The 68,281-nt window shown below is 47.5% G+C and overlaps 6 protein-coding genes and 1 pseudogene across 9 annotated transcripts; 4 read left to right on the forward strand and 3 right to left on the reverse strand.

Annotated features, from left to right (window-relative positions):
* The first annotated feature begins 10,838 nt into the window (after nucleotides 1-10,838).
* On the forward strand, nucleotides 10,839-13,102 carry LOC124702862 (L-type lectin-domain containing receptor kinase SIT2-like). Of its 2 annotated transcripts, none has more exons than XM_047235034.1 (2): nucleotides 10,839-11,753; nucleotides 11,832-13,043. In XM_047235034.1, exons 1-2 carry the CDS (start codon nucleotides 10,899-10,901, stop codon nucleotides 12,900-12,902), a joined length of 1,926 nt encoding a protein of 641 aa, XP_047090990.1. In that variant the 5' UTR covers nucleotides 10,839-10,898; the 3' UTR covers nucleotides 12,903-13,043. The 2 variants fall into 2 exon arrangements, with proteins under 2 accessions (XP_047090990.1, XP_047090989.1); XM_047235033.1 differs by having other exon boundaries at nucleotides 10,840-12,973; nucleotides 13,012-13,102.
* A 3,237-nt stretch (nucleotides 13,103-16,339) lies between these two features.
* LOC124702864 (L-type lectin-domain containing receptor kinase SIT2-like) lies at nucleotides 16,340-18,564 on the forward strand. The gene has a single exon (XM_047235035.1). The coding sequence runs from the start codon at nucleotides 16,352-16,354 to the stop codon at nucleotides 18,062-18,064; it is 1,713 nt and encodes a 570-aa protein (XP_047090991.1). The 5' UTR covers nucleotides 16,340-16,351; the 3' UTR covers nucleotides 18,065-18,564.
* LOC124695948 lies at nucleotides 18,319-22,347 on the reverse strand (annotated as a pseudogene).
* A 209-nt stretch (nucleotides 22,348-22,556) lies between these two features.
* LOC124698804 (tubulin-folding cofactor C) lies at nucleotides 22,557-23,899 on the reverse strand. Its single transcript, XM_047231224.1, has one exon. It carries the CDS (start codon nucleotides 23,870-23,872, stop codon nucleotides 22,856-22,858), a length of 1,017 nt encoding a protein of 338 aa, XP_047087180.1. The 5' UTR covers nucleotides 23,873-23,899; the 3' UTR covers nucleotides 22,557-22,855.
* A 4,298-nt stretch (nucleotides 23,900-28,197) lies between these two features.
* LOC124695949 (DDT domain-containing protein DDB_G0282237-like) lies at nucleotides 28,198-46,437 on the forward strand. The gene is made up of 14 exons (XM_047228748.1): nucleotides 28,198-28,662; nucleotides 28,704-28,877; nucleotides 39,377-39,550; nucleotides 39,659-39,832; nucleotides 42,680-42,731; nucleotides 43,014-43,143; nucleotides 43,306-43,478; nucleotides 43,565-43,929; nucleotides 43,998-44,079; nucleotides 44,170-44,510; nucleotides 44,603-45,001; nucleotides 45,133-45,294; nucleotides 45,384-45,472; nucleotides 45,895-46,437. The coding sequence occupies exons 1-14, from the start codon at nucleotides 28,198-28,200 to the stop codon at nucleotides 46,043-46,045; spliced, it is 2,931 nt and encodes a 976-aa protein (XP_047084704.1). The 3' UTR covers nucleotides 46,046-46,437.
* Nucleotides 46,438-49,904: 3,467 nt separating this feature from the next.
* LOC124702866 (protein MAINTENANCE OF PSII UNDER HIGH LIGHT 1-like) lies at nucleotides 49,905-51,912 on the forward strand. Its single transcript, XM_047235039.1, has 3 exons — nucleotides 49,905-50,261; nucleotides 51,095-51,229; nucleotides 51,323-51,912. The coding sequence occupies exons 1-3, from the start codon at nucleotides 50,040-50,042 to the stop codon at nucleotides 51,683-51,685; spliced, it is 720 nt and encodes a 239-aa protein (XP_047090995.1). The 5' UTR covers nucleotides 49,905-50,039; the 3' UTR covers nucleotides 51,686-51,912.
* On the reverse strand, nucleotides 50,578-57,806 carry LOC124702865. 3 transcript variants are annotated; one of them, XR_007002738.1, is made up of 13 exons: nucleotides 57,450-57,806; nucleotides 56,798-56,919; nucleotides 56,269-56,713; nucleotides 56,074-56,180; nucleotides 55,156-55,975; nucleotides 54,354-54,890; nucleotides 53,947-54,135; nucleotides 53,645-53,872; nucleotides 53,321-53,554; nucleotides 53,065-53,137; nucleotides 52,805-52,994; nucleotides 52,004-52,693; nucleotides 50,578-50,600 (listed from the first exon to the last, which is right to left on the reverse strand). XR_007002738.1 is itself a non-coding variant. In XM_047235038.1 (12 exons), the coding sequence occupies exons 1-12, from the start codon at nucleotides 57,624-57,626 to the stop codon at nucleotides 52,222-52,224; spliced, it is 3,591 nt and encodes a 1,196-aa protein (XP_047090994.1). In that variant the 5' UTR covers nucleotides 57,627-57,806; the 3' UTR covers nucleotides 51,821-52,221. The 3 variants fall into 3 exon arrangements, 2 of the variants coding, with proteins under 2 accessions (XP_047090994.1, XP_047090992.1); XM_047235038.1 differs by lacking the exon at nucleotides 50,578-50,600 and having other exon boundaries at nucleotides 51,821-52,693; nucleotides 52,805-52,991; XM_047235036.1 differs by lacking the exon at nucleotides 50,578-50,600 and having other exon boundaries at nucleotides 51,823-52,693.
* Nucleotides 57,807-68,281: the final 10,475 nt, after the last annotated feature.

Here is a 68,281-nt window from a genome sequence, read left to right on the forward strand (position 1 = left end):
TCGCATTAATACAGAAGAGGCTTCGTCAACAATGAAGGCCGAGCCCAAGGTGGCTCGCCTACTGGAGAAGGCTGGGTTTACCCTTCGGCAAAACAACCGGATCCCTCCGCCCCCTGCAGTGTGCGAGGCGTGGTGGAGGCAATCCGAGGATCTCATCAAGAAGAGGCACAAGGCCCGACCCAAGTTCGGGCTCGGTTACATCGACCTTGGCGGCTCCGACGATGAAGAAGAGGGGCCATCCTACGTCCCACGAGCTACGTGCCATGCAACGTCTGTCTCTTCAGGAGACGACACCGAAACTTCACGTCGCGGTCTCCATCGACAAAACTACAACAACAACGACCAAACCAAGGTGGGGGAGCTTGACTCGACATCAGCCCCGCAAGAGCTAGAAGACGGTGGGCAGCCCACAATCGACGAGCTCGTGGAGGTCAACCTTGGGACAGAGGATGATCCACGCCCCACTTTCGTTAGCGCCACGCTGACGGAAGAGGAGCGTGAAGGTTATCGAAGCTTCTTGATGGAGTACCGAGATTGCTTCGCCTGGAACTACAAGGAGATGCCGGGGCTGGACCCTCGTGTTGCCACTCACAAGCTGGCGATTGATCCACATCACCGCCCGGTCAAGTAGCCTCCACGACGCTTACGACCTGAATTTGAAGACCAAGTCATCGCCGAGGTAGATAAACTTATCCTTGCAGGTTTCATCAAGGAGGCCAAATACACTCGGTGGCTCGCAAACATCGTGCCCGTAGAGAAGAAGAACGGCCAGGTGCGGGTCTGCCAGGACTTTCGCGACCTAAACCGGGCATGCCCCAAGGACGACTTTCCCTTGCCCATCACGGAGATGGTCGTCGACTCCACCACGGGTCATGGCGCACTGTCCTTCATGGATGGTTCGTCCGGCTACAACCAAATCAAGATGGACCCAGATGATGCCATCGACACCGCCTTCAGGACCCCGAAGGGCAACTTCTACTACACCGTCATGCCGTTCGGCTTGAAGAATGCTGGTGCAACGTACCAGCGGGCCATGACCTGCATCCTCGGAGACCTGATCCACCATTCGGTGGAGTGCTACGTTGACGACATGGTGGTCAAGACCAAGGACCGCCAGGATCATCACAAGGACCTTCGGGTTGTCTTTGAGCGTCTACGACAACACCAGCTCAAGATGAACCCATTAAAGTGCGCCTTCGCCGTACAATCAGGCCTCTTCCTAGGATTTGTTGTCCACCATCGAGGCATAGAGATCAAGCCCAATAAGATCAAGGCCATCCTCAACATGCCACCGCCTTGTAACCTCAAAGAGTTGAGGGCATTGCAAGGGAAGTTGGCATACATCCGCCGCTTCATATCCAACCTCTCCGGACGTATCCAGCCCTTCTCATGTCTCATGAAGAAAGGAGCTCCGTTCGTGTGGGATGAAGGGTGTCAAAGAGGCTTCGACGACATCAAGAACGCAGCCTACCTCGATTGGCGCCCTACTAGCTCAACACAATGATGAAGGGAAGGAGGTGGCTTGCTACTACTTGAGCCGCACCATGGTGGGTGCTGAGCGCAACTACTCTCCAATAGAGAAGTTATGCTTGACGCTCATATTTGCACTAAAGAAGTTGAGGCACTACATGCTAGCACTCCAAATCCAGCTCGTTGCAAGAGCGGACCCTATAAGGCATGTGCTAAGTCAGCCTGCGTTGATGGGGCGACTCGGTAAATGGGCGCTGCTCATGATGGAGTTTGACATCACGTTCCTCCCTCAGAAGGCAGTCAAGGGTCAAGCCTTGGCGGAGTTCCTCGCGGCGCACCCTGTCCCCGATGATTCCCCGCTCATCACCAACCTTCCAGACGAGGGGCGTTCGCCGTCGAGTTGGAAGCGCCATGGGAGCTCTACTTCGACAGTGCTTCCCGCACGGAGGTCGACCCCGACGGAACTCCTAGGCGAAGATCAGGGGCAGGATTGGTGTTCAAGACACCACAAGGAGGGGTGATGTACCACTCATTCTCCCTCCTCAAGGAAGAGTGCTCCAACAACGAGGCGGAGTACGAGGCGCTCATCTTCGGCCTTCTCCTAGCGCTCTCCATGGAAGTCCGTTCCTTACGGACCTATGGAGATTCTCAACTCATTGTTCGGCAAGTCAACAACATCTACGAGTGCTCCATGTTCCGCGAAGCAGGAATGCACCTGCCGACGCGTTGGCGAAACTGGCATCAGCGCTGGTTCTCCCAAGTGACAAATCCACGCAAGTGATGGTTGAAGAACGGTGGCTTCTTCCCGCTGTCTTGGAGCTCGTCCCGGAGGAAGGCGAAGTCAATACCATCACGACAAATGCCGTGGAGGAGGACGAGTGGCTGCAACCCTTCCTCGACTACTTCAAACATGGCAGCCTCCCCGACGACCCCGTCAAGAGGCGCCAACTGCAGCGACGACTCCCGTTCTATGTATATAAGGTCGGCGTCTTGTACAGACGGTCTCATGGGCAGGAGATTTTACTTCGGTGTGTCAACCGAGGTGAAGCAGAGAAGATCCTGCAGGAGATGCACCACGGAGTTTGCGGTGGCCACCAAGGCGGGGCCAAAATGTACCATGGCATACGCCTAGCTGGGTACTATTGGCCCGGCATCATGGCCGACTGTCTCCGGGTGGCCAAGTCATGCCATGGTTGCCAAATCCATGGCGACTTCAAGCATCAGCCGCCTGCGCCTCTACACCCCACCGTTCCTGCATGGCCATTCGACGCCTGGGGCATCGACGTCATCGGCCCTATTGACCCACCATCTTCCGGGGGACATCGCTTCATCCTTGCAGCGACCGACTACTTCTCCAAGTGGGCGGAGGCTGTCCCTCTGCGGGAGGTGAAGAGCGACAACGTCATCAACTTCCTAGAGCGAAATATCATATATCGCTTTGGGATTCCACACTGTATCACCTCCGACAATGCCAAGGCCTTCAAATCCAGCAAGATGCATAGGTTCACGGCGAAGTACAAGATCAAGTGGAACTACTCCACTGGCTACTACCCTCAAGCCAATGGGGCGATTGAAGCCTTCAACAAGACTCTTGGCAAGATACTCAAGAAGACGGTGACAAGGCACCGAAGAGATCGGCCCGATCGTCTCTTCGAGTCCTTATGGGCGTACCGTGTTACGGTCCGTACCCCAACTCAGGCTACACCATATTCCCTTGTCTACGGGAGTGAGGCCGTGCTTCCACTAGAAGTCCAGCTACCCTCTCTACGGGTGGCTATCCAAGACGAACTCACCAAAGACGAACAGGTACACCCGCGGTTTCAGGAGCTCGACGCCCTGGAAGAGGAGCGTCTTCATGCCCTACAAAATCCGGAGCTTTATCGCCGAACATGGTGAGAGCTTATGACAAGCTCGTCAAGCGGCGCGTCTTCCGGAAAGGCGAGCTGGTCCTTGTGCTCAGGCGCCCCATCGTCGTCACACACAAGAAGAAGGGGAAGTTCGAGCCGAAGTGGGAAGGACCATACGCCATCGAGCAAGTCTACGACGGGGGTGCATACCAGCTGGTCGATCCCCAGGGAGCCCGGCCCATGCCTCCAATCAACGGAAGGTTCCTCAAAAAATATTTTTGCTAAACATTTGCCTCTTCCATTGCCTTTTTTTTGTTTTTTTTTTATAATGGGGAATCCTCGGTCGGCTCGATCCATGGTGCATTCTTATATGCATGGCATGAATATTTATTTCCCCATTTTAAAAACGGACCATGTCCAACAAAAAAATGGCTTTCCCCCAACACACCATGCCTGTGATTGAAGATTTGGCTACCCTAGGGCTTGTCGGAGGGTGGCACAATGTGTCAAGCTGCAAGTTGAGCGGCTCTCACACCCATAAAGCACGACACGTACCAAGTGTATGCTTCCGGAGGCAGTGGAGAAGATTACTTGGGCACTTCATCGTACCGAGGCTCCGCGCCCCATGCTTCCTAGCATGCCACTCTCTCACAGAGGCTCACGCTCTGGGGAAGACCTTAGGAGAAAGATCATGAAAGGCCTGCCCAACCCAGCACATGTTGGACTAGGTGTGGATCCACGTGACAACCCTGGGGCGTGCCACCATAAGCTCCAGATAAAGTGCCAAAGGGTTTCGTAGTCCACCAAGGTGAATGGTTGCCTTCCAAGTTCTCAAGATGGGTCCCCAAGAAAGCAAAGAGGAGTCCCAAAAGTTCAAGCAGAGAAGAATTATAAAGAAGCTCAAGCAAACAAAAACTCCAAAAGAAGTACAAGCAATCTCATGAAGTCCATGGTCATTTAAATGACCCGTACAAGCAGCCCTCACAAGACGGCAAACATCCAGAAAATCCAAGAATCAGGTATAAAGGTCCCGAAGATCGAGGGAACCATTGGAACAAGGCGGAAGGTAGCTGTTCACCACCCCTCAAGAAGGCATGGAAACTCCCAATCCATTGTCCCAAAGCCATTCAGCCCCGTTCTACCATGCCCAAGCCTCTGGGTCCGTGGGGCATCATGCCGGGGGCATGCTGAGCTGTGGGGTTCCTCGGTACCGTGATGGGCTAGAGTATGACTTTCTACTGCCTCCCGGAAGCATCTCTGAATACGGCGCCTCCACACACACTTGCACGCGAGGACAAGATATAATCGTCATGGTCTTTCGACGGTTCCCAATGACAAGTCCTTCGGTGGCCTTCTCGGATATCACACATATAGCTAGTGTATAACGGGAAAGCAAACATTTAGAAAAAATCCCAAACGAAACCGTTTTTTTTTTTACTCTCTACCTTGCTTCGTGTTTCCTTGCTCTTGTTTCCTCGAACCCGAGAAAGTACAGGAACACGCTTTCACAAGTTGAGTTGTGACTCGGCGCCCATGATGATAGGCTCGCCACGACCTTCAAATGTCTACACCGACCCGCTTTGGCAATACCGGGACGGTGTTGACGCTGATGACTTTCCGGCGGCACATCTACATCGACATATGAAGATACGGGAGCAGTGCAGCGCGCCAGTGTGGCTAGCGCGAATCTGTGAAACCCTTCAATCTAGTCGGCTGACACCATGATGGCTACATGGTCCCGGCTGGATTGATAAAATTTCTCCACGACATGGCATGTTATTTCGCCATGGAATGAAGATGAAGGAAGACTAGCCGGTTGGTTGGCATCGCACACGATCCCAACCGGTTTTCTTCAAAATGTGTACGCGGACGTACCTTCCCGTACCAATGTACATCAACACCCGGCTCTCGCGACTCTGCCTCTACGTCAACACCTGGCAGCCGCGACATTTCCTCTACATCAACACTTGGCACTCGCCACACCATCTCTACATCAACACTTGATACTCGCGACACTGCCTCTACATCAACACTTGGCACTCGCCACACCGCCTCTACATCAACACTCGGTAGTCTCGACACCTCCTCCAATTGGAAGATCATCTACATGAACGACAACCTGGTGTTCCTCCCACGATGCGAAGGTTCAGGCTGCAGAAATACTAGTTGCGCCGGGATTTCGCCAAGCCAATGCCGACTTGCTTCGCGCGCAACCTCACCTTGGCGAGGGGCATTTGTTCGACGCAATTTCGTATCGAGTTGCGGGAGTACTTCAATTGGAAAATTGGCATATAACAAAAGGGAGAAGAAAATGCTTGATGTGTGTATACATCGATCTCGTAGATTAATTAGTTCTGCCCAATATGTGCATGAGCTAGTTGATTCACGTACTAGCTAGTATGTGATACACATACGAAATTAGTATTGAACAAGCAAGATGTGTAGATGCACGTATGGAGCTGGCCACTCGTTCGATACATGAAGCTGGTAATTCAGCGAATCAATCAGCTTTGCCCAGCACGGAGGAGTCAGGTTCACGTCCAGGCAGCTAGTGCATGTACAAGCGCCTAGGAGGGTCGTACGTATACATGGCTCGCGACTCGCCGGTATACGTATCGTGTCAGTACTGCGTCACGTTCCACCGGATCAGTGTGGCATAAACAAGATAAATATTTTTGCTGCGATCCGTGTGGTACATGCATCGAAACGATCAGATAGACATCAACTCTCGAGCGGCCGCGATTCTCTGGAAGAGTTAGCGCGTGCAAGCGTCGAGATAAGCATCGCCGCCACAATACTCGGGAAAGGAGACGCTCCACGCAGCCATCCATCCCGTCTCCTGCTGCCTATAAAGAGAGGCGCGCAACACATCTTGGGGGGAGAACAGGAACAGCCGGAGGCCATGGTACCTGACCAGGGTCAGCGATCTGAGAGATCGAGCTCTCGCACCTGAAGACCAGAAGCGCGGCTTGCACCTGAAGAAAAGGAGCACCCATCCATCCACGCCATACACGCGCCGCTCACACCAACACCCATCCATTGACATCAAACAAGCACTATACACACACGTTATCGGGCAGGAGCAAGGAGGCCATGGAAACGAAGCCGGTGGCCTCGAATGGTGAGAATCATGGTTGAATATCTCTCTTTCTCCCTTTCTCTCTCTTCGACGTAGGCATCCATGCATATCACACCATGGCGCACGGAGTTGGCGACGACGGTGTCCGAGCTGCCGGTGTGCAGCCGAGCACCATCTCCACTTCAGCAAGCCGCGATGAAGACGGACGCAGCGAAGCCGGCGCGCAGCCTGACGCCACCTCTACACCCGCGAGGCGCAACGACGGCGTCCTTGACGGAGCTGCTGGCGTGAAGCGTGGCGTCCTCTCCACGATACTTGCGAGCTGTGATGACGACGCCCATGTCGGGGCTGCCGGTGTGCAGCCCGGCGTCATCCTCATCTCCGCGAGCGACGTCCAAGGCGACTGCGTCGTGGTGGCGGGGCTACCGGTGTGTTTCCCGGCGACATCCTCATCTCCGCGAGCAACGTCCAAGGAGACGACGTCGTGGTGGCGGGGCTGCCGGCGTGTAGCCCGGCGACATTCTCATCTCCGCGAGCGACGTCCAAGGCGGACGGCGTCATGTGTAGGGGCTGCCGGCGTAGGCCAGCGACATCCTCAACTCCGCGAGCGACGTCCAACGTGACGGCATCGTGGTGGCGGGGCTGCCGGTGTGTAGCCCGGCGACATCCTCATCTCGCTGGTGGCATCTTCACCAAACCTGTGAGGCGCGACGGTGACGCCCATGAGGAGGCTGCCGACGTAGAGCGCGGCGCCCTCTCCACGACGCCCACGAGGCGCGACGTCATCTTCATCAACACCACACCCGCGAGGCGCGACGACGACGACCTTGACGAGGCTGCCGGCGTGCAGCGCGGCGTCAACACCATGGCGCCCGCGAGGCGCGACGACGACGACCTTGACGAGGCTGCCGGTGTGCAGCGCGGCGTCAACACCATGGCACCCGCGAGGCGCGACGATGACGTCCGCGACGAGGCTGCTGGCGTGTAGCGCGGCGCCATCGTCTCCATGGCACGGCGAGGCGCGACGACGACGTCCGCGACGAGGCTGCCGGCTGCTGTGCGGCACCATCAACTCCATGGCACCGGCGAGGCGCGACGACGACGTCCGCGACGAGGCTGCCGGCTGCAGCACGGCGCCATCAACACCACTCCCATGAGGCGCGACGACGGCGTCCTTGGCGGGGCTGCCGGCGTGCAGCGCGGCGCCATCTCCACGGCACCTGCAAGGCGCGGTGACGACGTCGTTGACGGGCCTGCCGGCGCGCAGCGCGGCGCCATCTCCACCACCTGTGAGGCGCGACGGTGACGCCCGTGAGGCGGCTGCTGGCGTGCAGCGCGGCGCCCTCTCCACGACGCCCACGAGACGAGACGACGACGCCCGCGATGGGACCGCTGGTGTGCATCACGGCGCCCTCTACACCATACCCGCGAATGGCGCCAAAGATGATGGCCTCGCGAGGCAGCCGGCGTGCAGCCCGGTGCCGCCTTCTCTTCTAGCAAGTCGCGCCGAAGAGGATGGATGTTGCAAGGATGCCGACGCGAAGCCCGGCGCCTGAAGGCGCATAGACACCTCCTGTGCTCTAATCGCGCACGCGGCGTCCCATGCATACATGTTACATGAGCTAGCCGAGTGATACTTTGATCATCCTGATGCATTGCTGGTCACTTCAAGACCCATGTACGTACGTATGAGTGCAGTGGGGAGACCAAAACTGGGCCATGCACATGTCCTCACGGATGAAGGGTCGCGCCTTCACGTTCGACCAGACACCATCAACCCGAGAGCCGTCCAAGGCGAGCGCAATTCGGTCCGCTAGCCATACGGAGCTGGCCTGAGGCGGACCTCGCAAGCCGAGGTGTGGTGCCGCCATCAACACCATGTCCCTGCATGCCCGTGAGATGGTGACCATGACCTTGTCGGCGTCTATGCCCACGGTCATGCGCTTGGCATCAGGGCGTCAAGAAGAAATGCCGGCCACACCACTTAGGATGAGGCGAGACCACGCCTTCGACATCACTACCCCCGAGCCTGCGAAACGGCGATCTTGTCTACGCCGATGGCCATAGACTTGGCGTCAGGTCGAGACGAGACGCCGACCGTACTGGCTACACCGACGTGGGCGCATGCGTCGGTTTCACACCGATGCCGATCTTCATCGACAACTTACTCCCGCGAGGCATACCCCTTGCGCACCCCGACGAGGCTGCTGGTCGTCGAGAAGTCCTAGCTGAGCGGACCCATGCTACTTCAACTCCAACTACATCAACACCGTCAAGACCGACGAGGCGTGACGGCGAAGGCGGGCGTGGCCGGAGCAAAGGCCACGCTACATGCGGCGCGTGTACCGACGAGGACACGGGCTCTACCGCCGCCCACACACACCACCACCACATCATGCATGGAGAACGCGAAGCGAAGACGACAAAGATGACCACACGGCTTAATCGGAGGTGTCTCGCGGCGTAACCCGCGGGAGTAATTAACCGGGTGCCTTCCGAGGCCCGGGAACCAGGAGATCGCAATCGCCATAGTCGGGCTGGCCGCGCAAGCAGGCCACGAAGCGCTCCGTATTCGGGAACTTGTACTTTATTTCTCCAAGAGAGATTAATGAAATGCATGCTTCCCTATCTTTTTCTTGTGTACTACGGTACACTGGCACGCCCGCACTTCTTTATTTTACCCCGGCGCATGAGAGAAACACGCTATCATCATCTCCCTCAACGTAGCGCGTCTGTCCTTCACGGACGTTTTTCTCGTGTCAAACACCGCGGCGGCAATTGCCTGAGGTGCGGCGGCGGTGATGCAGCGGTGGGGCGGGCTCGTGAGGGCCTGAGTACTGCGGGATCCCGTGGCTTGCAACGAGGGTGGTTCTGCCCACATCACCTAGGCGTCGGGGCGGCGGCCTCGGAATCGGCGGTGGCGTCCTCCTCTTCTCCGGAGGCGGACGGCCTTTTTGGGATCTGGGGTAGAGGATCTCGGGATCCCACATCGATCTCTGCCGGTGAAGATCTAGTCGATGTCGAGTTGGGGATGTTGTGGCAGCCGGTTAAAACCGTGCTTCGATCTCGGTCTTGGCGGATGATGGCGGCGTCGATTGGGGTTGTTACCTTGTCGAAGGCATCATCTTTGCTTTCCTCAGCACTACACTCGGCGAGTTGGGGATGCGCGGCTGCCGGTGAAAAACGTGCTCCGACTCCGGTCTTGGCGGGCGATGGCGACGTCACACGTCGTAACCTTCTTGAAGGCATCGTCGTCGCAGCCTGCATCACTCGTGTTGCTCCGGGGGAAACCCTAGATCTGGGAATTCCGGATCGGACGATGGCAGCGCTACCTGCGTCGTTCTACCTCTTGGGCATCGTTTTTGGAGCAGCTGCTGGATGTTGGCGGATGTTGCTGGAGTGGTATTCATCTAGAAGGCTGTAGCGGGACTTTTATTTCCTAGTTTTCTTTACTCTTTTTTGGTTGTGTGCATCCGTACTGCCATTAGGGTGGGCGTTGTTGCAAAGACTAGATGTAATTGGTATCTTTTGATATTAATATATTCCCTTTATCTAAAAAAAAAATCTACCACATCGATGGCGCTGAGTCTCGTTGGCATGGTGCTGCATCGACAACGATGCGGAATGATGTATGCGTGCAGGATGGTGGAGCCATCTGGCGTCTTGGTGGCATCGATGACATGCCTTGCAAGGTTAATGCGATGATCCCTCTTGAAGATGAGGTCGAGGAAGACAGCAGTAGCAACTTCTGTGACGTGTGCGTTGGTGTGCGCTCTCTTAACTGGATGTGCTTCTCACCCGCTATTGAGCTACTTGGGAAGGCATTTGGTTTTTTGAATGATGTGAATTGGTGTTTTGTCACCCCTTCATCTCTATGTAGGTTTAGCGAGGTGGCTTCAAGTTTAATCTTTTGTATTGCTCTTGTAAGATGTTGTGAATAATCTAATAAAAAAGCGGTATGCATCCCTTGGATGCAGAAGTTGGGATGATTTTTTCCCATTTCGAAAAAAAAGTGAGCAACCTTTTCACAAAATGATAGATGGCTTATTATGGGAAAAAAATACATATCATTAATAGTATCGGAAGGATAAATTAATTCCATGAACATCGTTCTGGGCGGTGCGAACAATTTTGCATTTTACAAATTTGAACAATTAGCTTAAAAATGAAATAAATAATATGAGGGTTAAATGCTGAAGTGTGGTTTAAAATGAGATTATGCACGTGTGCAATATATAGTCCGAGTGTGACATAAAAAAGTAGTCGTACTGTCAATCGTTGAATCTTACATGACGAAGAGGTGGACCGATCCTAATTACTTAATGGATCGCGACATCTGTTGAAAAGCTGAAATGTGGCATGTCCGTTGCCAGCCTCCAGCGCAATGCCACCAAAGAGGCAGTGCTACTGCGCAAGCATTGTTACACACGATACTATTAGAGTAGTCCGCGTCTTCTGCTGGGACACGCACTAATCCCCTTCATCTTCGTTTGCCTCCAAACATGAAGTTCACCCTTGTCCACCTTCTCTTCATTTGCCTTAATCTAGTAGTCTACACCACCGGCGACGACCAATTCGTCTACTCCGGTTTCTCTGGCGCAAACCTCACCTTCGACGGCGCAGCCACGGTCACTCCAGGCGGCCTCCTCCAGCTCACCAACGGCACAGACCAGCAGAAAGGCCATGCTTTCTACCCGACTCCGCTGAACTTCACCAGGTCTCGTGGCGGAGAGGTGCAGTCCTTCTCGGCCTCCTTCGTGTTCGCCATCTTGTCCATCTACACCGACCTGAGCGCCCACGGCATGGCCTTGGTCGTGGCGTCGAGCAAGAACTTCTCCTCCGCTCTGCCTGGCCAGCTCCTTGGCCTCACGGACATCCAAAACAACGGCAACGACAGCAACCACTTCTTCGCCGTGGAGCTGGACACGATCCAAAACAAGGAGTACAACGACCTCAACGCCAACCATGCCGGCGCTAACGTCAACGGTCTCATATCGCTGCAGTCCTACTACGCCGGTTACTTCGATGACAAGGATGGTAACTTCCGCAACCTGAGTCTGATTAGCCGCCAGGCCATGCAAGTGTGGGTGGATTATGACCACAAGGTTGCGCAGATCGCTGTGACCATGGCTCCCATCAAGGTCGGCAGACCTGTAAAGCCATTGTTCACAGCCACCTACAACCTCACATCTGTGGTCACAGACGACGCATACGTCGGTTTCTCCTCTGCGACCGGCACATTCGACGTGCGACACTATGTACTTGGTTGGAGCTTTGCCATGAACGGCCCTGCTCCGGCCATCGACATCTCCAAGCTACCAAATCTTCCGCGTGTAGGACCGAAGCCACGATCCAAGGTATTGGAAATAGTTTTGCCAATAGCAAGTGGAGTGTTCGTCCTCATCCTGGGCACCATTGTTGTCCTCGTACTACAGAGGCGTTTTAGGTACGCCGAGCTGCGGGAAGATTGGGAGGTTGAATTCGGGCCACGGCGATTCGCATACAAGGATTTGTACCGTGCAACCGGAGGTTTTAACAACACGCACCTGTTAGGAATTGGAGGATTCGGCAGGGTATACAAGGGTGTCCTTCCAGCGTCTGAGGTGGAGATTGCTGTGAAGAAGGTGTCACACGACTCAAAGCAGGGCATCAAGGAATTCATTGCAGAGGTGGTTAGCATAGGACGTCTCCAACACCGCAATCTTGCACCATTACTTGGTTACTGCCGACGAAAAAGTGAGTTGTTTCTGGTCTACGAGTACATGTCAAATGGAAGTGTTGACAAGTACCTGCACGGCAGAGAAGGCAAACCAAATCTGAATTGGGCTCGTAGGTGGCATATCATCAAAGGCATTGCATCATGCTTGGTCTACCTTCATGAAGAGTGGGAAAAAGTTGTAATCCATCGGGACATCAAAGCCAGCAATGTCCTCCTGGATAGCGACATGAACGGAAGGCTTGGTGACTTTGGCCTTGCAAGATTGTACGACCACGACACTGATCCGCAGACCACACATGTAGTTGGAACGATAGGATACCTAGCTCCAGAGCTAGGACACACTAGCAAAGCGACCCCTCTTACTGACGTATTTGCTTTTGGAGTATTCATTCTTGAAGTTACTTGTGGGCAGAGGCCTGTCAACAATGCGAGCTTACAGGAGAGCCAAGTGCTGCTGGTCGAACGGGTGCTCGAGCAATGGAGCAAGGAATCGCTCCTCGATACCGTGGATAAGCGGCTTGAGGGCAACTACGACGCTGCCGAGGCATGTGTGGCTCTCAAGCTAGGCCTGCTATGCTCTCACCCATTCGCGAATGCAAGACCATCTATGCGGGAAGTGATGCAGTACCTTGAGGGGGACATGCCGCTGCCGGAGATGACACCGACGGATTTAAGTTTTCAGATGATGGCCATAATGCAGAATGGAGGATTTGACCAATTCATCATGGCATATCCTTCATCGTCAGCGAGTATTGAAAGCACGTCTCTAATTTCAGTTGGAAGGTGACATGCACCGTGATGCTGATCCGGACCCTGCATCGACACTACCATTCAGAGCATCAACATATATGTAATTTGTAACGGTTGTCATGTAATAGAACTCTTAGCAAGAGTAATAACTTTTTACTTTGAAAATACCAAATGTAATAAGTGGTAGAATCTTTTTAGAAAGAAATTTTATTAATATAAATAAAATACCAATGCCTATGCACCCACTCGGGTTGTCCATGCAAATCAAGGCCACCAAACTACCTAAGATCGAGGTAAGTGGTAGAATCTTTTTAGAAAGAAATTTTATTAATATAAATAAAATATCAATGCCTATGCACCCACTCGGGTTGTCCATGCAAATCAAGGCCACCAAACTACCTAAGATCGAGGGCAAGGCCAAGCTTCTCCATACACCACAAGCACGACCAATTCCTAGTTTCAAAAAAAAAAAGCACGACCAATTCCTTATGCCAACACACAGAGCTCCAGATGACGAAAGACTGCGACTTGGCTGCCCGTGGCTTCATCAGTATGAAGCTCCTAATTTTCGCTATCCTCTGCGATACCCACTTCGGAAGTTCAACACCGCAAGATGGTAGGTCCCCATCGAAGAGAGAACACGGCTTGCCCCTTCCCACAATCTTCCATGGGTGCCCTGAATTTGTCTACCCCGATAGGTGCAAAGAAATGCACCACACCACAACGAGAAAAGCGCCAAAGCCAATCTGCTCCACTGAGTAGCAAACCGAGAAGATCTCCGATTTTGCCAGGTTCATCGCAGGTCACTAGCGTCTCCAAAGGTGTGCAAGATTGCGCACACTGCCTTTATGTCCTTCATTTCAGACACGACGAACCTCACCTGTCTAGAGGTGAGGTGAAGTGCCGAAAAATGCCACTATCCATGGCCGTGCGGAACAAAAATATGCACACGACATGAGATAGTAGAAGCTCTATCTTTAGACTTGGTGTCCATCATAATAATATCTTAATAAATTTAAGCTTGGTGTCCATCATAATTAAAAGTTTTCGGTATTACAAGTCGGTGCGGATCACAGTCTAATCTTCTTATGGTTGATTGTGTGTTCCTAATGAATAGCAGAAAACATAATCACCATCGGCGATGGTGAAAAACAGGGAACATATCAACGTGGAAGGTTTGTGAAAGTGTTTTATTTGTTTCTCCCGGTGCAACGCACGGGCACTTTTGCTAGTATAAATAAAATACCAATGCCTATGCACCCACTCGGGTCTGTCCATGCAAATCAGGTCACCAAACTACCTAAGATCGAGGGCAAGGCCAAGCTTCTCCATACCAAGCACCACAAGTACGATCAATTCCTGGAAACTTCAAGTTGCATATACGTGGCATACTACCTGGAAACTTCAAGTTGCATAGAAATGTCCAAACATGCACAATCTATCACTTCAACTTATGTGGACCACTAGCTAGAAACGAAGGATCGCGTGACAAATGAAGATTCCATGGATAAGGGTGGCTGAGGACCGCTACACATTTTTCCAAAAGATACAGCCATGCTGCATTTATTGACTTGTAGATCAACTGGTAGACTATTCTGGTGAGATGTAAGACACTAGTCAAAGTCACATACTCCTCATAGTCAGAGCCATCAAAGTCATAGAGGAGTAGTAGAACATGCAAAACTCAAATTGCCATCAAAGTCCAACTACCAAAACGTCATCATAGGGCGGCTCGCGTGGAAATCCTAAGCTGCCGCTGCCTCTCCCCCTCCTCCAGTCTTCCTCCTCCATGCTGCCGCAGGCGCGCGCGGGGGTAAAGCCCATGGTGCTATGGGCGGCGGCAGGCTCCCCTCTCGCATCGCGCGCGTAGAGGAGGCGTGGGATCAACGATGGTGATCGTTGGCAGGTAGTGGGGCTGTTCGAGGATCGGCGTGGTGGGGTCCTGTGCACGATCCGGGGCGGCGGCCTCGGCCGGTGGTTCTGCGGCGCAGCGCGCCTAGCTGCCCTGGCGAGGGTTGTGGTGGCCGGGTGATGCTTCAGCGATGCGGCCGGCGGCGGGGCTGTTCCCGACGGTTGCGGATCCGACATCTACGACGGCGTGGTCGTGCCTAGTGGTGGTCGGTGGGTCCTCTATGCCTCTCACTCCCAGTGGCTCACGGCGGTGGCCTACTTCGTTGTTGGGGGCAGCGACGGACGACTCGTCGATGGGTCTATGGTCGGCAGCCTCCTCTTACGCTGATGAGGTCGACCGCAGGCGGCGGCGTGGGGGCTGGCCGATATGCCTAATAAAGGTGGTTGTTCTAGGGTTGTTCTTTTGCGAAGATGGTGACCTTCCTGAGACCGATCCTTCTTCATCTGGCCGGAGTGATGAGTTTCGGAAGGCTCCGCCGATGCACCTTATGCCTGGAGTTTGCTGGATCGGGTGGTATTCGATCATGCACACCCATGTTTTCATTCCGACCGTTTGGTTTGGCTCTAGAGGGAGCGGCGCGAAGCTCGATGACATTCTAGTCCATGGTGAAATCAGAGGCGGAGGATTAGCAATGGAGGTTCAAGTCTCTATGATCTATGATGTTGAGGGGCTTGCTTGGTGTTCTGGATTTCGCGGCAGTATGCAAGTGGGGGCGGCAACGAAGATGAAGTTTAAAGTCTTATCTTTTAGGGTGAAAATCCAAGGTCTAGGGTTGTGCCTGGCAATGACCTTGTTGAAGGCATTGTTTTGAGAGTTTCAGGATGAAAACATAAGATCTCTTGATTAGGCGATGACGGCGCGTGGAGTGTTCCCTTCTTGGAGGCATCGATTTTGTAGAGTCTAGAGTTCATGTGTTGTCCTGGTGGTGGATATATTGTTGTTGCTAGAGCTGGAATACCACAGCAGGACTAGTTTTCCTTTTCTTTTTTTGCCTGTGTGCATCCGTACTACTATTAGGGTAGCGTTGTTAGGCTGAGTGTCTCTCGATATTACTATATTCCTTTTATTGAGAAAAAATTATATATAGTCCCGTTTCCCCCCGGAAAAAAACATGGAAGAGATCTGTCACCACATGAGTAGTTCTGACAGGCACTTCCATATATACATCTATATTTCTACATTCCTTCCATCTCCTCGTGTGCCTTTAAGACATATGAACTATCTTTGATTTATTCAAAGACGTGTAGTGTAAAGGTTGTAAGCTCCCTCTTTTCTGAGAGAGAATTGCAATCACGTGTTGCCTAGTGGTTGCCGTCTAAATCAGGCAATTGATTCCATCACTACAAAAAAAGATGTTGAAACTTCAACATCGATCTTGACATAATTTCCAATATCTAATAGGAAGGAAATTGGACCTAGTGTTGCACTTTCTCATTCGATTGCTCTCGTAGATGGTGACGTATATCTTACTCGCGACTTGGTAAACATAATTAGTAGTAAATCCTATTTACATATACCTCTTTATACATCAGAAAAAGTATGATGCATATATAGTAGTTGGCCAAGCTCCAGACATGTCTCCGATGGAGCGCACGTTGTTCCTCCTACATGCCATCCCCTTCCTCGTTCTTCTTCACCTTGCAGCTTCCACAACCAGCAACGACCAATTCGTCTTCAATGGATTCGCTGGTGTTAACCTCACCCTCGATGGCAACGCCATGATCACACCAGACGGGCTCCTGGAGCTCACCAACGATACCGTCAATCTTGGCCACGCCTTTTACCCAACTCCACTGAACTTGCAAAAGTTGCCTAACGGCACCGTGCAATCCTTCTCGCTCAGCTTCGTGTTCGCCATCCTCTCCGTCCACAACGGCATAAGTGCCGATGGCATGGCCTTCTTCATTGCTCCGACAAAGAACCTCTCCAACACATGGGCGCAGTACATGGGACTCCTCAACAGCGGCAACAACGGCAACGAGAGCAACCACATGTTCGCGGTGGAGCTGGACACCACCCAGAATCAGGAGTTTCAAGACATCGACAACAACCACGTGGGCATCAACTTCAACAGCCTCAGCTCTTTGCAAGCCTACCCCGCTGGGTACTACGATGACAAGGCTGCTGGATCCTTCAACAACTTGACTCTTATCAGTGGCAAGGCGATGCAGGTATGGGCTGACTATGATGGGGAATCCACACAGATCAATGTGTTCTTGGCTCCCATGGGATGGACTAAACCAGTGAGGCCACTGCTTGCATCTTCCTACAACCTCTCCACAATTCTGAGAGACCCATCATACATCGGTTTCTCAGCCACAACCGGTGCAATCAGCACAATACACTGTGTTCTCGGCTGGAGCTTTGCCATTGATGGCCCTGCTCCAGCTATTGACATAGCTAAGCTCCCAAAGCTGCCACGGATTGGTCCAAAGCCTCGCTCCAAGGTGTTGGAGATCACCCTGCCGATAGCCTCGGCCACATTCGTCCTTGCAGTAGGAGTTGTTATCATTGTATTTGTCCGCAAGAGATTCAGGTATAGAGAGCTGCGCGAAGATTGGGAGATTGATTTCGGGCCGCACCGGTTCTCCTTCAAGGACTTGTTCCATGCAACGGAAGGGTTCAGGGAAAAGAATCTGCTTGGTGTGGGCGGGTTTGGCAAGGTGTACAAAGGTATGCTCCCAAAGTCCAAACTGGAAGTAGCGGTGAAGAGAGTGTCTCACGAGTCGAGGCAAGGGATGAAGGAGTTCATCGCTGAGGTTGTCAGCATTGGCCGCCTCAGACACCGCAACCTTGTGCCTCTGCTTGGGTACTGCCGAAGAAAAGGTGAACTTCTTTTGGTCTATGACTACATGTCGAATGGTAGCCTCAATCAGTATCTGTATTGTGAAGATGGTCGGGCATCACTGAACTGGGAGCAGAGGCTCCATATTATCAAGGGCATCGCATTTGGCTTGGTCTACCTTCACGAGGAGTGGGAGAAAGTCGTCATACACCGAGACGTTAAGCCAAGCAACGTGCTTCTAGATAGTGAAATGAACGGAAGGCTAGGCGACTTTGGTCTTTCAAGGTTGTACGACCATGGCACTGACCCACAGACCACACATATGGTTGGAACCATGGGGTACCTGGCTCCCGAGCTGGTACGCACCGGCAAGGCGTCCGCTCTTACAGACGTTTTCGCGTTTGGCGTATTTCTTCTCGAGATCGCTTCTGGGCAGAGACCTATCAAGCAAAATCCATTTGGGAACCAACATACTTTGGTCGATTGGGTTATAGAACGCTGACATAATGGATCTCTCGTGGACACCCTGGATCCGAGACTCCAGGGTCAATACAACATCGATGAGGCATGTTTGGTGCTAAAGCTAGGTCTTCTCTGCTCCCACCCTTTTACCAGTGCAAGACCCACAATGCGGCAAGTCATGCAGTACCTCCAGGGTCATACACCGCTACCACAGCTAACAGCAGCACATTTCGGCTTCACTATGCAAGCTCTGGCGCAGAACAAAGGGTTGGAGTCCCCGAGTATGCCGTATCCTCAGCTATCGACCAGTTTTGCCACATTCTCTGGCCTCTCCGGAGGAAGATAGCTCATTATTTGGGATGGTATCTACACTTGGGATCTTATAGTCCCACTATAATCAGGACTGTCATGTACTCCCCCGAAATTCCCAATAAATGCTTTTGTAAATGGTATTCAGGTTTAACACATGATAAGATAGCAGAGTGTAACATAATGGACAATATTTCTGCAAACCTGGCCCAGGTCCACTGCAGAGTTCAAGCTCTTCCCGCAATCATAGATAATATCACTCCTTTAGTGTAGTTACTGCTCCTGTAAGAACATCGATTTCCCCCTGTGTTTTTTAGAACAAGAATTGAATAGGAAATGAGAGACATATCGCAATATCAACCATAGAAAATCCAACTATAATTATAGTACACTTGTGCGATTAAAGTTTACCATAAAATTTGGTGCACCTCACTTATTTTTTCGAGAATACACCATGGAAAGGTGTATCAATCAAAGTTATCGCTACCGGGGGGGCAGCTCCCCACACACACGCCTACTCTCCGTGCTGCCACGGTACAACGGTCGGATCAAGAAAATAAAGAGCATGCCACGGAAAAGGTTGGCTAGACGCCACCGCTCGAACTCCTCCCGCACCTTGTCCCTGATGGTGGAATATGAAGCCACCGCTCCGTTGAAGACCACGTCATTCATGTGCCTCCAGATGGACCAGAATATCAGGATGATGGCAGTCCGTCCACCACTCCAGCAGATCGGTGTCTTGTTCCGGGAGCCACTCCACCTTGCCCCAGCACCGAAGGGCCCAAGCCCAAACCTCCCACGCAACCACGCAGCCCAGCAACAAGTGCTGCAAGGTCTCCAGCTCCTGATCACAAAGCGGGCAGGCCGACGGACACGGCAAGCCACGACGTCGAAGCCTGTCCGCCGTCCAACAACGGTTCTTCGCGGCAAGCCATGCGAAGAACTTGCAACTATACGGAGGCCTAGAGCGCCAGATCTCCTCTGAGACAGAGGCCCTCACCTGGCCCACAAAGAAAGCTCTGTACGCCGATTTGGTGGAGTAAACGCCATCGGCCGACCAGCACGTCCGCCCGCTCCGGGTCCAGCTGGACATTCGTCAGCTGCCACAGCAAGAAGAACTTCGGGAGGGCCACCTCGTCCATGTCTGGTCCGCAGCCATTGGCCGACCAGGCCCTCTCTCACCGAGCAAGCAGTGGCCCTCATACGGGAGACCATCTTGACCACATTCGCCGCAATCTCCGCCACTTTAGAGCCATCCAGCCACCGATCAGTCCAGAATCGAGCCCATAGCAGGTGGCCGCGTCAAAGATAGCGGAGGGAGCTGAATGTTAAACTCCGCCCAAGCCTTAGAGGGGTCCACCTTCTGTAGCCACACCCACCGGCAGCGGAGAGCAAGATTAAGCAAGCGAAGGTTCGTAATACCTAGCCCGCCAAGGTCCTTAGGGGAGGTCACCTTGTCCCACGCGACCAAGCAGTGTCCGCCCTTGACCTCTTGCCGCCCTTTCCAAGGAAGGCCCGGCAGATCTTGCGCAGCGCTTCAATGACCTTCGGCGGAATGTCGAGCGACATCATGGTATGCACCGGGATCGCCGAAAGCATGGACTGGACGAGAATGGTCCTGCCACCACGGTTGAGGAGTTTGGCGCACCACGGTGGCAGCCTGCTGCCTGCACTGTCCACGATGGGCTGCAACTGAGACGCCGTCACCTTCCTGAGCCCAAGGGGGAGGCCCAGGTACTTGAACGGAAAAGAAGCTACCTCGCAGCCGAAAATAGAACTGGCCAAGGCCACCTGATCCTGAGAGCATCGGATGGGGTGGAGCAAGCACTTGGCCAGATTGGTGCGCAGCCCCAACGCCACCCCAAAGTCCTCCACAATCTGCGTACAAGCACGCAAGTCCACCTCAGTGGGTCTGATGAAGGTAACCACATCAACGGCGTACATCGGCGTGCGATGCCGGAAGCCACTAGCCGAGAGCTCAGTGAGCAGGCCCACGGCCGCCACCCTCTCATACATAAGGTGAAGGACATCCATCACCGTATCGAAGAGCAAAGGGGAGAGAGGATCACCCTGGCGTAGACCACGGCGGTTGTAGATGAGCTCCCCAGCCGCGCCATTCATCAGCACACGGGTCGAGGCGGAGCTGAGCAGGGTGCACCTCACTTATACCAGCTCCATAGTTCAGATAGCTACTTGATTCTTCGCCAGGAATCCACTAAGCACTTGAAGATAAATTAGCATTATCCTTAGAGGCTTATATGGGAGTATTAACACAAAATAAGACAATAAATTCCATGGATAAACATTCTACTCTCTGTAGCATGAAGAAAAAAACAGACGGTAACAAAAAATAACCTGGGAAATCAAAGAGTCCCATGACACAGCACCTCCTTGATATTTGAGCTTATCCATGACTGGCTCCAGTCTGTCAATCAGCATGCTGCAGACCTGAAGGATTGCTGCACAGCTAGATTCAGATGTAGTGCTGCCAGCAGTAACTCCACCTTGGATTAAGCTCAACGTATCAGCCTGAAGAACACGCACTCTATGAAGAAGGCATTCACACGCATCAGGCCACAGCTGTCCCAGAGCGAAAGCAGTCATCTGCTGTAATTTTATCCACAGTCATTGACCAATTTCAATACCTCCAACCTCAGCCACAATGAATTGAGCACAGAAACTCTTAGGGAGCTGGTCTTGGTGCTACCTTGAAAACGAGGGGCACGCAAGAGATACCCTGCTTTCGCCACTTGTTGCAACTGTTGAACTGCTTGGCGGATTTGGCTCGATTCAGGTAGCTCGATGTTGATAGTAATATACCAAAAATAAAATGTAGTGTGTATGCAGAAGCTTCCCTTAGAACAACACCAGACTATCATAGGTGTGAAAATTGCCTGTGTCAGCGTCAAGTGAGAGCACTGAAGCAACATGTTCAATGATAGCTTCAGCAATGAAAGAGCCTTGTGTATCTCCAGGAGCAGGCATCACTGATTTGGATGTGTTGTTTGTTTTACAGACCTTGATGTCAAATGAGAGAGCACCCCAGTTGTATTTCTTCAGACCTAATATAATAGCTTCTGATATTCTGTGGTTCGCATCTGGAGAAATTCCTACTTCCAAATGTAAGGCTGTCATTCTCCCATCAGACTTGAAACCAACCGAGTAATATGCTTTCACTGGGTGCCGACCCCCAACCATGACCATGTCAGTGCTGAGATTGAGATATATCTGCACAGGACGCTGTAATTTGTACGCACAAAGCGCAGCTGCTGTTGCTACCTAGAAAAGTAAATATTTGATCAATCAGCAGAGAGTAAGAGACAGCTCAACTTGTCAATGTTTTTGGCTGAAGTTGAATGAATGATACATGAAGTTCAAATGGCCAAACTCATGTTAATCCTTCTTTAAAATAAAATAAAATGTTGGATCTTAAGTCTTGAACCCAAGCAATTAACACCTGTGTCTTACGCTCTCGTGTGCAGTTCGGTATGTGCTAGAGGTAAAATTGCAGCTACCCCTGTGTTATATTATGAACCTATATGAAGATATTACACTTAAACATATGCATTGTAACAATATATTGAATTATGTCTCCTCAGCAGAAAGCAGTTTTGTGCCAAGCTTTGAGAGATTTTATTCTTTCAAGTATGACTCGTGACAGAAAGTGTACTTGTATTGATGGATGAGGACTGAAGCTGGGAAAAACTATACTCGACCCTAATCAGTTATAATCTTGAACCAAATCATATCTATATCCTGTACTAACTCACTGGTACTCAAATATTTGTCTCCACAATATAGTCAGCATCCGATATGATGAAATAGATAAGCCTCACTCCAACATATACTCAGATCATTGTGTAGATAATTTGGTTCAACTATTATTGAAACAAGAAATGCTCGTAAGGCTGTATAACTAAAAAAATAGAAGAATCTCCAGATAGTACTATACTTTTAACAGAGTTTCAAGGTAAGAGCTAAAACTTGATGCTTTTAGCTTTTGGGTACCACCATGGTGCCCCTTTCTTACAATACAGTCATACTTCCGAGGTCCTGCATATCATGCAGCAAAGGTCTCGATGGAGATTCGTGACTATGAGTCGGCTAACACAAATTTCACGCACAGGAAACTTCCGTACCACAAAATCACAAATTCCTGCAAAATTACGAATTCCTCAACCCTCCATAGCATTGAAGGTCACAACATACAATAAACCAATATATTTTTTATTTCTCAATCAACAGTTCTGGATTCTGATGCCAGCAACTAAAACTCATACACCAAGTATGTTTCTTGCACAGAAAACTTCATGATCTTACTAGGTATGCGTAACTATGATCAAGATATTTCTGAACACACATTTAATCTCTCATGCTCCAAATCCTGAATTTAGCAAGCCCTAGATACAATGAAGCCATTAACGTAAACAAACAGAAACAGGTAATCACCGTAAGCATAAATATTAACTAGTCCAGAAATATAAGCCAAAACTAGAGCTGAGAGCAAAACCTCCCGAGCAGCTCAGTTACAATCATCCCGTTCATGAACTTCTGAAATGTCTACAGTCGGCAGACGCTCTTCCTCCGGAACCAGACACCAGTTTGGTGACTGCACTGCCCTGAGCCACTTGAAGTCGTCCACATTGGCCCAATTACCAGTATCCTCCTCGAGGCCAGAATCCCTCAGATCCTCTTCAATCCCCACATACTTCAAAGCATGTGGTGCGAATCTCACACCACTGCAATCTTCAATGATCGGCCTGCTCCTCACCCGCAGGTAGAAATCCGTTGCCCTCGCTTCATGAATCCTGATCTGGTGCGCGGCCATTACGAACGTACAGCGCTCGACATCCTCTATGAGGACCGAGCCGAAGACAGGGCCAATAAAGACACGGCAATCTCTCAACTTGTGAATGTACAGCGCCCGGCATTTGCCCTTGAGGTAGACCTCGCATGAAACCAGATCAGCAAGCGTGAAATCCCCATCCTTCTCGTTGGCAACTCGCAGATCCTTCACCAAGGTAGCGCCGTTCCTGCCCCTGAACCCAAGCCCTGGCAGGATGGCATCGAAAGTAGGCTTTGGCTGCTCCGGAGGTGGCTGGGGCGTGGCAGGTGGATCTTGCGGAGGGTTCTTGGTGGCTTTGCTCTTGTTCCTGAAGGAGAATGACTTCTTGGGTCGGATTTCGGAGGCAGCGAGCTTGTGGGCGGCGCGGAGGTCGGAGACGGCGGCGAGGGCGGAGCGGAGCTCGTATGGGGGGAGCGAGTGGGATGCCTCCGCGACGAGGCGTTCGAGGTCGTCGACGGCGGCGGAGGCGGCGGCGAGGGAGGCGGGAGCGTCGTCGGGGGAGGAGCGGCAGGCGGAGAGGGCGGACTCCGCAACGACCTTGGCGGCGGCGAAGCGGGAGAGGAATGCGGCGACGGGGGAGGCCTCGGGAGATTCCGATGAGGAGGTCGCGGTGCGCTTGGAGAGGCGCTCGAGCATGGCCAGGTGCTTGCGGTTGCCGGCGGCGGCTTTGGTGCTGTCGGACTCCGGCTCCATCCTGACAGCAGAGGTGGCGGCGCTGGGTGGACTAGTGGACTGTGGGGTCTCGGATCCGCGGCGCTCCTTTGGCGTGTCGGTCCTTCGGCTTTAGAGCACCTCCAGTGGTTGGGCTCTCTAGGCCGAATTTCGGCTTAGGGCGGCCCAGTTTTGCAGCCGCGAGTCATGGTGTTAAGCCGATTTCATACACAACATAACGAAATTCGTTCAAACATAGTCTAAATTTAGAGATATTTAATATATATAGACGAATTCGTACATATATAGTCTGAATTCGTAATATATTTGAATTCAGCTAGGGGAACATATAAATTAAATATAAAACACTGCGTTCTACATGCCGAAATGGTGGTAGAACACCGTGTAGTCGCCGCCGCCGTCGGAGTCGTCGTCATCCTTGGGCGGCGTGGCCGGCGCCTGCTGGCTGCTGCTCTGGCCGGGGTGTCCCCAATGGCTAGAACCCTGGCCAGGGTCGCCGAGGCGTGGTGGCGACGGCGACGGCCGATACCATTTGTCGTCGATGATGTCCTCCAACTTGATGACTGCGGCGGCGCGGCAGCCTCCTCCAACAGCTGTCGATGCTACTCCGCCTCCTCCCTCTCCCACTCCTGCCTGGACCAGGCGAGAGCCGCGTCCATGGGCAGGGTGTTGTCGGCGGGGACGAGGTCGTTCAGCGACCTCACAATCGCCTCGCGGATCGCGGCCTCCTCGGTGGTTGCGGCCTCCTCGGCGGTGTGGTCGGTCGCTGCTGCGGCCTCCTGATACGTCCAATTTGCATCATTATTTTATATCATAATTTACTGATATTCATTGATATATTTTATATTTACAGGATGATACTTATGTTATTCCATCTATTTTTCCATGTTTGATAATTATTGGAGAATTAACCACCGGATCCAGCAATCTCCTGGAAAAATGACCGTCAAGGCACCATATTTCTGAAGACCAACAATTTCCAACAAAGATACAGAAAATCATATTTTTCCAGATGACGGAGAAAGCCAGGAGGGGAGGCCGAGATGGGCCACTGGGCTCCAAACCACCCCTAGGCATGGGCCCACCCCAGGCCGCGCCTAGGCATGGTGTGGCCGCCCTGGCCCACTTCTGACGATGCCCCCTCGCGTATTTCAACCCCTCGGGAAACCTAAGATCGGGGGAGCGACCATAGAAATATTCCGCAGCCGCTACGGGGCGAAGAACCAGAGAGAGAAAAAAGCTCTCCGGCAGGCTGAAATCTGCCGAGGAAATTCCTTCCCAGAGAGGGGAGATCATTGTCATCGTCACCGCCATCGAGCTGGACTTCATCGGGATCATCATCACCATCATCTCCACCACCAGCACCATCATCGCCGCCGTCTCCACGCCGTCCCGTTGTAACATCTTGGGTTTGATACTTATCTAGTTCATAGGGGAAACTTTCCCGGTGTTGATTACTCCTTTTAGTTGATGTTATTGAGTGAAACCATTGAATTAAGGTTTATGTCCAGATTGTTATTGATCATTATATCACCTCTGATTATGATCCATATGATGTCTCCTACTATTACTATAACATCATAGAGAGGGGATGGCGGATCTGAGATCTGAGATCTCCGCCGGCGGCGATCGCCGCTGAGTGGGCTGTCTTTCCCTCCTTCCTCGGTCGCCTCCTTGAAGTTCAGCCTCCTCACGATGGTGGGGGCTTCGCCATCTCGATGGCAGGTAAAATTCTGCTCTCTTCTCTCTTCTCGGCCGCTTTCGGCCGACTCGGACTCGGGCTTCCTTTGCATCCGCCCACAGGCGATGCGTCTGGCGCTGCTGAACTCTGATGGGCAGTTGGTTGATGCCCGGTATTTCTCCATGGGCGAGGTTATCGCTGCTGGATCAGTGATCTCCCTCCCTTGCCACAAGGTTCTTGTTGAAGCTGAGTCCCCCGTGGAGGCGCGGCAAACTCGTGTTCCCATGATGCCCCCTTCTCTCGATCTCAAGCCAGGGATTGGGTTGCAAAAGCAGATCTGGCATCGGTTCCGTTGTCCTGTGGCATTCTCTAGGGCTCATAACCGCCATGAATTCTTTCTAGTTGCATCCTTTGGTCGTTCAAAGCATCGTCTTGACCCCTCCATGGTTGCCCTGCTGCTACAAGTCTCTCTGGGAGGTATACCTCAAGATTTTAACGTTATTTTTCTTCGAGATCGCACTTATCGATTTTCAGTCTGCAACAAGGAGGTGGGTTTTTTTTATCAAGAATCTTAAGCATTATAAGTGCTCAGAGTTTGAGGTGTTCTTTGCTATGGGGCAATGGTGGTCCGAACTTTTCTAGAGAATTCTATCTGTGGGAGAAGGAAGAAGAACAGTCATGGACTTCTGTTAGCAGAAAATTTTCGTCTAATGGCAGGAAAACATTTGCTGATGCTGTACGTCAACCTTTGACAGGAGCTAACACTATCCCCCTGGGCAGCCAGCCTCAGGCCAAGCCTGCCACCCCTGTGCAACACAGGATCATTCAGCTCCCCTTCATTCAAGATTTCACTGCCTGGGAGAAGCAGCGTCTCTCTGAAGCCATTCTTGCAGGACTTAGCTATGATCAGATTTTGCAGTGTCTGCGATATGATGATGGTGACCGTCTGGTTGTCTCTCCCCTTGATTCGCTGCAACCTTCACATCAGCGAGATTTACGCACTTTGATTGCTAGTAAACCTTCGGAGGAAATTATTGGGCGTCTTTTTTGGGGTTATGATCTACCAGCCTCTGTCAACGTGCCCTCTACGACAACCGTTCCTATTCAATCTGTGTTTGACAGACTGCTGGCTGCAATTCCGCCGTCGGGCGCGCAAGATTTATTTCAAACTACTCAACAGGCTTCGCACTCAAACAATGCACAGGCCCATTTGGCTCCCACGAGGCCACGATCTTCACGCGCCCGTGTTTCGGCCTTTGACAGACTAAGATATCCATCTGGCCCTGAGCGAATCTCTGCTTTTGATCGTTTGGAGTTTCCGGCCCAACAGTCAGGCCCATCAGTGCAGAAGCCCAAGCCAACGTGTCCTCGGTGCCTCCGGATGGGACACACTCGCTGTAATTGTTGGAATCAGATTATCTGTTATGCTTGTAATAAACCTGGCCACATTAAAGATAATTGTTTTAATGCCAGCAAACGCATCTGGGTTCAAAAGGAAGTCAATTTGCCCTTTAAGGAAGGTCCTGACACTGCTACTTTGGACCTTAACCTTCCGTCTAATGACGACCCCTTGCAGCCGTCGATGGATGATCTTGACTTAACCCTGGCAGTTGGATCTCGGCCACCTGGAACCTTCCCCACCTGCCTGGAGAAAATTAAGGATTTTTCCTCCTTTTCTTTTCTTGGCCTGGGCCTTGCCTCTTCATCTCCCTGGCACCCTGCTGCGCAGCAACACTGTAGCTCCTCGCCGAACTCGCCGCCTGCCGCCGCTACTTCGAGCCAATCTGCGATGGCCAACTTCCCGGTGGATCCTTCTCCGTTCATCCCCGGTCAGTACGAGATCGTGGAGGTAGCCAACCGGCCTCAGCAATGCCGCTACCACCTCGCCCGCCCGGTCACCGCCAAGAACGAGGATGTCGCCATCGCCACCATTGTGCCTAGCTTCCCTGCGCATCAGCCTTTTGCGACTACCAGGTTCTTTCTTCGTTCGCTGATTGAGGATGAGCTCGGCTTCTCACTTGGTATCTCACAGCGCTGTCCTATTGGCTCTGCTTATGTGCGCCTTAGTTCCCCTTCTGATCGAGACTGGCTTGTCAATAATAGTCCTCTTCGGTTCCAAGGCAGGGAAGTCTCTTTCGTTGAGCACAATAAGGGGCTGAACCACCGCGCTTTTACCTATAATAGAGAATGCTGGCTTTTACTGTTAGCTTTTCCCAGTGATATGTGGACTGATGAACACATCAGAGGAGCTGTTAAGGACTTTGGTGCCTTCATTTCTTGGGATAAAGAAGTTAGTACTTATGGTGCTCTTGTTGTTAAAGTTAGAGTGGCTGACTTGCATCACATTCCTCATTCATGTGTTGTCTCCTCTGGCAATGAGTGGGCTGCTGAATCTTGGTCAGTGCCAATTTTTATCCTTAGCCAAAAATTGCTTGGTGGGCTCCCAGCTGATGAAGATATTCCCCTGACGATGGCTCTACTCCACATCCAATGCCCCAGGTCCCCTTTGCACCTGCTGATGAAGCACATGCTGCTCCAGACCAAGCCCAACAGGCTCCACATGGATGGCCACTTTGGCTTCCTGATCAGGTTCAGGCCCAGAATCTAGCTCCTGTCAATGTCAACCTTGCTGGTCAAAATCTTGGCCTTATTGATAATATGATACATGGACCACCTGATCTCGAATGTTATACCTCATAATATCCCTATTGATCTCAATGCTCAGCCACATCAGTTAGATGAAGGGGATTTTCTAGAACTGAATGATTTGATTAATCCTGTTGACCATCTGCCTGGGGAAAATGTTGTGTTTGCTCTAGGTGCTCCTAATGCTCATGTCCAGCCACCTGCTGATGTTGACATGGATCAACCTGATGATTTGCTTAGTGATTTAACTGTTACCATCAGTTCTGCTAATACTCCGTCAGATGAGTCTGGAGCTTCAGTGAATGGGGTAGCTCATCCTCAGCAGCTGCATATTGGGTTGGCACTTGTCCCTGAGCTACCTGTGGACCCAGTGGCAAGCATTTCACCTTGTTATGGATCTGAACAAGCCTCTTTCTTCTATTCCAAAGAAGGTACAATTGCTTGGTCTTCATTCTTCAAGCCTGATGGTGCTTTGGTTAACACGGTTTGCGTTTCTGCTCAATGGGCAGATTTTTACTTGCTAAGCTTTTAACTCCAGAGGACTTTGACTGGGCCAAGAGCCTCCTGCAGTCCAGGATATGGCAGATTGTCAGTGAATTTGATGTGAATAATCCTGCTGCTTCTAGAGCTTTTGCTCTCCCAAGGAATTGTCCTTCTCTAGCCCCACCTGTTTGCTCTCTTTCTGTGGCAACTTTGGAGGTAACCCAGGGGTTCCTCACTCCACAAGCTCCAAGAATTCAAGCTGAAGAACAGTCTTTCTCTACTTCGATTCCGCATCACAAGAAAAAGGGTAAAAATCTTCCCTTAGTTTGCTCTCGAAGTTAGAAGAAGTGCCGGACCGAAGCTTCTCAATAAGGGGTATAGAGCTAAAACTTGCTTTGACAAGAATTGTCTTGCTTGTGCTGCCATTGCTCCCCTGTCAAGAAGTCTCGTTGTGAGAAATTTATGTCACAAGTTTAACATCCAGGATTCCCCCGAGGTGGATGACAAGGATGACAGAGAGAAGAAGATGAACCACCAGTTGTGATAACTAGGAGTGGTCAAGGCAAATCAACTACAGATGATCCCAATGCAAGCAAGCCCAAGAAATCCAGGAAGAAGTGATGCAAGCATGCTTCTTTTTCTGATAGCTATTTTCTTTTGGCCCCTTGTTTTGGGCAGTGTCTATGCTTGCATGATATGTAATGCGATACCAGTATGCTCTACTAGTTTTTATGTTTGGATACTGTTTTTGGGGCTTCCTTGCCAATCTCTGTAATGTTCTGGTTATGATGATGGACCTGGTTATTATGATGGATGGCTTTTTTCTAGTCAATGTTTTATCTGTCAGTGTGTACTTGACTTTACTCCACTAGCTATTCCTGTTTCCAATGAATAAGATCTTTTGGAAAATCTTAAATTGGAATATTAGAGGCCTTAATGACCCCTCTAAATGGACACTTATTTTTGATAAAATTCGTGAAAGTGGATGCCATGTTATTTGCCTGCAAGAGTCTAAGAGGGAGCAAGTGGACCTCACTTTTCTCGTGACAATTCTGCCCACGCAATTTTGACTCTTTTGCTTTTGTACCCTCTGTTGGTCGATCGGGAGGTATAATTACTTGTCTTGGATAGTTCGAGTTTTCACTCGGAGTGGAAGTTTTCCGAATAAATATGCACTTTCGGTCGAATTCCATGCAACAAAGTCCGATGATTATTGGACACTCACAAATATTTATGCTCCATGCACCGACAATGAGCGGATTCGGTTTCTCCAAGTGGATGTACAATATTCATATCCCTTCGAGATGAAAATTACCCGATGATTGGGGATTTTAATCTCATCGGATCCCCTCAAGATAGAAACAGGACTGGGGGTAATATCAATGAGATGCTTCTTTTTAATGAGACTATTAGCCACCTTGGTTTGGTTGACATTCCCCTAAAAGGCGGAAAGTACACATGGAGTAATATGCAACACACTCCACTTGCTTCGGAGGCTAGATTGGTTTTTCTCTTCTCTAGCATGGACACAAGCATTTCCTAACACTATTGCTTGAGCCCCTTGCTATGACTACTTCAGATCATATCCCATGTGTTCTCTCTATCCAGGACATCAATTCCAAAGTCTTGTATTTTTAGGTTTGAGAACAAGTGGCTAAATATGGAGGGTTTTTTGCCTCTAGTTGAAAGGGCATGGACTCAATCTATCCATTATGCTTGATGCGGCCAAGAGGATTACTTGCTAAGTTCAGATGCTTGCGAAAGGACCTCAAGGCTTGGGCTAAGAATCTTTCATCCATCAAGGAAGACATAGCTGATTTAAATTCCCTGATCTCACTTGTGGATGCTATTGAAAATTTCAGAGATTTATCCACTATGGAAAGATCTTTTAGAACTGCTATGAAGCAACATCTGGCAACTCTTTTGCAACAACAGTTAGCCTACTGGAAGCAAAGGGGGAAAATTAAGTGGGTGAATTTGGGAGATGAGAACTCTAGATTCTTTCACTCAATGGCCTCAAGTCAGAAAAATAAAAACCATATTGCTACAATTAAGGACAATTCTGGTGTCCCTGTCAGTGATCATGCTACCAAGGCCACTTTGCTCCTACATGCATACAAGGATAGGCTAGGGCAAACAGAAAACATATCTTCTCTGTCTCCCTTTGCACATTTGCTGAATAATGAAGGGATTGACCTTGCTTTCTTGGAAGCACCCTTCACTCATGATGAAATTGATGCAGTTATTAAGGAGTTTCCAAATAACAAATCTCCAGGGCCTGATGGATTTAATGCTGAGTTTCTTAGAAAATGTTGGCCTATCATTAAAAAGGATTTCTATGATCTGTGTGATCAGTTCCATCAAGGAAACCTTTGTCTCCAGAGTATCAATAGTTGCTTTATTACTCTGGTGCCCAAGAAAGACAATGATGAGACAGTGCATGATTTCAGACCAATCTCTCTCTTAAACTGCACCTTGAAGCTTCTCACCAAGCTGCTGGCCAACAGACTACAAACTGTCATTCAGAGTATTATTCATGAGAATCAATATGGTTTTATAAAATCTAGAACTATTCAAGAGCTGTACGGCTTGGGCCTATGAATACTTACACTTTTGCCATAAAACTAAAAAGAAAACAGTGGCATTTAAGATTGATTTTGAGAAGGCTTTTGATAAGGTCAACCACTCCTTCATTTTGGCAGTTCTTGAGGCAAAGGGTTTTGGCCCTGTTTGGTGCTCCTGGATAAAACAGCTTTTAACCTCTGCAACATCCTCTGTGCTATTGAATGGAATTCCTGGATCATTTTTCCAGTGTAAAAGAGGGGTAAGACAGGGTGATCCCCTCTCCCCTTTGCTTTTTGTTCTAGCTGCTGATGTTCTGCAATCATTGGTTAATGAAGCTTTGAGGGATGGCCTTCTCTGCAGACCTCTGGCCTTGCAATGTTCCACAGACTTTCCTATTTTGCAATATGCTGATGACACCCTTATCATCCTTCAAGCAGATGAGCAACAACTTAGGCATCTACAACAGATACTACAGGTCTTTGGGGATATTTCTGGCTTGAGAGTCAATTACTCTAAGTCTAGTCTTATCCCAATAAATATTGCTGATGAAGAAGTTACAGCTCTTACTGATGCCCTACATTGCCAGCAGGGAAGCCTTCCTTTTACCTACTTGGGACTCCCTCTGAGTACAACCAAGCCTAGAAAAGAATTTTTCATTCCACTAATACAGACTGTCCGGAGGAGATTACCGACTTGTGCTATGTATCTGAATTATGGTAGCAAATTAAGAATGGTTAACTCAGTACTTTCATCTTTACCCATGTTTTACCTTTGTTCTTTAAAGATCTACAAATGGGTTATTGATGAAGTTGATAAGTACAGAAGACACTGTCTATGGAGAGACAAGGATTTACAGAAAAGGAATCCTCCTCTTGCTGCCTGGGATTTGGTATGTCGACCTAAGGATCAAGGTGGACTAGGTGTCCTGAATCTTTCAGTCCAGAATGATTGTTTGTTAATGAAGCATCTGCACAAATTCTATAGAAGAGCTGATCTGCCCTGGGTAAAGATGTCTTGGGAATTATATTATTCCAATTGTCTGCCTCCAGTTAGAACTAGAGAGGTTTCTTTACGGTGGAGAGGCCGTCTGAAGTCGCTGCCCTCCTTCAAAACCCTGGTTGAATGTGATTTTATGCAAGGCAACACTATTCTCCTACGGCAAGACAAATGGACCACTAATATCTTGAAAGATACTTGGCCACACCTTTATTCCTTCTGTAAGGATGAAAACATTTCTATTCAGAAGGCCTTGCTTCTTAATGATTTGGTTGAACTCTTTTACCTTCCTCTCTCTGAAGAGGCTTTGCAGCAATTCCATCTTTTCCAAGCCCTGATTTTGAATCTTGAGCCAACTACTGATTTGGATACTTGGACTGTTCTTGGGAATTCCAGGGCTACTAAAACTTCTGCAGTTTATAAATCTCTCATGAACAAGGGTGGCACTATCCAAGCCTTGAAATGGATGTGGAGTAGTTGTTGTCGGCGAAACATAAGGTCTTCTTACGTCGTCGCTGATCCATAATCGCCTTAATACCGGGGCTATCTTGCAAAGGAAGAATTTCTTCATGGACACTTACTCTTGTGTTATGTGTGGTCAGGATGAATTGGAAACAAGAACTCACTTGTTCTTTCAGTGTCCATTTGCTCAGATGTGTTGGCAATATGTAAGCCCAACTTGGACTCCCCCACAACAGACAGATATTCAAAGCTTCATTACAAGTTTGAAACTATCTCTGAATGTTCCTTTCTTCATGGAGCTGATCATGTTGATCTCGTGGGCTATCCGGACTACTCGCAATGCTTTCATCTTCAAAAGTACTCCACCAAATCTATACAGATGTCGAAGAAAATTCAAGGAGGAAGTCTCGCTGCTTCTTTATAAGACTCCTAGAAAGTCTTATTCTGGCCTCAAACCCTGGGTTGAGAGATTTCAATAGTCACAGATAAGTTTGTTCTTTTTCCTTCTTCTTTCTTTGGGCTTAGGGCCTGCTAGTTAGCTAGCTATTGCTAAACTCTAGCAATATGCTCTCTTTGTACATACTACTTTTTGAAAATTTATAAATATACACAGTGGGGAAACCCACTGATTTACCTCAAAAAAAATCCATATGATGTCTCGTGAGTAGTTCGTTTAGTTTTTGAGGACATAGGAGAAGGCATGATGTTAGTAGTGGAACTATGTTGAGTAATATGCCATGATTTGATAAGTTGTGGTGCTAGCACTCACGTTACTACCACTACAATGCAAAATAGCTATGAATAAATGTCTGGATTTTGTCTAAATCTAGATGTATCTAGATGTATTTAAATTTAAACAAATCTTAAATGTTTATTTATGGACATAGGAAGTACCTCCGTATATTTGTATATAGAAATAGTTGAGATACCTATTTTTAGACCAAGAGAAGTAATATCTTAACACAGATTTATGTACAAGATGTATTTATCATTAATTTTAAGTTCTACTTGTGCAATGATAGTATGATAAGGTACCATACCTCTCTCTTAATCAGTTGTTGTGAAACATTAGCTTCTATTGGCTTCGACTCCGAAAGCACAAATCGAATGTGAATGAAATCTCACTATCTCTCTAACGGTGAGGCAGTGTTCAACGTAACTTTATCATCATATATGTTGCCTTATCTAGTTTTTATTAGGCCAATTTATTTTTTTGCATCTAGAATTTTTCTCGGGATTTTTGTTGAAACTTTCAAGACGTAGCTTTTTTTTTTTGAACAAGGTAGGTCCCGAAGGACCTGGAGCATGCATTATATCGTCGGTGGGAGCACAGTTACATAGAGGATCTCAAGGAAAAGAAAAATTACAACCAAGTCGCTATCTTTTGCACTAAGCACCCTGCAGAGACGCGTAGAAACGCGATCGAGTCCATTGCCGACAGAAGAAGACGCACCGGCGTCGCCGTCGCATCCATCCTCGGGGACGAAACCACTTGAGGACGGAGCAACGCTCCTCGCCACGCCGTAGTCGAAGAACCTCCAACGCTGGAGGAGAAAGCTCGAATCAAGTCCGAGCGCAACAGGGCCAACCCTATGGCCAAGGATAGCGACGGCCAGAGCTAGCCGACGCTTGGAGGCTGTTGCCGAGGTTGCACGCTCCAGACACCTCGAGCGCCGCCTCTGCAAGGTCGTCGCAGTCGCAGACATCCTCTCCTCCTCCTCGCCACCGAGGCCGGCCAAGAGGAGATGAAGGCGAAGCAGGCCACCCAAGCAGAGTTGACGAAGACGCTTATTGAAGCAGGGGCGCGCCGGAGAAGCAGATCTCTTTGTCTTCCACCATGGAAGAACAACAGAGTCTGCCAGCGGCGCCGGCCTGACGCAGCGTCGACACGCCATGCTTGGAGGAGACCCCTGCGTACCTCCAGATGCGCATGTACTGGCATCATCCTTCCTCTTCTCCTCGCCACCATGGCCAGCCAGAGGAGGAAGAGATGGAAGCCCAACACCGCAGATCCAGGGATAGCAGTTGTGGATCTTATGCGTGGAGATCCCTGGGGCGGCAGATCTCGCCGTCTCCGACCACCGGAGCTCGAGAAGATGGAGCCACGAACACAGGCTGTTCAAGATCAGATCCAGAGGATCTTGAACCCTACTCCAAACTACCGGCAAACCGCTGAAAACTAAAAAACTAAGCCTAAAAACTACTCCGACGCGGTCTCCTCTCCATCTCCGACCGGCTATTCCGACGGAGAGGAGGAGGGAGAGGCCCGGCGAGGAGGAGAAAGGGGGCAGGTACTGTAGAGGGTCGAGAGCGGTGGGGAGGGGAAATGAGAGCGGTATTCAAGACGTAGCTTCTGACTTGCTGAAAAAAGGTAACTATCTCACCCGGGAACCAAACATCCCCACTCACGTTACTACCACTACAATGCAAAATATAATCTAGTATTATCATAGTCTTCTCATATTTTATACTACTACCTCCGTCTATAAATAAATGTCTATAAATAAATGCCTGAATTTTGTCTAAATTTAGATGTATCTAAATGCATTTAAATTTAAACAAATCTCAAGCGTCTATTTATGGACATACTCCCTCCGTCAACAAATAAGCGGACATTTAACCTCAAACTTTATCCTTAAAAGAGTGTAATTCTACCTTCCCAATGTAATTTAAAGTAGCAAAAATGGCTTCTCTCTCATCATACAGAAATCAAACCCAATAATATTCACCACATGTTATATCTATTTTATACATGCTTTTAGCTTATTGTAGGTGAATTAATTAAAGAGAAGATATATTGGTTTGCATCTTTCTTCTCAATGTAATTGTCTCTTCGCACGTTCATTTATTTGTGGACGGAGGGAATATGAAGTACCTCTGTATATCCGTATATAGAAAAAATGAGACACCTACTTTTAGATGATGAGAAGTAACACCTTAACACAAATTTATGTACAAAATATATTTATCATTAATTTTAAGTTCTACCGTGCCACGATAATATGATAAGGTACCATACCTCTCTCTTAATCAGTTGTTGTGAACATTAGCTTCTATTAGCTTCGCCTGCGAAAGCACAGATCGAATGTGAAGAAGAGGTGTTGCACCAACCAGTTGATCGTCGACGCGGGTGACAACTGACACGGGACCATACAGACCGAGCCACGCGCACCTACAAGAAGTTCCACGTTTACATTTCGATGCCAAGTCAAAGGATTAGTAAACAATACTTTAGAGAACCAACCTGTGGTTGGATGGTTAGGAGGGCAGTGACACCTCCAACCCACCAGAGTTCAAATCCCAGATTTGACACTTTGGTGTCTCATAAAGGTGAAATATTCTTCAGTGGGAGACGACGTTCCCGTTGACAGCGAGACGCCTGTGGTGACTTCGTCAATCTCAAGATCCGCTGGATCAGTTCTTCGATGCAGTATCTTGGAGAAGAACGACATCAGCGCTGCCACGCTCGCCGGCCTCCACCACCAATGTCGGGCGCTGTCTCTCCTTCTCCCCGCAGTCTCCAATGGATCCCCGCCCATGACTATCTCCCCCGTCCTCACCTAGAACGCGCGCGGCGCGCCTAGGGTTAGCTGCGGCGGCGTGTGCTGCACCGTCGACCGTCTCGGCCCTCCGACCGCCTGCCATCCGCCTGTAGGCCCGCTGCCCGCCCCACCGGCCCTCCACCCCCAGTCCACCATTGGGGACTGTAAGGTAAGCTATGGTCTGGTCACTGTTATTTATTTCCTTTTTTTACTTTCTTCTCCTAACCGTGAGTCATAGTTTAGTTGCAATTGCTCCCGAGAATGAACCGTATGTTCATGTATATGTTCTGTAGACTCTAGTTGTATATGTTTGTGTAATGTAACGTCTAGTTGTAATTGTTGCATGTTGTTTCGTTGTTGCTTATCTCCTCCATCGAAAATGCCTCCTGGAAGAGACAGTGAAGGATCGCACACACGTCCACCGCAGCCGCAGGTGCCATCGCAAGGAAAGAGTGGCGGGAAGCAACTAGTAAGTTCTAAAACCAATTACCATCACCAAAATATCAATGTTTAATTGCTGAAATGTTGCTGGAATATTTTGTAGAGGATCACAAGTGAACCAAAACTGAGTTGGCACATGCTTTTTGGTCTATTTACTTGCTGGAATGTTTTGTGCATCATCAAAACCTAAGAAAAATTGAGTTGGTGCTGTTTTTGAGGTCCATTTAGTTGCTGGAATCTTTTCTATATCATCCAAACTGAAGCAAAATTTCGTTGTACTGAAATTTTGATCCATTTAGTTGCTGGTTAGTTTTCTACATAATCAAAATTGAGTTTGTAGTGCTCTTTTTTGGTATCTTTACTTGCTGCAATGTATTATACAACAACGTAGCTGAGTCTAAATATGTGGTGCAGATTTGACATGCGGTTTATGAAGTGACAAGAGATGGCAACGCGGTCAAGAGAGATGAAATGATGGATCGGTTGTTCTTTTGTGGTTGAAATTCATGTTAAGACTTGTTTGTTTCATTGAGCTGTGACTCATGTTCTATTCGAAGTTGTTGAACTAAGTCTATGTGTTTGTGATGTATGACACTGTGTTGGACTAAGTACATGTGTATGCTACTGTCATCGTTATGTGTCCCTTGTGAAACTTGTTACACTATGTTTGGGACGTATTCATGCTATATTGTTGTTTATATTTGTGAAATGCTACATTTTTAGCATAGGTCATGGAGAATTTTTAATTACATCGAGCCTTCGAGCCGGCTTGCAAGCTTCATCGAGCGGGCTTGTCGAGCCTCGAGCCTTGATTCCATGTTTTAGGCTTGGCTTGCCTGCCCTTCGAGCCAAGTCGAGCCCGAGCCAAGCCTCAACGAGCCCAAGCCGAGCCTCGAGCCTCGAGCTTCAAGTCCACCCCTACCTCGCGGTGCTATTATGTGCTCAGCTATGGGAGCGTTTGGTAGCCTGCATCCCCCTTGACTCGCATGGGGCGAGAAAATTTCGGCCCGTTTGGATGCCTGGGCCGAGCCGCGTTGTTGCATAAACCGGTTCTCAAAGCACCCCTGGGACAGGCCCTGGAGGAACGCCCAGAATGGCAGTTTCTCCGGGCCCAGGCCCGTTGCGGCCACAAGGCTGCACGCGTGGGGAAGGGAGGCAGAGACGCCGCGTCCCTTCGGGAACACGCGCCATAATTAGCCTCACCGCTCCCATCTCCTTTGTCTCACTCGCGACCGCACTCTCACCTTCCCCAAACTGTCACATCACCTGGCGGTTCCCCTCCCGCTGACCAATCCGCCGCACCGCCGCACGGAGGAGCACCGCTACCGGAGGAGGAGATGTCGGCGATGAGGACCTCGACATCGGCCGCAATCTGGTCCGCAGTCCTCATCGGCATCTCGTCTTCGCCCGTGACCTCGAGCTCGTCCTCGGCCGGAAGAATGGCGGCAACGACCCCTCCTTCTCACCTACGTCGTTTTGTTCAAACATGCCATTCTGGGGCATTTACGACGACATGCACATTAGATCTGCTAGGGTTTCCGTTAGGAGAGCGGTCGGATTGACGATTTGCAAGGTGTTCGTCCCCATTTCTTGTCCAGTTCTTGCAATTCACGGTCACGATTTGCTTAAATCTGTTATTATAGTGTCAGATTACGGTAGATCCTTCATAGATCGGGGTTTGGATAGGTGAAACTGGCATATTTTACTGTGCATGCAAAGAGGGGAAGGGTTTTTTGTGCTGGGGTTTACCTTGTTGTCATTGTTGTATGAAAAGTTGAGCCGAGCCGCGATAGTTTGTTCAGATGCAAGAGGAGTGGGAGGACTTGAAGAAGGAAGTTGCAATGCTCAAGAATATGCAGCAAACACAAACACAAGTGATGAGGGCTAAGAAACATAAATGGGAGGGAGAAAAACAGGCTTTGAAGGCTGAGAAGAGAAAGTTAGAGTATGACATATACGATCTGCTTCAAGTGAACTTTACAATCAAGGACAAGCTCAAGAGGATCAGGGCTACTTATGCGGAGTGATGAATGTGATGTAGACGTACTGTATGAGAATTTTTAATGTGACATAAGTACAATTTGTAATGTACCCTAAGTACCACTCGTAATGTACTCAATTTGAAGTGCCAATTGTGTTATTTCTTTATTGAACTAGGCCAATGATTATACCCTGGGATCATAGTATGAGGAGATGATTGATCAGAACCTATGACATGACTTAACATGACCAAGCCATTGGTTCTGTTCAAACATCTCCTACATATGTCCTCATTGTACGAGGCCTCTGATACTCTGCTATGCATGTTTTTGCTTCTTCAGTTCTGAATTGACCAATGATTCAACTATGCCACAACGATAGGCATGATGCTGCCCTCAAACTTAGTCATGTGTGCCGTATTACTGGCACACTAGACTTAGTTTGGGGACAGTCCCTCTGCCTGCCGTGTGATCCAACATATGAGACCTCGTTTTGGTATATCTGGTGCATTGGTCAATGATTCAACAAAGAAACAATGGAAGGCTAGGTGGTGGCCTCAAACTTAGTCATGTGTGCCACTATCGTAGCACACTACACTTAGTTTGTGGCCACTCCCTATGTCTGTCGTGTGACCAACTGTATGAGGCCTTACTAATGTTACCAATGTCCATTTTCATCTACACTACTTGTGAGCACGCACACCTCTAATTGCTTCTGTTCTTCTGGCAGACTGAGAAGATCATGCTTGGGTCACCTGCTGAGGTTCCCGGCGAGGGACCGGCGAAGAGGCGTCGTGGAAGGTCGGCTAAGGTCGGCCACTTCCACGACGAGCCAGGGCTGGACCACTTCCTCAAAATCATCTTCAAGCCCACCTTCGGCCGCCTCATTATCCCTAAAGCTTTCGTCAAGTGGTTCGGAGAAATCTCTTCCAACATCATCGTCACCACCAACACCGGGTGCAACTGGAGGATGACTACGAGGAGAGAAGGCGATGATGCATTCATCGACCAGGGATGGTCGACCTTCGCCATCGCCCATCAGCTCAAGGTAGGCCAGTTCGTCACCTTCAGAAGGGTGTCCTCCTTGAAGTACAGAGTGGTCATCTTCGACCACACCTGCACTGAGGTGGTCAGCAGGTGCCCGTACCATGGCGATGACATCAGGTGCGTCGTCTCCGACCACCATGTATGAAGCTAACCTGGTGCCATGTCCTGTTTAGTTGCTGCTCCTGTCTAGTGTGTTGAACTATGATCCTGTCAGCCGTCTCCAAAACTATGATCGTGTGTGCAAAATATTGTGCCGTCTATGATCACTGCTAAGTTATATGTCGTCTATGATTGTGTTCTTACTTGTTCTTACGTGTGTTGTTGATCGCTGGTAACCTCACCACTGAAGGGAAGAGGTAACCAGAACCGGATTATGGGTTGCAACCAAACAGCAGGGGCGCCATTTTGGGCTGTTACAAGGCCTGAAAACCGACCTACCAAACGGCCAAAGTCCAAATCTCCACGGGACCGAAAAATCTTCGTGCAGGCCACCAAACAAAGTCGCTTTTATGGCCCATGGCTCGTCTTGAACGCGCAGGGGCTCCTTCCCGCCGCGCCAGTGATGCAGGAAATCGGCCCTGACAACCAAACGCGCCCTATGCCTATCCAGAAGATAAGGCTAGCTATAATGTTAGTATCTTAGCTAATATCATGCACATTGGTTCCACAAAAAAGCTGACGTGGCAGCTAATTAAAGAGGTGAGAGAAGATTAGAGTAACATAGGTGGATACCGTATCATAACACATATCATGAGAAAAATTAATACCAAAAAAAATCTTTTACACAAATTTGCATCGAGATTTAAAACATAATAAATATAACAAAACTATGATACTACTTCATGATAAAAAATAGTAGGCCCTACTAGTACTGTACGTCTGTTCAGAAATCCAAGGGGGTAGATGTATAGATATAGACAATATAAATAATCGATGGCGGAGACTAGGAGTTTCCAAACTTCTTATATCACATCAAATAAAATATTTTTCAATCAATATTAATAATGTGCTTATGATTGCTACTCTCTTCCACCATGAATAAAGTCCACATCGGTTTCGTGTCAAACTTTAACTCAAGATTTAGGTACCCACATATAATTATATGTCATCCGCAAAATATATCATTGTAAAGTCCATCGAAACAAGCATCCGATGGTATAGTTCTGAATGACATGCAACTAATAATTGGCGGGCCCAAGTATTAGTTAAAGTTTGCCTCTGAAAACAAATTAACATTGTACTCTAGGATAAAGGGAGACTACTCACAATGGCACTATCATAAGTAGTATCATGCACTGCATACATGCAAAATACTGATGTGTCATATCAATCAATGATTAAATAGATGATAGTGGTATCACCGTATTATAGCACGTAGAAGTAGAAAAATTAATGCAAACACATCTTGTACACACTTTTGTATTAAGATTCTACAAATCATTAAATACATGTAACATATGATACTACTACATAATACTATTCATTGTGAAGATAATATCGTACACTAGTATCATATGCATGATACTACTATATGATACTCCCCATTGTGATTAGTCTGGAGATAGTATCATATACAAGTATCATATGCATGATACTAGTACATAATACTTACCACTATGACCAACCTAATGAAGCGAGTTCTAGCTATTGGCGTGTACAAAGTTCACGCCAAAATGAAAACCCTTGTATTCCGGAGTAGTGTTTGGATTACGAGGATATATGCTCTCTTTATCTTAAAATATATTTTGTATATATTTTAAATCTTTTTTAAATGAAATAAAAAACCGCACACACATCTTCATGTGTTACACACTTACAATGTCTTTTCATGAAAGATCTAGTTATTGTGTGGTGTATATAAAGAAGGAAAAAAAATGGTGCTAAAAATAAGTCTTTCACAAGAAAATTTCCCCTTTTTTTTTTGGCATAGATCACAAAAAATATCATTTTTTACGAAACTTAACAAAAGGATATATATTGTGTAAATGTACATGTAGAATTTTTTATTAAAGAATTGAATGTATGTAGTAGTTTTTTAGAGAAGCATACATCCGTGAACCAAATTGAATTTCCGCTTTTATGCTCACAAGGCAATCTGTTGGGCACGACGAGGTGCACGGGATGATGGCGTGCTGTGCAGGATTGTGCTAACCGATTGTTTTTTTTTTTTTGTTTTTTTAAAAAAAGAAAGACGAACCTGCCCAAACCAAATCAGAATTGGAGCGCTAAGAAATGATGAAAATTTGGAGACGAGGGCGCCAAACGATTGACACCTGGGCTGGAGCTTTGGAGATTTCCAGACTGGGCAACCGCTCTTCCCCCAAAATTTCCCACCATTCCGTCCCACCTCCGCGCTTCTTTTTCACTCCTCCGCTTCCTTCTTTTCCCCTCAAAACGCGAATCCAAAACGAGAGCGCCAAACAAATCGAATACCCTCCCTCCATCTCGCCCGCCCCGCCACGATCCGGGGGTCCTCGTCCCCGCCGCCACCGCGCGTCTACCGAGCAGCATAGCCGGGCTCCTCCGCCTGGCGCGGGCTCCCCGACGACACCCGCCTCGACCGCTCCCGTATCCCGTACCCGCGGCGGACCATCCCGGTGAGATCCGCGGTTCCTAGTGCTTTTATTTGTTTGTTTTCCGTGCGCCCCTGATCCGTTGCGTGCGCCTACCCGGCTCGGTCTCCGCAAATGGCGGCGGGGGCGGCCGGGCAGGCAGGCGGTGCCGCCGTAGCGAGTGGAGGGGATTTGTCTGCCAAGACGCCGGTCTTGGAAACATTGCACACGGGGCGTCGATTCGAGAAAAAACTTTTGGTGTCGGAGTCCGTATGTGATTTCTTCAGTCTTGGATTTCGAGGCGCTGCAGCCATTTCGTGAGCTTACTTACGGGTCACCAAAGTAACGCGTCACGTTCCTCATTTGGAGCAAGTAAGTGCTTCAGAGGAAGCAACCGGGGCTTGTGTGCTTAGTCATTCTGCGTGCCTCTGCAGAATGCTCACCGTCTTGCTGTGCTCAACTCTAGGTGTAGATCAATGTCTGATGGTCTGAATTTGCTGCTTGGACTGCCACACAAGATAAACTAGTTAGATTAGATTGCCTTCTATACTATGGTTGGGTATGATAGTCGGGTGTCCTATGTGCCAGCTTATCGCATGCACTACGATCTTTCTTAATTTTATCTCCACACGCTGCTGCCTGATTGATTTTACTAGTACCCTAGATTCTTTCTCCAGTGCACCACGACTCCTACAGACACCTTGATTTATACCCTACCTATGTGTTAGCTTGTTAGAGTCATACTAATTGTGCTTTCTTATCGTGTAGGATCGGTCACAGGTCCAATGCCTCTCCTCAACAAGAAACCTTTCTCCCTACTGGAGCCCCCAAAGGACTTGGACCCTGAGCAGACGGTTTTCCAAATTCGCTTCACCAAGGAGATATTCCTAGATTACCAGTATCCTCTTTCATGACAGCTTAATTCATCTTTGGTTTTCATCTGTTTAGAAAATAGTAACCCTTGTTGCTGTTTACGCCTTTTACATTTGCACTGGAATATGTCAACCCTGATGTTGGTTCCAAACTTCCAATGCTTCTGCCCTTAACAATTGGTCACCAGAGAATATGTTAAGAGGCTGAACCTTTATCGCCAGAGAGTTTGGACATGTAAGGTGTCTGGGAAATCCAGCTTGACTTTTGAAGAAGCTTTGGTGTCTGAGCACCAGGCGATGGAGAAGGCTCAGAACTTACCGACAGAGATAATGGCTCATGTTCTCAGGATGACTCAGTACAGTAAGTTCAAATATTTCTGGATGATTTTGTGCAAATGCTTCACTTGGTTAGAATGACACAATATTTCGTGTCACCTTTTCTTTCAGGCACCCTTGGCCTAGTTGAGCTTGTCAACAAGATATATGTTGCTCTCCAGGAAGATGTATTTGAAGGAATAGAGTTGCATGCTAAAAAGGATGATGCTGAGGCTCCCTGCAAGATTTTGAAGATTTTAGATTCTGGTGACACAAAGTTGTATGAGGTGGGCTGGATTCGCCAAGGCAAGAGCAAGACTGTGATCAACACGTCAGTAGTCAAAGCTACAGATCTCATTCGCCGCAGGGCGCCTGTTAGTAGGAATATTCTGAAGCTTTTGATCCGGGATTCAACATCACATGGTACCCCATGGATTCTACATGAACATCTTGCCAAGAAATATGGCATATCCATGGAGCCCCCTAATGACATAATGGTAAGCATTCTCTTGCGTATATACTTCTCATGTATGTTATAATACTGAAACTAGCTTTCTTCTTCTAGTATGGTGAAGGTTTGCAAAAGAAAGGGAGGAAAAGGCATGACTGTGTAACTACTGAAGATGGGAGAAAGAAGTCCAAGAGAGGTGATTCAGTTGAACTTGCACCATCTGCTGTAATAATTTTGTTAGCAGGTTTTTGACATTCGCCCTTGCTGATTTTTGTATGTTTGCCAGACGAGGGACATGCATCTGTGCCAATTAAGTACCCAATAGATGATCTCTTAGTAAGCCCTGCTGCAGATGATCCTGCTTTGTTGAAGAGACCTCCTCTGGTTACAGATTTTGGGATACCAAGAAATTCTGTGGGGGATTTACTTATGGTATGGGACTTCTGCTTATCTTTTGGAAGGGTTCTGAATCTGTACCCGTTTTCACTAGCAGATCTGGAGAATGCAATTTGCCACAAAGAAAGCAATGTTCTTATTGTGGAAATACATTCAGCACTGTTCCGTTTGCTTATTGAGGATGACAGTGATTATTTTACAGCTCCGCAGACCAACAAAAGGAAACCAAAGGTTTTCCTTTTACCTGTTAAATTAGCCTTGTCTCGCTACCTTTCCATCCACTGAATATACCTAATTTCTTCTATTTGTATGCTCCTCTGCAGTTAAGTTCAGAAAAATGGGCTGAATATCTTAGTTTTTTCTTGGAGAAGACAGAGATTGAAGAACTCTCCTGTAACTCTGGGGCTGTAAGAAGGGGTTACTATGGTTCTATAGATGTTGACATAAAACTTAAGATTCTCCAGGAACTAGTCGAAGAAGCTATTGCAACTGATGCTATAAGAGAGAAACTAAGTGAGCGGCTGGAGCAGCAACAGGCTCTTGTTGCAACAAAAAGAGAGATTGCCAGAAAGGAGAGAGAAGAGAAAAACAAAAACAGTAAAGATGAGAACAATGATGTTGTACAAGATGGCAACGAGTGTGTTGATGAGCAGCGTAAGGGGAAAGAAGAAAGCGATAAGAGAGATGTTTCCGCAAGCAAGGCGGAAAGAAAATTGCATCTGGTGAGCACCTGACTCCAGTTTACTCATGTGTGAATGCATCTCTCTATGGATTTAACATGTTTCATTGTCACTGACTGCTATTTATACCGAGTTTAGCTACTGTGCTTATCAAATCTGAAATATATTTGTAGGTGCGACACCTTGAAACTGAGAAGGCAAAATTATCCATCCGTGCCAGCCCTCTTGGGAAAGACAGAAACTATAATAGGTACTGGTTTTTCAAACGTGAAGGAAGGCTTTTTGTTGAAAGTGCAGATTGCAAAGAATGGGGATACTACAGCATGAAGGAAGAGGTAATTGCTATTGCTCTGACTGTTAAGAGAGTTTGTTAAGGCTTTCGGTAGCTATGGTTGTTTAACTATATGCTAATTTTGAATGACAGCTTGATGTGCTCATGAGCTCACTAAATGTGAAAGGTATACGAGAGAGAGCTCTCAAAGTGCAGCTGGAGAAGTTCTATAATAGCATAAGGTACATAGATTATGATCTTTACAACTGGTTACTGTTGGGTTTCTTTTTTTGTTGGTTGCAGAAAAGGTACTTATATGGTAGAAGCAAACATCGTTGCCTTCATTATGTCTTTTCTCTCCAAATGGCTATTTGCCCTCTTGTTATAGTTAGTGCACATGTTCTATTATAACTGGAAAGAACATGGGTTCATCTCATAAGCCACCTACTTTGTTTCCTTGATTATGGAAGACTTCTTCCAAAGCTTTGATGTTCAGTTGTCTAGTGCTAGAAGGTCCACAATGATTTGATTCTGATCATCCAATAATCTTGTTACAGACTTGCAATCTTACATCATTTACACTCAGTAATAGCAAAATGGACATGGCACTGTTGCCATTTCATCAATGAAGTGTCGACTAACCCTTTTTCTCTACATGTTGCAGCAATGCGCTAGAGAAGCGATTGAAAGAGATCACTCACAAAATATCACTCGAGGAGGCTGTGCTGCGCCGTTCCACCCGTGTTCGAGCTCAGCCAAGGGACAGCCCTTCCATGGCGTTCCTGAAGTACGTCAACAAATGGAACGAACACTAAGCTATTGGATGACATTGTTTGCGCTAGGAGATTATGATGGCCTCGTGGGGCGTTCTCTGTGATCTGCATTCCCCGTGGCTGCTCCTGGAGGCTGGAGACTTGGTCACCCAGCCACCTTGGGATCTTGGTTTGCAAGATTGCAGAGTGCACAATGGGAGGACTTATTTCTGCCTCCCGCTGGAGCTAGTACTCCCTCTAGAGCTAGCATTTGAAATATATCCTTCTTAGAGCAATGTATCTTAGCTGTAATAAGAGAATATGGTACTAGAGCATTAGGTAGGAATATGTATGCTGTTTTTTTTATGTTAATCTTATATGTCACCAGGGCACGCTTCTCTGGGTGTAATTTTGCTTTTGGCAAAGATCGCAAGGGAATGCGGTAGTTTCTTTTTATTTCTGGAACAAAGAATGTAGTAACAGTCTGTCCCTTGACTTCAAGGGCAAACGTGTCTTCATCCAAGTCCCCAAGGTTACTATCTCTGTTCTATAATTCTTGCTGTGGTTTTATTTTAAATTTGTCATTGACCCTCTTCAACAGATCTTTGAATTGGCCACCCAACACGATCTTCTACACAAGATTAGAGGAAGAGGAAACATCATTAGAACTTCTATATATGGATCATGTGGTGGCTTTTGTGGCTCCCTACAAAGAGGAAATTACAAATCGAGGTCACTGGCCTGACACATTTCCAAAAGAGCTTGATGGTGCCAATAAAATGTCATAACATATATCTTGGTGAGGTGCTTCGTGACTTGCCGGTGATCTATGCATCCTTCCTAAGTCGTTTGGTATCCATCATTTGGGTATGGAATCTTGGAATTCATTTTGGAATTCCCTAGGTGGACTGTTTGGTTGTCACAGAATTGGGCAGTCATTTCATTTAGAAAATCTAGCAAAATGATGCCATAGGTAAACACAATTCCAAGCTGAGATCTATCATTTGTGTTTCTCTACCAAAGCCATTTACAAATTTAATATTGAATTCTGCTGTCACTTGCAATTCCTGTGGCAATCAAACAAGTATCCATTTTTGAAATTATAATGTAAATGAAATGTATTCATTTCAAAATGCTACAAACAAAATGAAAGCCTAACTTTCAAACAACTTCAAAAGTATTTAGGCATCCATCCCTCCGTGCGGTAAATAAAGAGGGTCGATTTCTAACCGCTTGAGGATAAAATAGCTGGAAAGCTAGTCACTTGGGATGAGGGGAAATATCCATGTGACGGGCCAGGTGACTCTTATCAAATCTGTGCTCACCACACAAGCAATCTTCCACCTCACCCCGCTGATCATCCCTTCGGGTTATCTTGCTACCATGAATAGAATTAAGCGTGTCCTTTTGTGGCTGAAACTAGGGAGGTTTCTGTGATGAATGTAAGTTGAAATGGGAGCCGGCGTGTAGGCCTACAAATCCTCCGCCATCGCCTCCATCTCCACCTCCGCCTTCACCTCTCATGTTCGAGTTTGACTACGACGACGATGAGGACGACGTCATGGAGGAGGACCTGGAGCTCGCGGCGATGAACAAGCAGTTCATGGTCGATGCATTGCGGGAGGCGGCCGAGGAGGATGCGGCTCACACGGCCTTCGACGCGGAGCAACAACAGCGGGAAGCAGCGACTGCAGAGGACGACGATGACAACGACAACGACGACTGGAGCGGGCCTGATCCGGAGGAGAAGGTGACGGAGCAAAGGGTCATCCTCACGTCATTCGAGACGCTGAAGAAGGCCGAGGATGACACCAACGAAGAACCGCATCAACGGCTCCTGTAGAACGCGGCGACCCACCGCGCTCTGGCGAGCGCACAACGGAGGGAGCGGCGGCGGCGGAGAAGCGGAATAGGAAGGGAGGCAACGACGGGGCGGGGCCGTTAAGCGCTCCGAGGGACGGCAAGTAGGCTAGAGGTGATCACTTATCCGTTTGTCATTCAAACTTGTAAAATATAATTAAATTTAACTGAAAAAATTTATATTTCTTGTTATTAAAATGTTTTGGGGCCTCGTTTAGAGGCCACGACTGGAAACTGACGTGTCGGCGGCACCACGACGTCCACCAAGTGGTCGATCCGACGCATAATCCGGATGCGTCTTGGAAACGCACCGAAGATGTTCTAAGAGCATCTCCAGCTGCATCTCCCAAAGGGATTTGGGGCACGCCGGACAAAAAAAACGTTCTCAGCCGCGTGCCCCAAAGCCTCCTTTTGTCCGACGCAACCCAATACGGTGTCCGACGCTCCGAGTCCGTCCCCGCTACACAGGGGAGCTCCGGGCACACCGGATACAACGAAAAGCGAGGCAAGGAGTGGCGGGACCGACGCGTCAGTGGCACATTGAAGTTTAACCTAACCATCGCCTACCTCGCGACGGAAGTTATTGACGCACAACGACGGTGCAGTTCCCGCAGAGGCGCAGCGAAGCGTCTCGTCGCGCCTAGCTCTGCGTGCCGGCGTTAATGAGCGCCACCGCTCCCCCGCCTCCCTCCGGCCTATAAAAGGGGCGCTCTCTCATCGTCTCTCACACACAAATCCTAGCGCCTCTCTCCCAAACCCTAGCCGCCACCATTTCAAGAGTCGACGCCATGGCTGGTAGAGGCAGAGGCAGAGGCAGAGGTCACGGCCGTGGTCGTGGTCGCGACCGCGACCGCGACAGAGCTGCACGCTCGTCGTCGCATGCGACGCCGTCGTTTTTGTCGTCGGACCTGCAAGAGGTAGAGCAGGAGGTGCTATTCGAGTTCGTCGTCGTCCTCAAGGGCGACCCACTCGGCATCCAGAGGCTGCCGGACAAGTTCGCCGACTTCGTCGCCGGCAACGAGCATCCAGAGGCTGCCGGACAAGTTCGCCGACTTCGTCGCCGGCCTCGCTGCATCCGCGGGAGGCTGCCTGCGATTGCTGCCAGTGGCCGGTGGAAGTTCTCTTCGACGGGCGCGGCAAAGATGTACCTCCACACCGGTTGGGAGAAGTTCACGCGCTACCACGATCTCGAAGCCGGCTGCGTGCTCACATTCTCCTACCTTGGCGTGGGGGATATGAGCGTCAAGATGTTTGACGAGACGCGCTGCCGCCGACACTACCACGGCGACACCAATGAAGAGGACGATTGAGTATTGTTTCTTCGCAGTGAAAATAGGCACGCATGTTTTTGGATGTTCTTCAGTCGAAAGGACCAATAGGGTTTCATCACCAGCTGGATTTTCCAGTTTGAGTGACTGAGAGTGCCTGGGAGTGTTCTTTCTTGGCAACAAACACACGAAACCTGCGATGCCAACACAAGTTAGGTTTCCTTATTTTCCAATGTTTTAATTTGTGTCAACCATGGTTCAAACTATGTATTTGTTTGTGAAAACCATGTTACAAACTATATCTTAGATTATGTAAACCATGTTTCGAATTATGTATTCTTCTCTCTATTGAAATAAAAATGCAAAAAAGAAGAAGAGTATTTTAATATTTAAAAAAGATTGGGGGCGGCGTTTGGGAGACGCGACTGAAGAACGACGTCCCCAAACACAGCACGAATCAAACACTTCCCTAAACGCCCGATCCTGCATTATTTGGGAACGCTTTGGGAATGCGGTCGGAGATGCTCTAAACTCGTGTTTGCGAGTTGCGATGTTATTTCTCTCAGTAGGAGTGAGTGTACGTGCAGCCGTGTACAATGCACACCACTACACCGAGTGTGTGGGCCGCAAGGCTCGCGGAAGGCAAAACCTTCTCCGTTTCAGCATGGTACTACAAGGAAACGTTGCCAGCTCAAGGAAAACCCGTAGCAGCCAGCGAGACAACGTGGACCACCGAGCATCCACAGAGCAAATATCCCACGGAAAAATAATCGCCAACACTACAAAAGCCGCTTGGCAAATCTGTGGTGCTCGTAAGCCACAGCCATAATCCAATTCTAGCCCGCAACTTCTTCCTGCTCGAGCTTGTGTGCTGTACGTGCAGAGAGAGAAAGAGAGAGAGGAGAGAGAAGGCAGGGGGAAGAGAAGAGATGGCTTGCCCTGCCCAATCCATGCTCGCTGCGAGCAGCTGCGTGTTCCTGAGGAGCAGCAAGCCTCAGCAGGCCACGCTTCTGCGCGGAGGAGGCATTAATGGCGCAAGCATCAGCAGCAGCAGGCTGCTGACGGTGTCCTGCAATGCTTCTTCGTCGCCGCCGCCGCCGCCGCAGGACGACTCTGAGTGCAACGATGTGGAGTGCGCCCCGGAGAAGGAGGTACCCACCTTTTTCGATAGAGGATGCTTTATTACTTTTGGGAAAGCAATTACATCCAGCCTCTGCATAACCAGGATGCACACAGCTGTTCAAAGAGTCTGTAACCAAAAATATAAAAATAGGAAAACTAGGCGAAATACATATTGGAACGATGAATCATAAATCGCCTATGGTGTGGGTGGTGCCTGCAATCCGTAGACTATGCTGCCACCCATGTAGGGAAAAAGTATCCCTCGCCGTAGCCTCCAACCGTGTACAGACCTCCGTAACTAGGTCTCGGTTCTCCACCCGCCGAAGAGGTAACCACAAACGGAGAATACCTGTACATCTGTAGATGACCTGCAACAAAGAACAATTTTTATCGTTAAAAATCTTGTCATTTCTACTTAGCCAGAGTGCCCGGATAACTCGCTAGCGCCCCCACCCTAAGAAGCAACTTAAACCTTGAATCGATACCGTGAGCCAATTGCCAAAGACATTGGCTACCACTAGTCGAGGATACGGAGGTAGATGCAACTTGGATGACTGACCAAATAGATCTCGCAAAATGACATTGGAAAAAAAAGTGTTTAATAGTTTTATCTTGTTGACAAAAAACACACCTAGTACTTCCATGCCAATTCCGCTAAGATTATCTTTGGTAAGAATGACTCCGCGACGAAGATACCATCCGAAATTTTTTATTTTTAGTGGTATTTTCATCTTCCAGATTTTCTTATTATTATCAACCGGTACCCACCTACATCACGTCTAGCTCCCCTCACCCTTTTCTTGTTCTTGTCTGGACTTGGCAGTTAGCCAGTTACTCATACTGTGTGTGTGTGGCTGCGCAGATCGGGAGCCTGAGCGTGGAGTGGCTGGCGGAGGAGAGGACCCAGGTCGTGGGCACTTTCCCTCCCAAGAAGAAGGGGTGGACGGGCCTCGTCGAGAAGGACACCGCGGGACAGACCAACATCTACTCCGTCGAGGTAACCTTATCTTGCCTGCCGCTCCTCTTCTTCTGCTTCTCGGCATTCACAAAACTGACGCTCGTCCTCCTCCCTCCTGAATGTCGCGCGCAGCCGGCGGTGTACGTGGCAGAGAGCGCCATCAGCTCCGGCACGGCGGGGACGTCGTCCGAGGGCTCCGAGAACACGGCGGCGCTCGTGGCGGGGCTGGCACTCATCGTCGTCGCCGGGGCCTCGTCCATCCTCATCCAGGTCAGCAAGAACCAGCCGCCCGTGCAGACGCCCTACTCCGGCCCGCCACTCAGCTACTACGTCGCCAAGTTCCAGCCGGCTGCAGCGGCGTTCTCGGTCGAGCCAAGCCCACCAGTCGTGGAGGCGGCAGCGCCGGAGGAGACGCCGTCTGACTCACCCACCTTGGAGGCGTCGGCAGCGCCGGCAGAGCCTTCGCCCGAGAACGCCGAGCAGCTGTCCTCGTGAGCTGCTACGCTCAGTGTCACGGTGCACCTTCTTCAAGTGCACATCGGAGCATAGAGTTTGATGTGTAAAGCCTAGCCAGGCATATGAGATGATGAGATTGTGAATCAGCAATTCAGTACCTGCAGGTTATCTGTAATACATTGCGTTTTGATGTATGCTAGGACAAGCAAGCTGATGGAAGGCATATATATATATGTACACACATTAGTAGATGAAAACGTTTCCAGGTGGTTGATCTTCCGTAGCATTATTATTTTTATATATACAGTACAGCACATATATATAGACACGAGCTACACGAAGACAGTATCAACTTACCATGCTTGTTCAGCTTCAGCTCTCTCACACGATTACTAAACCATTGTTTACGTAGGCACATTAGCACACCTGATAACTTCCCATATCCTACTAGCTCGGAGACGGCGAAATCTTCAAACACTGTTACCACCCTGCAACGCTTGCAGATCGCCACACAATTTCATTTCCACAACACCCTAATGATAGGGGCACGATCTCACAAAACCAGGAGGTCACTCTCACAGCAGGTGCTTGTACCACGGGCCGTGAACCTGCTCTGATACTGTTGCTACTTTCACTAGCACTTCGGCAGCCTTCGCTAGGCGGTCAGTGATTCTTGTCGCGCCGATGCGCCTGAGGGCCACCTCGGCGAGCATCTTGCCCTTCGCCCCGCTGCCACCCAGGGTGATCGCACGGAAGGCACAGTAAACAGATCGAGAGACCTTCCTGAAGACGGTGTCATCAGTCTGGAGGCTTTTAAGGAAGACCCTGGTCAATATCTGCTTCCTGTTCTCAATCACTTCATCTGAACAAGAGCTGGTCGAGGTTGCCGAATGGATCATAACCTCAATGATCTTGTTTGTGCTAACATCAGAAAAGTTGTCTAGTAGTTCCGTGAGTGTGTTAAACAGTTCCAAGGTTGCATTTTCCAGTTCCGAAGGAGTGGTCTCTGAGTTCTCACTCATCAAAACTTGACGCTGGACAAGCATGCTGTCAGAAAAACATAGGTTCAGTCGATTCATTCTATAGCTCCGATATCACATAATAACGAAAAAATACAAATATTCGCAAAAAATAATACAAAATTAAATGACGTCTCACCTTGTTGCGATAACAATCACTTGTTGGAATTGACTCTGAACAGCACGCAACCTCAACCAATTCAGCTTAAAGATCTCAGGTACTGACTTCCTCTGCATGCCCTCCATGCTGCTGATAAGCCGCAATAGCCCAATCCTTATTAGCTTGTCAAGCTCTTCTCCCGTGCACGCTGGTAGCTCTGTACATTCTTCTGTTTCACATTATGCAAAGTGATTACAAAATTCAGGTAAATGGCCAAAATAAAAATTAAAAACATGTACCTGCTACAGGCACTACATGTTGCTGATCTGGAATTCCACGACCAGCTCGTAGGGTCGTAACAAATGGCTGAACCTGTTATGAGGGGATTGTAAGTTCAATCAATAGCATCAGGTGAAAACCACAAGTACTTATGTAACTGTTGCTAAAAACAGCCCGTGAGCTTGTTTCTGTAATCTTAATCAATAACAGTGGGTAAAATCCAAAAGTACACTATTGCTGCTTAGAACAGTGGCTGCACGGTGTCTAGATACTAACATGGTCTGTTGCAGGCAGGGTCTGCAAGGAGCTGACATAATCATTCCATTCTTCTTCTACCAAATCCTTTGAGGCAGAAATCCACTGAATAGTTGAAGGGAGAGAAACTAATGCATTGGAACGGGATCCATAGCGATCAGCAAAAGCTCTCTGCAGGTACTCAAAACCACCCGAGCCCTTTATAATTGGTTTCAATAGCTGTATCCGTGCTCTACTGACTTCTGACTGAAGAGCCTGTTGAAAATAAAATATTTAGTTAGAAATGGTGTTATAGTTTCACCGTAGTCAGTGTAAATTGTTCAGACCTCAAGGTATTAAACAAACCTTTAATTCTTCCATAGTGAACCGCAAGCCCTTGATGACAGCTATTACAAATGCATATGGACCTCCATTATTGGATTCAGAGTGTTCGATCAATTCGCTCAATAATTTGTCATGACTGATCTTCATTTCATCTTCCTTTGCAGGAGAAGATAATTTGCGCACCATACCCAGAGAGTACTGCAGAATGTGCCCTAGATAATGTGTGTCCTGGGTGCTTGACTCAAGTACCTTTCAGCCAACAATAATATTAATATCAGCTATATATTACAGATTCATCATAACACCATTCACACTCTTCTTACCTGAGACAAAATTTCAAGGTTAATGTTATTTGTTATTTCTTCTTTCCACCCTTTAGGAGCCATCTGGTGCAATGCATCCCTGACTTCCTTTACTAGGTTGACCAGATAACTGTAGTCTGGTGTGTCTCCTTTCATTGAATCCAGAACCACATCCCAGAAAGCTTTCTCCATTGTTTCCCTGACCTTTGCCTAAGAATAACAAAAGTGAGCGACTGAGAGAATTATGTGCCACTTAACTGGAGGTGCATCTTACACTGGAAAAAATTACACCCTACATCATGTAATTTGAGTTTCCCTAAACAGTCCATGCTGACACAAATTCTCTAACATGATATACATTTCTGGTTCTTACATTACCCTAGATATTAAGTTGAACAGTAAAATTCTAGTATATGATAGGACCTAACCTTGAAATCTCCCTCAACTTTACCAACATCTTCAAAGCTGTCAGGAAAAGAGCCATGCAGAATCTCATTGACCATTTGTTCATTCTCTGTTGGCAGCTTTTCTGGCACTGTGATGCTCATTTGGCTACTGACGGCTTTGTCGCCTGAGCTACTTTCAGATGGTAAAGAGGGAACTTTGAACAAAGACTGGGCAAGCTCATTCTCAGTTGGCAGCTTTTCTGGCAGTGTGATGCTCATTTGGCTACCGTTATCTCCAGTGTCACTTCGAGACAGTGAAGAGGAAGCTCTGGACAAAGATTGAACAACTCTACCTGGCCTTTCAGCATCCTTGTCCAAACTATCTTTCATGTCAGAAAGAAGAGACTTTCCAGATGGAGATGCGACATTTGCAGCAGCTGTTGACAAGGGGCTCCCATTTCCCTTAGCTCCAAAGAACTTTGTTCTTGTTTCTGATAAAGCAAGTTCCATCCTCTGAACACCAGGTTCACCACCGAGGTGCCAAACCTTCTCCCTTAGAAGTTTCTGGTCTACCATAACCTGGACAACAAGCAGAAACTCGTTTTAGCAGATATTATATCTATGAAGATTATGAAGATGTCAATAGAAGAGCATCAAAGTACATAAACTAAGTGCAACATTCTAGATTTTCTTTAGAACACCAGGGCTTTACTACTCGTCAGACTATAGTAAATTCTAGAGCTGAAATGCCTTTTTCATTACACAAATCACATGCACCTAAAACAACACTTGTCACGCAAGGGATATGCAGGACATAAAAAAGAAGCCCTGGTATAAATCATACCTGTTTCTGGATGGCATTCAAATTATTTTTATTAAGGTTATCTGAATGGCCTTCTGTAGTTATTTTGCATGTTTGCATCATTGAGAGCTCAAGCTTGCATGCAGCTGTCACGAGATCTTCCTCTAGCGACTTGGCATCTTTTGCTTTCCACACCACAAAGTGGTAAAGATAAGCACACCAAGCTTTGTCAAAAGAAACCAGCTGGGATCTGAATTTTTTCCGATCAGCAGCAATTGAAGAAGATTCCTGGTAAGTAGAAGAAGAAGATCCAGGAGAGACTGCATCTAGTGTTGACTGACTCAGTATGCATGCACCATCTAACCCATCAAGTATTGTCTTCATCAGCAGTTCAAATTCCTTCACAAAGTTTGTTGCCGACTCCACAAGTAGTTTCTCTCGTTCGCCTCGTACATTAAAAACAGCACTTGGATGACCTAGTATCATGTAAGCGCAAAGCACTACCCTTGGTGAATATCTAGGTAACTTGCCAGCGTCAGAATTTCTAGTTGCCCTTTTTGGTGTTACTCTAGCTCTTCCCGCACTACTTGGTAGGATCCGAGTCTTTGGCGATCCCAGGCGCTTGAGCAGATGATCGATATTTTCTGGTGTGGATGAACTTGATGACTGAGAAAGAATAAAACGACTCTCCAAGCGATCAAGCAATGCCCTAGTGGTCTGAAGAACTTCTGGAGATTCAATGCAGAGAGCTAGTTTTTCAAACGGCATAGAATCCGCAGATTCCTGATTTATTCCCAGAATGTCAAAGGCCCTAGCCAGCACAACTGTTGTCTTCCTAGATGTTATGAATCTTCTCCAGCATCTGAAGTGCCATGAAAAAAATCAATAAAACCTCATCTATACATAGAAACCAAACAATTATTTAAATATTGAAAGTTGTTCAACTGCGTAAGACCATACCTTGCCAGCTTTCTTGAAAGAAAGTCCCCGGGTTTAATTGAACTGGTATGTGTAGAGCACTGGGCACTTTCTCTCTGCCTCAAATACTCAGCTCTCTGCCGCTTTGCCTGTTTTTGCATATATGGTTAGCGACCGTAAGGCACAAGTCAAAAGGATAGAGCAATTGTGCGAACTCTGCGCATTAAAAATACATACCCTCTGAAGTTTGTCTTGTAGCTGTTCTTTTAACTTGCTCCTCTCAGTTTCTCTTTGGCTAGATGCAGTTTTGGCAGCAAGCTGGACCTGTGAAAGCCGACCCTGAGCACGCTTTTTCTCAGCTTCTAATAGCCCTATCCTTCTAATCTCAGCTGCATTCCGCTTCTGCAGGATCGCAGACCGCACACGCTCCCTGTACTTATTCTCCCACGCCACTCTTTGCCCGAGGAACCTTTTTGTCCTCTCCTCCAGCGCAGCCCGCCTCTGCAAACGAGCACGCAAGAGTTGAATACGGTTCTCCTCCGCCTGCCGGACCCGATGCTCAACTCTCATGCTAAGCTCCTCCCTTTCCCTGTTGAACCTCATTTCCGCATCATTCTTAGCAGCCTGGCGCACCTCGTCCAATTTAGCTAAACGATTCTGCTCCTTCTCCAAGAGGCTCAACCTAGAATTATAAAATAGTCTTAACTGTTACCGTTGCTCGAATAGAATCAAATAATATAATCTGCCAGTCGCCTCTTTTGATTACCTCTTCTGCTTAGCAGCCACAAGCTTTGCTTCAAGGCGCTGCTTGGGATCCTCCTCCTGAGATGGCTGCGAAGTGCTCCTGACGGCACGCCTTGCTTTGCATGATAATGCGTCATGAAATTGCTGGAGTGAACAACAACTTAGGTAAGTAGGAAGTAGCAATGATATTTGTTTTACCAGCCCATGGAACTTCACAAACTACCCATTTAGGTCATTCCACCTTTCACACAATTCTCAGCATTTAGTTCACAAAACGAGAGAATGAACTTTCCGGTCATTCAATTGGAATGGGGATTCAACATTCTCACCATCAGAACCAACCAGGGCTTGTTACAAAAATATAAATGCATCGAGATGCAAAGGTTTTGCGTTTAAAATGACCAGCCAGGGCTCCCATTCGCAGAATGTTAAGTCCTCAACTGGCTTGAGGCTCTAAGATCTGATCAAATAAACTAACACACGGACCAACTTGGTAGCCAATTTTGCCAGTAATCGAACTGCAATACTAGGATTTGTGTTTACAGTGTAAACGTGCTAAATCTCCACTTCGAACTTCTCAACCTCGTAACTACGCAGTCAGCAGAAAAAACGTAATCCCAACCCAAATCACGAAGCACGCAACGGGAAAAAAAAATGGGGAAGAGCAAACCCACCTGCCTACGGAGATGGGCGTCGCGCAGCTTGGCCTCGATCTCCTCGGCCGTCGCCGGCGCGCCAACGCTGGGCTCACGCGCCTGGGCGAGCCTCCTCCTGATCCTCGGCGGCACCCTGGCCGCCGGGGACCCCTCCTCCGCCGGTATTTCTAGCGCCACCGCCTCCGGCACCGCCATTCGCTCCGGCCACCGATTCCCGACCAGGTTCCAACCAAAATCGCACAGACCTCGCGTCAGATTCCCCCCGGGATTGCACACGAATTTGGTTCGTCGGCTGTTGCTGTTTCCGGCGTCGTTGTCGTTGGGGAGTTCCGATGTCGGCTCTGCTCGAGAATGTTTTTGAAGCGGATCTGAGTCGGGGCTAGGCAGGAGGTGGGACCAGCGTGTCAGGGAGAGCGTCTAGGATGTTTCTGTAGTTTGGGGAGCGAGGCACGAATTCATCTCGAAGGACTTCATTAAGATAGAAGAGAAAGTTTTTTACAAGAGAGCCACAGCGTGGCAAATGACTGCCGAGATGGCCGAGCAAAAGAAAACCTATGCACCAGAATACAGCAAAAAACCTCAGGAACCTAAAACTTAGAAATACAGCCGGCGGCCTTCCAGGAATGAATATCCTCAATGATTAGCTCAAACACACGATCAGCCGTGCTACACTCCTGCTGGAAGATGCGTGAATTCCGCTCCTTCCAGATCCTCCAATGCAACAAAAATTGCCACAGTGTCGAAGTCGCGGCATATGTTCTTCGGCGCCCTCTTTCTTGCCATAAGCCACCATTCCTCGGTGCTGCCACTCCTAATAGTTCTACAGTATGAAAAAGTACCGATCCCGCGCAGTGGTTGCGCCTATCCTACAAAAAATTGAAGGGCTGCTGTTTTCTTTTATTTCATTTAGAATTCAACATGTAATGAGATCGTCCAACACTCTAGCTCACCTTTGTGCTAAACATGCTTGCACATTGGAGGTTACGAGTTGCTGGATGGAACTACCCCCTAGTTTTCTTGTGTCTAGTCTAATGGCTGACAGAGTGAGTGTGTCTGAAGTTGAATAAAGCCCTAATGTTTCCATGCAAAAAAAAAATATTAACATAATACATACTTTGAGAAAAAAACTTTACCCACAACTAATTAACTACCATTTTGATCAACGAAATATGAGGTATATGCCACAAAATTCAAAACATATGGAAATTTCTTTTGAATATAAATCCAGTGGTATAGTTTTTATGGTATATATCTTAAATTTTGTTGATCAAACTAATAGTCAAAATTTTCACAAAATACGTATTATCCTAAAATCAGTATGGAGGGAGTGCTCCCTATGATTTATAAGTGTCGGTGATTTAGTGCAACCCTCCATTCATAATAATTGGTAGTCATTTAGTACAACTTTAGTGCAAAGTTTTACTAAACCGCCAACACTTATTATGGACCTGAGGGGCACTACAAATTTACCATTCTACGATAAATTACAACAAAAATGCTACTATTTAGCACAAGCGGGTTTTGAAGAGTTTTCTTTGACCAAAAAATTAAGAAACTATATCTTGTGTTACATAAACTGGTGAGTTAAATTCGTATTAGAACCACTTTCTAAAGATACCAATTGTAAATCAAATAATCATCATATACTAGGATTAATTCTTGATCCAAGATTTGACTCCCTGTGCGTGTCTGATTCATAGGGAGGTACTCCCTCCGTCTCGTTTTAATTAACTTGACCGTAATTTTGCAAAAAAAACCCTACCGTTTTTTACTCCCTACTCGCACGTCCTCGTCGTCACGAATCAGGCGGCCGGACACTCCGCTCGACCCAGCCCAACCGCTCCGCTCCGCGCCATCCCCAATTTTCCCCAGCCGCGCCGCCGCGCCTCCCTTCCCCAGCCGCGCCGCCGCGCCGCAGCGCCTCCCTTCCCCAGCCGCGCCGCAGCGCCTCCCTTCCCCAGCCGCGCCGCCGCGCCTCCCTTCCCCAGCCGCGACGTGCTGTCCGTAGGGGCCTCGACGCCGGCAGGTACGTGTTGTCCGCCACCTTCGATGTCGGCGGCTACCTCCATCGATCGATTGGCGACGCGGAGATGGAGATTGATGTGTAGTTGATGGTGGTGGTATTGCAGCAGTAGTAACGCAGTAAAACAGTAAACAAGCAGTAGTAACTCAGCAGTATTTAGGAACAAGGCCTAGGGATTACACTTTCACTAGTGGACACTCTCAACATTGATCACATAACGAACGGATAAATGCATACTCTACACTTTTGTTGGATGATGAACACATTGCGTAGGATTACACGAACCCTCAATGCCGGAGTTAACAAGCTCCACAATAATGCTCATGTTTTAGTAACCTTTAGTGTAAGATAGATCAACGAGACTAAACCAAGTACTAGCATAGCATGCACACTCGTCACCTTCATGCATATGTAGGAGGAATAGATCACATCAATATTATCATAGCAATAGTTAACTTCATAATCTGCAAGAGATCATAATCATAGCATAAACCAAGTACTAACACGGTGCACGCACTTGTCACCTTTGCACACATGCGGGAGGAATAGAACTACTTTAATAACATCACTAGAGTAGCACATAGATAGTAGTGATACAAACTCATATGAATCTCAATCATGTAAAGCAGCTCATGAGATTATTGTATTGAGGTACATGGGAGAGAGATGAACCACATAGCTACAGCGAAGCCCTCGGCCTCGGGGGTGAATTACTCCCTCCTCATCATGGGGGCAACGATGGCGGTGAAGATGGCGGTGAAGACGGCGGTGGAGATGGCTCCGGGGGCAATTCCCCGTCCGGCGGGTGCCTGGAACGGAGACTTCGTCCCCCGAATTGGAGTTTCGCGATGGCGGCGGCGCCACAAGTAACTTTTCCGGAGTTTCGTCAATTGGTATCGGGTTTTCTGATCCGGGGGCTTTATATAGGCGAAGAGGCGGCGCGGAGAGGGCTGACGGGGGGCCACACCATAGGGCGGCGCGGCCCCTCTCGGCCGCGCCGGCCTAGGGTTTGGTGGCCCTGTGGCCCCCTCCGGTCCTTCCCGGGTGTTCTGGATGCTTCCGATGAAAATAGGAACTTTGGCGTTGATTTCGTCCGATTCCGAGAATATTTCGTTACTAGGATTTCCGAAACCAAAAACAGCAGAAAACGAGAACCGGCACTTCGGCATCTTGTTAATAGGTTAGTTCCGGAAAATGCACGAATATGACATAAAGTGTGCATAAAACATGTAGATAACATCAATAATGTGGCATGGAACACAAGAAATTATCGATACGTTGGAGACGTATCAGCATCCCCAAGCTTAGTTACTGCTCGTCCCGAGCAGGTAAAACGATAACAAAGATAATTTCTGGAGTGACATGCCATCATAAACTTGATCATACTATTTGTAAGGCATATGTAGTGAATGCAGCGATCAAAACAATGTATATGACATGGGTAAACAACTGAATCATATAGCAAAGACTTTTCATGAATAGCACTTCAAGACAAGCATCAATAAGTCTTGCATAAGAGTTAACTCATAAAGCAATAATTAAAAGTAAAGGTATTGAAGCAACACAAAAGAAGATTAAGTTTCAGCGGTTGCTTTCAACTTGTAACATGTATATCTCATGGATATTGTCAACATAGAGTAATATAATAGGTGCAATAAGCAAGTATGTAAGAATCAATGCACAGTTCACACAAGTGTTTGCTTCTTGAGGTGGATAGAAATAGGTGAACTGACTCAACATTGAAAGTAAAAGAATGGTCCTCATAGAGGAAAAGCATCGATTGCTATATTTGTGCTAGAGCTTTGATTTTGAAAACATAAAGAGAGCATAAAAATAAAGTTTTGAGAGGTGTATGTTGTTGTCAACGAATGGTAGCGGGTACTCTAACCCCTTGCCGGACAAACCTTCAAAGAGCGGCTCCCATTTTATTTTATTTTTGGATGGCACTCCTTCCAACCTTTCTTTCACAAACCATGGCTAACCGAATCCTCGGGTGCCGGCCAACAATCTCATACCATGAAGGAGTACCTTTTTTTTTTTAGTTTTATTATGATGACACTCCTCCCAACCTTTGCTTACACAAGCCATGGCTAACCGAATCCTTCGGGTGCCGTCCAACAATCACATACCATGGAGGAGTGTCTATTTTTGTTAATTAATTTGGGACTGGAAATCCCATTGCCAGCTCTTTTTGCAAAATTATTGGATAAGCGGATGAAGCCACTAGTCCATTGGTGAAAGTTGCCCAACAAGATTGAAAGATAAACACCACATACTTCCTCATGAGCTATAAAACATTGACACAAATAAGAGGTGATAAATTTTGAATTGTTTAAAGGTAGCACTCAAGCAATTTACTTTGAAATGGCGGAGAAATACCATGTAGTAGGTAGGTATGGTGGACACAAATGGCATAGTGTTGGCTCAAGTATTTGGATGCATGAGAAGTATTCCCTCTCGATACAAGGTTTAGGCTAGCAAGGTTGTTTGAGGCAAACACAAGGATGAACTAGTACAGCAAAACTCACATAAAAGACATATTACAAGTATTATAAGACTATACATCGTCTTCCTTGTTGTTCAAAACTCAATACTAGAAATTATCTAGACTTTAGAGAGACCAATTATGCAAACTAAATTTTAGCATGCTCTATGTATTCTTCACTAATAGGTGCAAAGTATATGATGCAAGAGCTTAAACATGAGCACAACAATTGCCAAGTATCACATTACCCAAGACATTTATAGCAATTACTACATGTATCATTTTCCAATTCCAACCATATAACAATTTAACGAAGAGGAAACTTCGCCATGAATATTATGAGCTAAGAACACATGTGTTCATACGAACCAGCGGAGCGTGTCTCTCTCCCACACAAGCATGATGTAATCCAATTTATTCAAACACAAACAAAAACAAAAGCAAACAAACAGACGCTCCAAGAAAAAGCACATAAGATGTGATGGAATAAAAATATAGTTTCAGGGGAGAAACCTGATAATTTGTCGATGAAGAAGGGGATGCCTTGGGCATCCCCAAGCTTAGACGCTTGAGTCTTCTTGATATATGCAGGGGTGAACCACCGGGTGCATCCCCAAGCTTAGAGCTTTCACTCTCCTTGATCGTAGTATATCATCCTCCTCTCTTGACCCTTGAAAACTTCCTCCACACCAAACTCGAAACAACTCATTAGAGGGTTAGTGCATAATAAAAATTCACATGTTCAGAGGTGACACAATCATTCTTAACACTTCTGGACATTGCATAAAGCTACTGGACATCAATGGATCAGAGAAATTCATCCAACATAGCAAAAGAGGCAATGCGAAATAAAAGGCAGAATCTGTCAAAACAGAACAGTCCGTAAAGATGGATTTTATTAGGCCACCAGACCTGCTCAAACGAAAATGCTCAAATTGAATGAAAGTTGCGTACATATCTGAGGATCATGCTCGTAAATTGGCATAATTTTCTGAGCTTCCTGCAGGGCAGTGGGCTCAGATTCGTGACAGCAAAGAAATCTATTTCTGCGCAGTAATCCAAATCTAGTACTTACTTTTCTATCAACGGCTTAACTTGGCACAACAAAACTCAAAACTAAGATAAGGAGAGGTTGCTACAGTAGTAAACAACTTCCAAGACACAAATATAAAACAAAGTACTGTAGCAAAATAACACATGGGTTATCTCCCAAGAAGTTCTTTTCTTTATAGCCATTAAGATGGGCTCAGCAGTTTTAATGATGCATTCGCAAAAGATAGTATTTGAAGCAAAAGAGAGCATCAAGAGGCAAATTCAAAACACATTTAAGTCTAACATGCTTCCTATGCATAGGAATCTTGTAAATAAACAAGTTCATGAAGAGCAAAATAACAAGCATAGGAAGATAAAACAAGTGTAGCATCAAAAATTTCAGCACATAGAGAGGTGTTTTAGTAACATGAAAACTTTTACAACCATATTTTCCTCTCTCATAATAACTTTCAGTAGCATCATGAGCAAACTCAACAATATAACTATCACATAAAGCATTCTTATCATGAGTCTCATGCATAAAATTATTACTCTCCACATAAGCATAATCAATTTTATTAGTTGTAGTGGGAGCAAATTCAACAAAGTAGCTATCATTATTATTCTCATCAAGTGTAGGAGGCATAGTATAATCACAACAAAATTTACTCTCAGCAGTAAGTGGCATCAAAAGACCACTATCATTATAATCATCAGAAATAGGAGGCAAAGTATCATCAAAGAAAATTTTCTCCTCAATGCTTGGGGGACTAAAAATATCATGCAAACCAGCTTCCCCAAGCTTAGAACTTTCTATATTATTATCAACAATGGTGTTCAAAGCGTTCATACTAATATTACTACCAGCATGCAAAGAAGATTTCATAGGTTTTTTAATTTTCGCATCAAACAATCCATGTTTTAAATCAGGAAATAGGATAAGAAGCTCACTCTTGTACATTATGCCAAACTAGTGTAAACAAGAAACAACAAGATGCAATTGCAGGATCTAAAGGAAATAGCTTTGAGCACACACACAACGGCGCCGGAAAAATACTTTACCTGGGACCGTAGTATGAGAGCCTTTTTACCTTTCCTCCCCGGCAACGGCGCCAGAAAAGTGCTTGATGTGTAGTTGATGGTGGTGGTATTGCAGCAGTAGTAACGCAGTAAAACAGTAAACAAGCAGTAGTAACTCAGCAGTATTTAGGAACAAGGCCTAGGGATTACACTTTCACTAGTGGACACTCTCAACATTGATCACATAACGAACAGTATAAATGCATACTCTACACTTTTGTTGGATGATGAACACATTGCGTAGGATTACACGAACCCTCAATGCCGGAGTTAACAAGCTCCACAATAATGCTCATGTTTTAGTAACCTTTAGTGTAAGATAGATCAACGAGACTAAACCAAGTACTAGCATAGCATGCACACTCGTCACCTTCATGCATATGTAGGAGGAATAGATCACATCAATATTATCATAGCAATAGTTAACTTCATAATCTGCAAGAGATCATAATCATAGCATAAACCAAGTACTAACACGGTGCACGCACTGTCACCTTTGCACACATGCAGGAGGAATAGAACTACTTTAATAACATCACTAGAGTAGCACATAGATAGTAGTGATACAAACTCATATGAATCTCAATCATGTAAAGCAGCTCATGAGATTATTGTATTGAGGTACATGGGAGAGAGATGAACCACATAGCTACAGCGAAGCCCTCAGCCTCAGGGGTGAATTACTCCCTCCTCATCATGGGGGCAACGATGGCGGTGAAGATGGCGGTGAAGACGGCGGTGGAGATGGCTCCGGGGGCATTCCCCGTCCGGCAGGGTGCCGGAACGAGACTTCGTCCCCCGAATTGGAGTTTCGCGATGGCGGCGGCGCCACAGGTAACTTTCCGGAGTTTCGTCAATTGGTATCGGGTTTTCGATCCAGGGGCTTTATATAGGCGAAGAGGCGGCGCAGGAGGGCTGACAGGGGGCCACACCATAGGGCGGCGCGGCCCCCTCTCGGCCGCGCCGGCCCTAGGGTTTGGTGGCCCCGTGGCCCCCTCCGGTCCTTCCCGGTGTTCCGGATGCTTCCGATGAAAATAGGAACTTTGGCGTTGATTTCGTCCGATTCCGAGAATATTTCGTTACTAGGATTTCTGAAACCAAAAACAGCGAGAAAACGAGAACCGGCACTTCGGCATCTTGTTAATAGGTTAGTTCCAGAAAATGCACGAATATGACATAAAGTGTGCATAAAACATGTAGATAACATCAATAATGTGGCATGGAACACAAGAAATTATCGATACGTTGGAGACGTATCAGAGATGAAGAACAGGGACTACGCCTCCATCGATCGATTGGCGATATGGTGGAACAGATCTCACGGACACTAGATCTTAGGGGGTCTGTTTTAAAATTTGAAACTGTATAGGACGGGAATGTAAAAATCAATTTCTGAAGCGTTTTTTCTTCCCCAAGTTAATTAAAAGGGGACGGAGGGAGTAGTACTTTACTAGCACCAAACTCGAGTAACCTTGTGAGCAAGACCGGCGTTCATCTTTCTAATTCATGTATAAAACTTATATTCTATAACGGAAACACATATTCATAAACAATAAATTGTGTAGTGCAATGTAAGATTTTGAGAGCAATATACATGCCATGAAGTATAAAAGCATACAAAAAGCCCGAGGCAAAGTTATATATCTAATGGAAATATGTAGTGACGTATACAACCAATATAAAGAGCCAGAGGAACATAGTGTGTAACAATGTAGCTTGTGAGAGAAATATAATAAATGTGATGAAATTGAAATATTAGTGTGATGTTAAAAGGAATTATTTGGTAAATATAAGAGAGCTAAATGTGAGATAAGGACGGTAGTTGTGTTCAAAATTATATGGCGCAAGATTCCAACTTATCCCTCATACGTATTGGATCAATTCTTCTTGATTGGAACAAATGCAACTCGGTTCCTTTTATATCTGTATATAGATATAGGTATATGGTAGCTTACATTGTTTTGGCTCCATAAGCATTTGCGTCCAAAATGTTTGATATGTTTGAAATTTTGCACCGTTTACTACTTTTGATGTTAGATTTTTATCATTTTTGTGTACCACCTAATATAATATATTTTGAGTTGAGGTTTTGCATGTTGGTAAAGTACGGCATTATGTGTATCGAGATATTCTTTCATATATTTTTGAATCTTCAAAATGTTGTTTTTGATTTTATTTTCAAAAAAGAACACCATGAGCTTCATAAGTACGACTATACGGTGAGAAACTTCTTCAAAAAGTGGAGCTGCATGATTGTGTGCCATTGATCTAATAACTCCATAAATTACCACCCGATATCAGTTGTTACCATGTGATCCTCCTGCTACTAATGTGCCTCCTTACTTATTTTTGGTTTTTTGGGATCTAAAGAAGGAGAGTGCTTAGCCTGCCTCAATCCGGTAGCTTCTACTTCTATTATGTTGTCTCACTTACGAGGAGCTCATACTTCTTGATCAAGAGTGTAGTGAGTTATCTTGTCTAATATTTTCTTTTCAGATGTGCTATGTAGTATCAAGTTGAAGTGTGGTATGTAGAGGTACCGCATGTATGCCTTTATGAATAATACTTACATATTGGGTCTTCTTGTTGTAGACGACTACTTATTGACAATAAAAGGATTTATTTCTCTTTGGAGGAATTGCGGGTCTTCTTAGGGCACCTTTGATTCATAGGATTTGTATATGAATAGTGTAGGATTTAAATCCTGTAGAAAAATTTCCTATACAAGTTGTTCGATTCATAGAAACATATCCTATAGGAAATAATCATATAAAAATCTTATAGTGTAAATCCTATAGAAAAACTATATTAGGTCATACCTCATAAAAAATTCCTTTACTACAACCCATTTCATCATTTCATAGAATTCAAATATGAATGACATCCTAAACCTATGCTTTTCTTATTCCTATACTTTTCCTATCGCACATATCAAAAAGCCCTTAATCCTATTTCTAACTTTGTAGGTCATAGGAAATCTAAACAGTAACTAGTATTATTGGACATAACAACTACAACTAGTTACGGGAGTGGTGTTTTGAAACATGGGAGCATATGCTTTCTTTATTTTGAAATGCATCTCACATATATTTTCAAATTTCATAAAAATTGGAATAAAAAGTTCACACGTACTGCACGTGCTACTCGCTCATAAAGTCGTTTCAGGAAAAATCTTCCTGTCATCTGATGTGTGTAAAAAAGATAAAATTCAATGATAGAATAAGACTGTTCACAAGATAAATTTTCTATTTTTTATATAGACTATAAAAAATATTAGTTTTTAATAAAACTTGCCGAACTCACATATAATATTGAGATGTACACTTATAAATTTTTGAGAGAAAGCATACACATCCATGAACCGAATTGAAATCGTGACAAATTACTAGACTGCCTATGTGTTGTTTTTTTAGATGCCTACGAATTGTTAGGTAGGAACTACGAAATATGTTGTTCAGAAGAAGACAAAAGAAATGCCATTACTCGTGCAGAAATTCTCTACGGCTGCAGCGATGTATCCACACCACCAACTGGACGCACCCCCGAGTTACGAAACGTTTTCTCCCTGCTCCTCTCTCCCAGGCGGCGGCCAGATCTCATCTCCACCGGCGTGAGCTCTGGGCCCCTTTCCCTCCGCTTGCCGCTCCGGCGGCAGGAGGGGGAGGGGACCTCATTCCTCCTCCGTTTTGTAGTTTGGACTTGTCTGCTGTGGTGCATCGTTGGGGTGGTGGGAGCGGCGCCCGGGCAAATAAATCTGCCTCAACTCCACTCCCACACCGGCGGCGACCTTCACGGCGGCGTCTCGGAGTTGTTGGCAACATGTGCTTGTCGATCTTTCAGGTCGGCAACTTGGTCTTCTCGCCGTTCTTCAGATCTGGCGAGATCTGTTTCTCGACGTGTCACTGGCGTTTGTCGTTGTCCACGACGGCGCTGGGGGCCGGGGCGAGGTGGTTCTTCTGGAGCGAATATGTTGGTCCGGAGGTGGTGGATATGCCGTTCTTCTCCGACTTCGTCGATGGGAGGCGGCGTATCTTGGTCCAAGACAGGCACGGGGACGTCCCCGGTCGACGTGCCAACATGTGCCTCGGCCGCTACGGCGAGGCCCGTTCATCGACTCACAAAGCCTCGTTGGCGATGGTGCTCTTTTGGATGTTGCAATGGTGGAGGCTCGGCGTCTCTTCTTGCGTTCGTCTCGGCGGCGTTGGAATTGGACGGCGGCGCGCGGCTACG

The sequence above is a fragment of the Lolium rigidum genome, chromosome 3 (genome assembly GCF_022539505.1).
Source record: "Lolium rigidum isolate FL_2022 chromosome 3, APGP_CSIRO_Lrig_0.1, whole genome shotgun sequence".
NCBI classification, from domain to species: Eukaryota; Viridiplantae; Streptophyta; class Magnoliopsida; order Poales; family Poaceae; genus Lolium; species Lolium rigidum.

Coding starts and splice junctions, on each gene's coding strand:
- LOC124702862 (XM_047235033.1), top strand. CDS start 10,899: ATGAAGTTCACCCTTGTCCACCTTCTCTTCATTTGCCTTAATCTAGTA.
- LOC124702864 (XM_047235035.1), top strand. CDS start 16,352: ATGTCTCCGATGGAGCGCACGTTGTTCCTCCTACATGCCATCCCCTTC.
- LOC124698804 (XM_047231224.1), bottom strand. CDS start 23,872: ATGGAGCCGGAGTCCGACAGCACCAAAGCCGCCGCCGGCAACCGCAAG.
- LOC124695949 (XM_047228748.1), top strand. CDS start 28,198: ATGGACCACCTGATCTCGAATGTTATACCTCATAATATCCCTATTGAT. Junction 39,833..42,679: donor GCGTCGTCTCCGACCACCAT/GTATGAAGCTAA, acceptor GTGCCTCTGCAG/AATGCTCACCGTCTTGCTGT. Junction 43,930..43,997: donor AGCCCCCTAATGACATAATG/GTAAGCATTCTC, acceptor TTCTTCTTCTAG/TATGGTGAAGGTTTGCAAAA.
- LOC124702866 (XM_047235039.1), top strand. CDS start 50,040: ATGGCTTGCCCTGCCCAATCCATGCTCGCTGCGAGCAGCTGCGTGTTC. Junction 50,262..51,094: donor AGTGCGCCCCGGAGAAGGAG/GTACCCACCTTT, acceptor GTGGCTGCGCAG/ATCGGGAGCCTGAGCGTGGA. Junction 51,230..51,322: donor CCAACATCTACTCCGTCGAG/GTAACCTTATCT, acceptor TGTCGCGCGCAG/CCGGCGGTGTACGTGGCAGA.
- LOC124702865 (XM_047235036.1), bottom strand. CDS start 57,626: ATGGCGGTGCCGGAGGCGGTGGCGCTAGAAATACCGGCGGAGGAGGGG. Junction 53,555..53,644: donor TCACTATGGAAGAATTAAAG/GTTTGTTTAATA, acceptor TATTTTCAACAG/GCTCTTCAGTCAGAAGTCAG. Junction 52,694..52,804: donor GTGATTGTTATCGCAACAAG/GTGAGACGTCAT, acceptor TTTTTCTGACAG/CATGCTTGTCCAGCGTCAAG.